At 36.9% G+C, this 72,089-nt stretch overlaps 1 protein-coding gene and 1 pseudogene across 1 annotated transcript; both read right to left on the bottom strand.

Annotated features, from left to right (window-relative positions):
- Window positions 1–19,131: 19,131 nt before the first annotated feature.
- On the bottom strand, window positions 19,132–19,738 carry LOC111992658 (uncharacterized). Its single transcript, XM_024024520.1, has 2 exons — window positions 19,702–19,738; window positions 19,132–19,607 (listed from the first exon to the last, which is right to left on the bottom strand). Exons 1-2 carry the CDS (start codon window positions 19,736–19,738, stop codon window positions 19,132–19,134), a joined length of 513 nt encoding a protein of 170 aa, XP_023880288.1.
- Window positions 19,739–32,113: 12,375 nt separating this feature from the next.
- On the bottom strand, window positions 32,114–54,885 carry LOC111992657 (cell division cycle 5-like protein; annotated as a pseudogene).
- Between the last annotated feature and the right edge of the window lie 17,204 nt (window positions 54,886–72,089).

Below are 72,089 nucleotides of genomic sequence, written 5' to 3'. Positions count from 1 at the left end.
CACGTGGGTTTGGCCCAACACCAACAAAGGGGCCGGCGGCACAGTGTCTCACACTTTTACACCCTTATCATCAAACTAAGACCTTATCAAAGTCTCCTCTTGTACTCTTTATTCATCCATGATGTGTTGCCTACTCATTTTCTGTTGCTGCAGTGTCCACTTGCCTCAGAGTTACCTCAAATTTTTATCTACAAAACTACTTTTAGCTCGTGGGCCTTGGCTAAACAATCATACTATCCAATCATTCAATAATCTATGACTTTGAATTCATGTAAAATGATTGAAATGCATTCATTTTTGTTGAAAAGACTTAAAAATATCATTTCACCAAAAGATTATTGACTAATATATGAAGAATATAGGATATAATTGAATTCTAGATATCTTGAAATACCTAAAAGATACCAACAAATTGAGTTACAAGACTCTTATTAAAATAAAATAGTAATAGATTGTATGTATCCGCTTAGTTTTCACTTGTGGGTGGTCGGGATTTTCACCTCTTTGAGGCTTGACACCCTATACCTCACCTAGGCATGCATGGAATGTTCTAGGCATGCATGCAACGTCCTAGGCCGTCCTCGGATGGCCTTGCATTCACCTCGGCATGCTTTTGCATTCACCTCGGCATGCTTGGCATTCACCTCGGATGGTGGCCTAGGAGTCCCACATCGAAGGAAAACCCCCCCCACTTTCTACCTTATAAGCTATGAAGCGAAGGGAGTAGTGTACCACTAGTTTAGTTATTCGAATAACTATAAACTAGTGGTACACTACTTCCTTCGCTTCATAGCTTATAAGGTAGAAAGTGGGGGGGGGTTTTCCTTCGATGTGGGACTCCTAGGCCACCATCCGAGGTGAATGCCAAGCATTCCGAGGTGAATGCAAAAGCATGCCGAGGTGAATGCAAGGCCATCCGAGGACGGCCTAGGGCGTTGCATGCATGCCTAAAACATTCCATGCATGCCTATGTGAGGTATAGGGTGTCAAGCCTCAAAGAGGTGAAAATCCCGACCACCCACATCACTCTTGGTACTTCATTTTCGGGGAATAATATTGCTTATTATTAAAAAGACTCCACCTTAAGAAAAAAAAAGATTAAATGGATCATGCCCCCTCCAAGTGATAAAATTAAAGAGAGGAACGTCCCTGCAAATGAGTGTATATCTCTACATTTTTGTCAACTAATTAAGATTTAAATATTTGACATTTGTAGCTGAATTGACATCTCCCCGTGCACAAAGTGCTTGGGGGTTTACGGGAGAAAAGGTTCAAGTTGTAGAGTTAGCATTTGTGGTTGGGTTTAGTAATGCAAACTTTTTTTTTATTTTTTTTGAGGGAATAGTAACTCAAATTTGTAACCTATGTAAAGAGGCATTAAAGTAGTGAAACATTGGATTAAAAAAAAAGCAAAGTCAATTTAGTTAGTTGTCTCTAAAATATATATATATATATATATATGACCAATAGCATATAAATGGTCGTCCATACTTGCAAACCATCCATTATAATGATGAGTAAGAGTAGGGACAAGCGTGAGTGCATTAATCCCAGGCAGCATTCGATGATTGAGTCATAAATGAGCACAAAACCGTTGCTACCGTCCAATAATGTGTATTTAAATAACTGTTACGAACAGTTAAAGCTGGGATTAAGTGGTCATCATTGAGCCATAACTCCTCCAATTGTAGTACAATGTTACATAGAGCATTTACTCACACGGAGGCCATATAAAGCCAAGAAAGCCAGGTAAATGATGGATAAAAAAAAAAAAAAAAGATATACACACACAACATTGCTCTACAGATTATAGATTTCTAAAAAGTATAAGCTAACTTAAGCATCGAAGGATCCTTGGTAGGCCCCAAACTAGTGCCACTATCTATTTAGTGCTTTCTTTTACATAGGATCTCAGGTCGTCCATCGTACTAACAAGGAGCATACTTACAAGGTGAAATCCGGCTTCTTCAGTTTGGCGCCATATTTGGAGAAGTCGACCACAAGTTGTTGAATTCTCTACTTACTAAGTTCCTCAGAACCGATGGACTCAATTATGACTGCACCACTAGATCTGATGGTAATGGCCTAACAAATTCAAGCATTAACAGCTAATGTGCAAGAATTGATGAAATAGAATGAAGAGTTGAAGCGGAAGACACATCCCAAGGGCACGAGTATATCGCAGTCTCAGTGCAACCGCAATGAAAATGATGACGAAGCCTAGAGTCCAAAGAATAGCAAAAGGGAAACTTCAGAACACACCGTGCAATCAACTCGTGGCAGTGATCAAATGATGAAGAACACGAGGAAGGAGTTAGACGAGGTCAAAAATGCCATGAAGGGACAGTAGTAAACCTTGATGGCATGATCAGGATGATAGACTGCCCCTTCAATGCCAACGTTTTGGGGTGCCCCTTGCTTCCCAAATTTCGTCTCCCTTAATTGGAAGTTTATGATGGCACTAAAGATCCCCTGGATCACATAGGGGCATTCAAAACAATTCTAAACCTCCAACAAACCCCAAATGAAGTCATTTGCAGGACATACCCAACAACCCTTAAAGGAGCAGCAAGGGTGTGGTTCAGTAAACAACTCGCAGTGTCTATTGCAAATTTTGACCAGTTGAGTGACTCCTTCATCCGTCACTTCATTAAGGGCCAACGCCATAGAAGGCCCACCTCTTATTTGCTAACTGTGAAGCAGTAAGAAGGAGAAACCCTGAAAGAATATGTGAAGCGTTTCAACAAAGCAATTCTAAAAATTGATGAAGTAGATGATTAGGTGATAATGACGACCTTCTAGGCCGAGTTGAACAATCCTGACCTCTTCTTCTCTTTAGGGAAGACTCCTCCAATGTCAATGATAGATCTGTTGTTCAAGCACAAAAATACATAAATGGGGAAGATGCACTAACTACAAAGGGACTAACAGGTAAATGAAAGAAAGAGAAAAACGTTGAGTCCCAGGGCAAGAAGAGGGATTGCAAAGATAATCTCACAGAAGCCAAAACTAGCAAAAGCGGTCTAGAGACATCATCAAAAAGAAAGCTGAATTTCACTCCTTTGCTGATGCCCGTGGACAAGATTCTCATGCAGATAAAGGATGACCCTGCACTGAAATGGGCCAAACCATTGAGCTCATCCTCAAAAAGGAGAGATGCGAAGAAATACTGCCACTTCCACAAGGACTATGATCATTATACTAACGAGTGCTGAGATTTTAAAGAACAGATAGAGGAGTTGATCCAAAAGGGAAAACTTCAAAAGTTTGTTAAGAAAGATTATCAAGCTCACTAGTGGATGAAGGAGAAGTCTACTAACGACCACAGGGAAGAAGATCGGGATAATCTCAAGCCGATCGTGGGAGAAATAAGAATAATCACCGGAGGACCGGTCATTGGGGGATCATATAAGTCCTTAAGAAAGGCAGTCCAAAGGCAAGTAAACAGAGTTCGTATCAGACACCAAATAGCAAAACATCATTGTACCAGGAATGACGACATTATTTTCTCTGAACGAGATGTGAAGGGGATCAAGCAACCACACGATGACCCCTTTGTCATTATGCTAACCATTGAAGGGTACAACACACAAAAAATGTTGGTGGATAATGGAAGCCCAGCAGATGTAATGTACATGACAGCTTTCTAGCAAATGAAGTTGGATTCAAAATGCCTTAGACCCTTTGAATCCCTATTGGTTAGTTTTAGTGGAGACCATATTTATGCAAAGGGCATCATTTCATTGCAGATTACAGCAAGGACTTACCCCACTCAGGTGACAGGGGTGGTAGACTTTTTGATCGTCGATTGACCCTTCATCTTATAATGTGATTCTTGGATGACCAACCCTTAACTGCCTTAAGGCTGCAACTTCCACATACTGATTGAAAGTTAAATTCTCGACCCTTCACGGGATTGGAGAAATCACTAGAGATCAACTTTTAGCTAGGGAATGTTACCAAGCAGTCTTGGCATCCAGAAAGAATCACACCTGGATGGTAGAGGAGGAACCACCCAAGCACATAGAGGAAGCGGAAAGCATTGAGCTAGTGGAAGGAGACTCATCCAAAACCACCAAGGTAGGAAAAGAGCTCCAATAGTCCTTAAATGACGAGCTAGTGAAGTTTTTGAAAAAGAACTTGGATGTCTTTGCATGGAGCCATGAAGCTATGCCAAGGATTGGCGAACAAGTAATAGAGCACAGTAAAAGAAGCTCGTTCAACAGAAGAGACGAGTATTCTCTCCAGAGCGGAATAAAGCAGTTATGGAAGAGGTGGAAAAGCTTTTAGTTGCTAAATTCATTCAAGAAGTCTACTACCCCAAATGGCTTGCTAATGTTGTCATGGTAAAAAAGTCCAATGAAAAATGGAGAATGTGTGTGGATTTCATGGACTTAAACAATGCATGCCCCAATAACAGTTTTCCCCTTCCTAGAATTGATCGACTCATTGATTCAACAACTAGTCATGAATTGCTAACCTTTATGAATGTTTTTTTTAGGTTATAACCAGATCCTAATGAAGAAAGAAGATCAGGAGAAAACTGCGTTCGTCACTAGCCATGGCCTATATTGCTATGAAGTCATGTCGTTCGGACTAAAGAATGCAAGTGCCACCTACCAAAGATTGGTAAACCAAATGCTTAGCAAGCAAATAGGTAGGAATATGAAGGTCTATATGGACGATATGATCGTAAAAAGTAAGGAAGCCAAAATCCACCTTGAAGACCTCTAAGAGACATTTGATACCTTAAAAAGGTATAAAATGAAGCTCAACCTTGCGAAGGGTGTTTTAGGGGTCTTATTGGGAAAATTCCTAGGCTTCATGGTATATCAACAAGGAATTAAGGCAAATCTAGAGAAGGTCAAAGCAATACTTGACATGACTTCTCCGAAGACAGTCAAGGAGGTGCAAAGGCTAACAGGGTGGGTGGCAGCATTAAACATGTTTGTCTCAAAGGCCACTGACAAGTGTCTCCCCTTCTTTAAAACTCTTAAGCGGGCTTTTCATTAGATGGATGAGTGTGAGGTAGCCTTTCAGAACCTCAAGGAGTATCTGGCCAAGCCTCTATTACTAAGCCCGTCAGTAGAAAGAGAAGATTTGTTTTTGTACCTAGCTTTATCATAAACAGCCGTCAGTTTAGCATTTATCCGTGAAGAATCCAAGAAACAATGGCCCATGTATCACACAAGTTAGGCTTTCCAAGGTGCCGAAGCAAAGTACCTACACATAGAGAAGATGGCCTTCTCATAAATTGTGGCTTCAAGGAAGTTTTGTCCGTACTTCCAAGCCCATGCCATCATTGTTATGATGGATCAACCAATCTAAAAAGCAATGAGCAAACCAAACGCTGCAGGGCGCATGGTCTAATGGGCTATTGAGCTAAGCTAGTTTGATATTGAGTATAGGCCAAGAACAGCAATCAAAGCTCAAGCTTTAGTTGATTTTATTGCAGAATTCAATTTTCTAGACCTTGAACGGGAAGAAGAGTATTGGACAATTTGCATAGATGGCTCATATGTTGCAGGGCTCGGAGGCATCGGTATCATTATAATGTTGCCCAAGAAGGATGTCCTTAAGTATGGAGTTTAACTCCAATTTCCAGCAACAAACAACGAGGCAGAATATGAAGCAGTCCTTGCTAGCCTAAGATTGCAAGAGCCTTGGGGATCAAGAATTTGAGATTAAGGACCGATTCTAAGCTGATTGTTCTACAAATAACCAACGAATACAAAGTAAATGAAGAGAGAATGAAGAGATACCTCAAGCTGATGACTCAACTCATTGACAAATTTGATGACGTCAAGTTCGAGCAAATCCCAAGGGAAACAACTCAGATGCTGACAAGGTCGCTAAACTAGCGTCAACTAAAGATGCCTCAGCAACGATAGAATTGCTCATGGAAGTCCAAACAATCCCCAGTATCAACGGACTGCAGACCCTCTCAGTCTAGCGACTAAACACATGGATGGACCCAATCCTCTCTTACATCAGAGACGGCCAACTCTTATCTGACTCATCAGAAGAAAAGAAGGTTAGAGTTAGAGCAGCCAAGTTCACTATTTTGAATGGTGAACTTTACAAGAGAGGGTTCTTGATGCCATACTGCTTGCTCACTCCCAAGTGCAGGAGATCATAGCAATATAATTCTCGAAGTACCGAGGTCAAACCACTAGGAGCAGAGTAAATTCAAAGACAATATAATTAAATAGCAATTTGGGTGAAGAAGAAAAATACTTTTGCTTGGTGATTGTTAACAAGAATAATAATAAAAACTGATTAAATCAATAATGTAAATACTAGGGCATTGGGGTGTTTCCCTATATCGATATGAAATTCTTTGTGATCTAAGAAATTTATATTTCACAATTGATTGTTCTTATACAATTAAAAACTTATGATTCGGTTGAACTAAGACAATTCAAGAACGCATGATAATCTCGATTAATAATGCGGTTAGAATAGTTTTTAGAAAAACCCATTCACTTTAAAACATGATTTCTATTTGAAACTATTAGAAATTCCTCTAAACAATAAGAAAAACATGATTGAACTTATTGAAAGCATGGAAAAACTAATACATCAAAAGAAATCTAATTGAACAATCAAATATGTCATTGATAAAATCCTAGAAAGAATTACGTTGAATATTCATACCGTATAGAAGAAACATAACTCTTAACCCTAGCAAAGAGTTTAGACTGCCATTAGAGAAAGAAAAATACAAGGTTTTCTCTGCCAAAATTAGTTCTTACAGCCTCCCTTCTAAAACCCTAATGTCTAAGTGTCCAAAGAAAATAAAACTTTTACTATTTTTAATTTCCGTCCAGGTTTATAGCAGTAACTTGTGAGTTAATTTTGGCCTTCCAAAGTTGAGAATTTAGAAAAACTCAAAACGGGAAAGTTGTAGATATTTAAGTCACGGTTCCAATCTATTTGGCCTTGTGTCAATTGGATTTTTGAGGAGAGAGATACACCCAAAATACTGATCAATGCTCAAATCAGATTTTTCCTTTTCAGATTCTGCCTCTTTAATTTCTTTCCTTATTTGAAGCTTCCAATCATGGTAGACGATCCAAGCACTCCAGCTGAACCTCCTTAGACATTTAAGCATGGTCCTTTAGCTCCACTTTAATTCTAGTTTTGCCTCCATTCTCTCACAAATTCCTGTAAACTTATCTTTCTCACATGATTTCCTGAAAGTAGAAAATTACACACAATGAATAGCATCTTATTCAAGAAATTATGTAAAGATAAATAATAGGGACTAATGCAAATCATGGCTTAATTATACAAATTAAGCATAGTAATAAGGAGATAACGCCCACATAAATATATAACAAGTACACATTTTAAGGCGTTATCATATACCTGAAATGCCTGACTCCTCAAGAAGCAACATATGTGTTGCAAGAAATCCATGAAGGCGTATGTGGTAACCATTCAAGACCTCAATCTTTGGTGGGAAAGACGGTCAAGGCAAGCTACTTTTGGCCAACTATGCAAAAAGACGTGGTTGAACTTGTAAAAAAATGTGATAAATGTCAACGGTTCGAAAATGTGAAGCATATACCTGGGGAATTACTGATGAGCATCTCCTCACCTTAGTCATTCTCCACATAGGGGATCGATATCGTCAGCCCACTCCCTTGGGGGAAGAAACAAGTGAAGTTCCTATTTATTGCCATTGATTACTTCACCAAATGGGTCGAAGTAGAACCACTAGCAATAATTATAGAAGGCAAAATACAGAGCTTCGTTTGGAAGAACATTGTCTATAGGTTTGGAATCCCAATGATGATCATCTCTAATAATCTTCGGCAAGTCAATAGTCGAAAGTTTAGGGAATTTTGTGTAGAACTAGGGATAAAAAACCACTATTCATCACCTAGGCACCCAAAGGCAAAATAAGCAGACAGAGGTAACAAATCATACTTTGCTCAAACTTATCAAAGCACGACTTGAGGGGGCAAAGGGTGCATGGCCAGAAGAGCTACTTGAGGTACTATGGGCTTATCGAATGACTCTGAGAACACCAATAGGAGAAACTCCATTCAAGTTGGCTTTCAATACAGAAGCAGTCATTCTCGTTAAAGTGGGAGTATCTGGTCTTAGGAGAGCCAATAATGATGAAGGTACAACAATGACAAGCTGAGACTTAACTTGGATTGTTTACCTAAAGTCAGAGATGAGGCAGCCCTAAGAATGGCTCGGTATCAATAGAAGATGGAAAAGTACCACAATCAGAGGGTGAAACTTAGAAGGTTCAACCCCAACAACATGGTACTGCGAAAAGTCTCACAAGCTACTAAGGATCCAGCTCAGGGAAAGTTAGGCCCTACTTGGAAGGGTCCATATAAGGTTGTCTGTTACTCCAGAAAAGGAACATACTACCTGAAGGACCTTAACGACAATCCACTACCACGTCCCTAGAACGTGGAGCATCTTAAGAAGTAATATCAATAAGAAGTGCTTGGACTAATAAGCTCCGTCTATAGGGGTACCTCGCCTTACAATGCATCAGATAAGTGAGATTTCTTTTTTTCTTTTATTTTTTTCCTTTAAGCATTTTTTTCCTTTCAAGTGTTTTGATTAAGTTATTTTCAGTAATTTCCTTGTAATCCCCTCATAAATAAGGGTGCATGAAATAATAAGATTCCATAAGCCATCTCTTTTTCAATAAGTTTGACAAAGCTTCAAGGTTAAGTTCACAGATGAGAAGGAGATATCCATGACCAAATGGTAAAGACTCAAATGATGAGTTTAAATCATAAAAATGGTAAAAACTCAAATGACGATTTTAAATCATAAACATGGTGAAAACTCAAATGACGAGTTTAAAACCATAAACATGATAAAGATTTGAATGATGAGTTTAAATCATAAACATGACAAAAACTCAAATGATGAGTTTAAAACCATAAACATGGTAAAGACTAGAATGATGAGTTTAAATCATAGACATGGTAAAAGCTCGAATAAACGAGTCTAAATCATAAAAATGGTAAAAGCTCTGACAATGAGTTCAAACTGCAAACATAGCAGGAATTCAAAGAATAAGAATCACAGAAGTTCGTCGTCAACAACGAAAAACTTCAAGTTCAAATCATGTATTCCCAAAGGAATATCATGTATAGTCAAAAGAACCTCAAAACAACGAAGTCTGATATTATGACGAAGAACTTCGAGGTTTAAGCCATAACAAAGCTTCTTAAGTAAAAGCTGAATAAGAAAAAGAAAAAGAGCCTAAAAAAGGGCATTGTTTATAAAATAAAATAAAATGAAATAAAATAAAAATAAAAAAGCCTCAAAACAAGCAAAATATTCATTGTTTCTACATTAAAGCCTCAAAACAAGAGGCATTTATTGTTTTTGAGTTAAAGCCTCAAAACATGAGGCAACCAAATTCTTCAAAAAAAAGAAAAAAAAGAAAGGTTATTTAAAATCTTCTTTCAAGGAGTAGTGACGACCTCCTCAACATAGACCTCGTCCATCTGAGCCTCATCCACAACTCCACCTGTGACAGTACCATCTCCTTTAGCAACATCAGCTACAATTTCACCTTCTTTCTCTTTAGTCTTGGTGGCAAGGATCTCGGTATCAATAGCTTCAAAATCAAGGTTTGCAAAGTCCGCTACTTGACAATGATGCTTCATCATCCATCTACGAAGAAGCTTAAAGCCCTTGAAGTACTAGACGAATTGGAGGTTAGAAAAGCGATCAAACTCAAGAAATTTAGTGATCACATTTTCACATTCTTCGTCTGTCTTCAAAAGAGCAGCTCGAACGTCTTCATCCTTTTGAATGACGAGCTTCTTCTCCACCTTCAGCGTATCCCTAAGATCTTTCACCTTCTCCTTAGCCTTCGTCGCTTGATCCATTGCCTTGATCAGATCCTTCCTCAACTTTAAGCTCTTGGCCTTAATTGAGTTAACCTTGGAATTGGCCACCACTACCTTCTCTTCACTATTCAGGTAATCTGTCATCAAGCACAAGGATTCACCAAGAACCTGAAAAATGAAGGAAGGGTCAAAACTTTAAATTGGTGTAAATACTCAATGAGAAATAAAGAGTAGCTAAGTAAAATACTTGCACCAGTTTTTGAATGTGACGACTGACCAATTCGTGAGAAGGAATGGACGAGAGACCTCTAAGCTCGTCATCAGTGATGACATTGTGAGCTCGTCCCAAGGCTGTGGCAAGATCTTCCCAAACACTCTTGCCAACCTTACCCTTCCCTTTGGAGCGAGTGGTTGGAGGAGTAAAGGTCATCATTTCAAGGGAAGGTGTGGGAGAACATAGGGTGCCAAAAAGATACAAGAGGGCAGGAGTTTTGTCTTTCCTTTCACCAAGCTTGCGTTTCTTCGACCCAGGAGTAAGTTGAGACAAAGGCTCGTTCTTCAAGCTTTTCACACGGGCATATTTATCTTTGCTATACCTGGTAGCCACTTCTACAAAATAGAAAGTTAAAAAAACCAAGTTCCTATAAAGAAAAGAGGAATAAGAGAAGAAAAAGTGAAGTTAAACATACTCTTCTCTTCTTGAGCAATCTTCTTTAACACAAATGTTGAGGGTTTAGGTCCTAGACAATAGTCGTACAAATGACGAGGATCTACCAAGTCGTCAAAATCTTTGATTGTAAGGGCAAACTCAAGAGCAGTTTGAACTCGTCCTTGATAACGGTCTTCCAACTTAGGGCGATCAGAAATTGCAAAACAAGTTGGAGAATCATAAAATGATAAGTTTAAACAGTTGGTCAAATGGAAAGGTAGAGGAACGCACCAAGAAAGGGGATTTCCCATTTTCGTAGTAACTACGGGACCTCTCCCCACAGGTCGTTAGTCATGGTTTGCCATCTAGATCCAAAAACAAAGAAATGTCGTGATTTCTAGTCACGAAAAGAAGTACAAAAACTACAGATGATCCTAGACTCTCTACTCCAAGGAAAAAGCTCAAAATACCCATAGTGGGTAGAAGGTTTCAAACGGTATAAGTGAAGGAATTCATTTAGGGTTATCATGTCTTTATCATGGGCAGATACCCAAACTGACATACAACCAATAATCATCTTCCTAGCATTAGGGACGAGTTGTCTTGGAGCGATGTTAAGAATAGCGAGAAGTTGCATGATGAAAGAGTGAACAGGAAAACGAAGGCCACATGAAAAAGTAGCCTCGTAAAAACTCACCTCACCATGGGCAAAGGAGCAGGCTTTTTCATTTGAACAAGGTAATCTTGTGACAACCCCTCCAAGGAATTGAAATCTTTTTCTTATAGATTTCCTGTGCCTTTGCTCTAAGGAGCAAGATTCAAAGAGAGCATGGAAAAGAATTGGAGACGAAGAAGAGGAAGGTTTAGAAGACGATGAGGGTTTCAATACTACGATCTCAAAATCTTTATCCATAATTTCACTACTCGAAGACAAACCAGTCTCGAGTTCGCTAGACCTAACATCAATGTCCCTATACTCTACGGCAGTCATCTCTATGTGATAAAAAATCAAGGATTGATGAATTAGAGGATAAAGAGTGGTCAAAACAAGTCTAAAAGCTCCACAATCTCGAGGGAAAAACAAACCTACTTGAGGACGATGCCCACCAGAGAACTCTAAGAAAACCCCTAATCTAGTGAAGAAAAATGAAATAGAAGGAGCTTCCTGCCTAATGAAAGCAAAATCAACCATTAATGGAGTTTTGAAGAAAAAGAGTCTTACCGCACTGAGTTTGCAAAAGCTCTCTTTTTTGAAAGTTTCAAACTTCAAATACAACCCACGTTGAAGAAGAAGGAGAATGTGAGAAGTTTTTGCTAAAAGGGGAAGCAAAATCAATGCATGGGAAACACAAGGAAACACACACATGCGACCAATTCAAGAGGGAAATGTGGCAATCACTTGACGGGAATATCACCTCACAATAAATGTGATGAGACAAGAATCTTGGGCACCAACAAGTTAACCCACCAAAAAAGACTTTCCAAATTCCTTTGCTCATCCGAACAAATGACAACAAAGAAATAAAGGGGGCAACTAACGAGTAGCATATAAATGGTCATCCATACTTGCAAACCGTCCATAATAATGACGAGAAAGAGTATGAGGGAGCGTGAGTGCATTAATCCCAGACAGCATTCGATGATCGAGTCATAAATGAGTACGGAACCGTTACTACCGTCCAATAATATACATTTAAATAACCGTTAAGGACAGTAAAAGATGGGATTAAGTGGTCATCATTGAGCCATAACTCCTCTAGCTGTAGTACAACGTTACATAGAGCATTTACTCACACAAAGGCTATATAAAGCCAAGAAAGCCAAGTAAATGATGGATAAAAAAAAGATATACACACACAAAATTGCTCTACAGATTGTAGATTTCTAAAGAGAAAAAACTAACTTAAGCATTGGAGGGTCCTTAGCAGACCCCAAACCGGTGCCACTATCTATTTAGTGCTTTCTTTTACACAAGATCTCAAGTCGTCCATCGTACTGACGAGAAGCATACTAACAAGACAAAATCTGGCTTCATCAATATATATAGATATATATATATATATATATATTTGACATTTTGTGAGCTCAGGTATACGATAGCATGATGTAATTTGTATTTGGCATTTTGTGAGCTCAGGTGTACGATAGCATGATGTAATTTATGCATGTCAAAGGTCATAACTTCTCAAGTTTATAAAGACAGGCCATTTGGTCACTGTGTTTAGACACTAGTGTTCAGTGTTTAAACATTGAACACTAGTGTTCAAAAATAAAAACACGTGTTTGGCAACATATTTATGTTCAGTGTTGCTTGAAAATTGTTATGAAAATATGGTTGTTAAATGATGCTTTTTGAAATCACCTGTGGCATCTTTTTAAACAACAAACAATGTTTTTCAAACACCATGGTGACCACTTGATATGACATATCTGTGTTCAGTTCTCTTCCTCAAATCAGACTGTCTGTCCTCATCAAATAAAAAAATTTATTTTGTATAGGGTGTCAGCCTTTTTAAAAATCAAACACACACATACCAAACACATATTTATGTTTTTCAAACACTTAAACATGTTATTTAAGTCATGATATCAAACACATTTTTTTGTTTTATAAACACTAAAACACGTTTTTCAACAACACTTTTTAAACTATAGTTTTCACATCTTTTTAAACAACAATTTTTGAACTCTATGACCAAACGGGCCCAGTATTTGGTTTTTTTTTTTTTTTGGCTAAATAAAACTCGCCCCCACCCATAGCGTAAGAGGGTGATTACATTATACAGATAGTAGTCATTATTAGAGCAGTGGATCTAGAGCCTTTAATAAACAGTTTATATATATATATATATATAAGTTGTTAGATTACTTTTTATCTTCTTCTTAGTTTATATATTTAGTGAAAATCTATTGGAAAATCGATAAAGTTTTCTTTGATCACTTTTTCATTTAAAAAAAAAAAAAAAAAACTTTTATAGTTGAATTATATTTATTTTATAATTGCATCAATTATTAATCAAGTTATTTATTTCCAACTGATAGTTATGTTGGGTACTTGGGACCCAACAAGTGAGACCTTTAAACCTTAAAATACCTTGTTTTCTTTATTAATTATTATTCTCTTATTAGTCGTCTGGATTTCGAAAACATTCATCATACATGTGCGGAACATTGGAATCATTGTTGTGATTGGTTGAAAATGATGCTACGAGAGTCAAACAAAAGGACTTTGCAAGTCAATTACGTACATGCGTGTCATTCTTCTTCCTTTTCTTTTTAACTTTCTCATTTTACTTTTCAATTAAGGAAATCCAAACCCATCGTCTTATCTGTCCTCCCTACTTAAAATAATTGATCAACTTTTATGACTTTTACAACCTTCCTTGCTTCCATGTAACCTCCTGCTGCTTCCATTATGAGAATAGTCAAACATATCCCTTACAATACGGTCAATACCAACTTGATAAATTTGTTCGTTGAAATCTTTCTTTCTTTTTTCTTTTTTCCCTGTTGGTAAGTTTATTAATACATCCAGAGAATTTTGAACACACGATCTTCCCCTTCATTCTTTATTATTACAGAAGAAATATCATTTGATCTATGCGTTATTGGCAATCGAAATCATATTAACATTCATGACTCTTGCTATCCTCTCTTTCCACTTTGAATTTGTTTACTTCAAATTGGTTAGATTTGATTTAATTTACTTCAAGTTAGTTTACTTCAAATCAATAGCATTGGAAATAACATAGAGATAGATATTGGAAAATCTCTTAAAAATTGTAGTCACGTTTAGTTTCTTATATTTCATTGTTACTTGCATTGCGACAAAAAATCCTCTTAAGTGGGGCATTTTCTAAGCTGGAACCCTAACCCATGAAGTCAAATTCTACTTTGAATTTGGTTTTCACCCCAAATTTCACTTTGAGTAATCTGCAGATGCTAAAAAGGGACCAAACTTAATTAAAATTGATTTTTGACTTTTTGCTGAAACTAACTTTGGTTTGAGTAAACATGACAAGCGGAAAAGTAGAGAGATTAGAGATTTTTGACTTTTTGCTCAAACTAACTTAAGCATTTGTTTGGTTGGAGGGGTGGAAAAATGAAAGGATAGAAGAGATTTAATTTTCTCTAATATGAAAAAGTGAAAAGATGAAAAAACGCATTTATTTGATTGAGAAGAAAAATGAGATGATAGAAAATGAAATTAGTATAAATTTATAATTATGTCTCTATTAAAGAAAACAAAAATCAACACATTTTCTTATTAAAAAATTGTGCATGGACACTTCATTTTTTATTTTTATTTTTTGAAAAGAGCACAAGCCAAAGGATCCAAAACAAACGAGGAAAAAAAAAAAAACGAATGAGAAGTACATAAAAAGACAAAAACTAAAGAATAAAACCAAAGGAAAATAAATATATAAATAAACAAAAAAGACCAAAGAAGAAAATGACAAAACCATGTGCAATGAGCACACGGGTTTTTTCATCTGCAATTCTTCTCTCCAGTTTTCTCCTCGATTTTGGGAGAAAATATTTTGATGAACCTAAGGAGAAAACACTTGGGCCTCACCAATTTTCACTCCTCTCTTCTCTTCAATCAAACACCCAAAAAAATCATTTTCTCTCTACTTTTCTCTCCCTCCTTTTCCATCCCCCTAAAATCTCCCCAACCAAACAGATCCTAAATGTGACAGTGATTAATGGTGGCTGGTGGGGAATCAAAATTTTTAGTATTGGAGAATCCATGAGGGTTTTTTTTTACCTGGTCTTGGTTGACTAACAATGATCTTCATAAAAATAGAATTTTTTGCTCTAATACTAAATTTGACGTAAGAAAAACAAGAATAATTCAAAATCAAATTAAAAATAGGAAAAGTAAAGATAGAACCTACAGTTAGCACTTATAGGCTTGTTTAGAGTTAGCATCCATTCAGAAAAAACCACTAGGAGAGTTTAAACTATTGGTATGGTAAATTTAACCATTTAACCACATATTTCATGAGATTTTAAATGGTAGGTAGAGCAAAGGATGCAATGATCGAATTTAGGACATCTTCCTCTAATTTCATGTTAAATTACTGATTGTTCTAAAAGTTTAAACTATTGGGATATAATAAATTTAATCATTTAATCACATATTTCTAACAGGTATTAGACCCTAGAGACAATTTCAATATAAACTTTTATTCATCAAAAGAATCTCTCCTTTGACAGGAGTACAAGACTAAAAGCTTATGCAGGAGCACTAAACCCTAATTCTAACTATCATAGGAAATCCAAATGGCATATTACAAAAATTTCCTACACTTTAAATAAAAATACTATATACCTAATTAAATACTAGGACCTAATATAAAAAATATATATAATTCACAAATAAAAATTACTAGTGACTCCAAAATCTAATAAAACTAAATTATAATAAAATTTTATTGCGCTTCCTGCATATCCTAGTGCTTACTCCAAGGATTTTTCTGATTCTAAATAAGTCTAGGTGTTGACTCCTATGTTCTACCTTTATTTTTCATATATATATTTTTAATTTTGTGTTAAATAGTTCTAGCTTATCTGCATCAGATGAGTTTCAACTTTCAACACCTAAGGATCTAGAGCTGAATCTAACGTGCAATGGTACCAGGTCTTGCTTGCATGGAAATTGATAGAATTAAGACACACTAGGATTCTTGATTTGAGCTTATGTATCGAACAAATGCACTTTCATGCTAAGCTCCAGTAGAAACAATCTATAAGAAGAGAATCCCACTTTGAATTAGTAAGTAAAAAGTTAATCTTGAACTCCTTTTAAGAAATATATATTCTTTGTGCTCTTCTTATTCTTTAATACAATCTTCTCAATCACAAGCTACTTTAACATGAATACTTTCAACTTGCACATGATTTGAAACCAAATAACAATTGTGATTAGTCTTTTATTAACCAGATTTTAATTTTTGAATAATTCTCTGTTAAATTAATGGCTGTAATGGTAGCGTGAGGGCTGTGACATCACAAAGAGACAGATAACATTCTTCATACCTTCAACCGCTGCCTTTGCTAAAAAGTGGGCTACCGGATCAAATAAAATGCAAAATCCTGAATATTGATAAGGGAAACTGTGATACAATCATTTAAATCTTAAGCGGACACTACATTTTCATAGCAAAAAGAAAAACTGCAACAACTTATATTTCACAATTGAATAACAATTGCACCATATGCAAGACCAAATTAAGCTCTTCTCATTCACCAAAATAAGATCCTTAAGACCTTAACCATGTCCTTTTTTCTTATTTTTGGTTTGTGTTTAAACAGAACAAAACGGTACAGAATTGATTTCCAGTTCTGGTATGAACCTGAATTGCAAAATTGTGAAAACCAAAGAACATCACCAAAGGTCAGGTTACCACTCAGCTGCAACACAATCTCTAATTGAAGATTTCATCAATTCATAGGAACCGCAAAATTCAGAAACTGTCTAACCCTGCAATAATCTGCTCGGAAGTGGGCATTCATATCTGCCAAATCCAGATTGTTTCTCAATAAAAATCACAATACAGAAAAGGCAAATTCTCCTCCGGCATCAACACATTTGGCGTTTTGTTAATGCTATTGCCAGCTGATTTATAACCTTCCCTTTCCCACTAGAGGCCACACATGGCACCCCCCATAAGCACAACCATCATTGCCAACCATTTCTGGGACTAGTCTTCTTGATTGATAAAAACTCCATCTAGAATTCTGGCTTCCAATACATTCTGGTGATCCACAATATGTGGATTCTCTTTGGTAACCTCGACAGTCATATGTCACCAGAGGCCCTATCAACAGAGTCGATAACGACCTTATTTTCCTCCACATGCATCATGTCTGGGGCTCAGTTAGAGTTCTCTCTATCCAAATGCGAGAGCTGAATATCATTGCCTTTCAAAACTAGTACCTTGTAGAATTGTGGTGCTCTTTCCCTCTGCATAAGGCATGTTACTCGGCAAGTTTTCATCCATGCATGGTTGAGGGTGCTCTTTCTGGCCATCAGCATCCATATCAGGTTTTGGGCTCACAGAAGCATGATCTTGTTCAACATCCATTTGCTGGCCTGCATTTTCATCATTAGAGCCTTAGACAACTCCAGAGCATGAGTCTTGGCTGCAATCACTTCTTGATTTTGTGCTTGTACTCTGTATTCATGCATGAGGTGTTGCATTTTCTCTAGCTCTGCCACAAGATCCCCATACCGCTTCTGTAAGGTTTGTTCGAGCTCCTTTTGCTTCCGAACTTCCTTCCAGATACTATTTATCCAGTGTGAAGCTGCTAATTGTTCTTGCTTTTGTAAAGCTTTAAAACACTCAAGCTCCATTGTGGCAGTGTCCATCTGATTGAAAGTTTCCCCGACCTTTGGCCAGAGAACTGTTTTAGCTCGAGTCTGAAAAACCATAACATCCAATATTTTCGAGTCTGAAAAACCATAATATCCAATATTTTAGTAACCTATGGAGTTTGATATTGAGTAACATGGCTGAAAAGTAATGGATCTGAGAGCAAATTTTACATTTTGTTAATGGGTGAAATTTCCATGACCTTGATTAAAAGATTATTTATATGGGTTTTAGCACAGCATTGTAATAAATTACATTCACTTTTTTTCCCACTGCCCCCTCATTGTTGAAAAAATAACAGGCACATAACTGCAATATAATAACAAATACATTTCTTCCTCTAAGGTCGACGGTGTGGTGCTAATCAATGAGTCTCCAATGATAAATTCAAACGTTGAGAGAGAGAGATAATAAGAATAGAGGGTGTATTTCAGTATGGGTCTGGTTAATGTGTGCCCTTAAGGCATACATTAAGCCATCAATTTTTGAAAACATTTTCTTGGAAATTGAAAAAATTGTCAATATTTTTTCAATTTCCTAGAAAAACTTTTTCAAAAATGAAAAATAATGTGTATCCTTAAGGCACACATTAACAAAATCCTTTAAGTATATGTATGTACCTTCTCTTAGGTTTTAGGTGGTTTATATAGATTATGTATTCCTAGTCGTTGGAGATCTTCAATGGTGGCTTTAATGTCTTTGGCAACGCTTTTAATGTCTTAATGACTAATGAGGTTATTGATGCTACCTCCAATGGTCTTCTTTCTCTAGGCTTTTCGTCTGTAATAGCTGAGCATTTATTGCTTATTTAACATGATTTTTTTTTTTTTTTTTTTGGAAAGCAAAAACACCTAAACTTCATTGCCAAATGGAAAAGATAGTACAACAAAGCCAAAAATAAAAGCACAACACAGTACAACTATCTACCATCTTCCTGAGCAACCTGCATCACCATAGGAGGACAAACTCCTATCCAGACTTGAGAATCCTCTTTCAACCTCGCATACTGTGCAAGCTCATGTGCGACCTTGTTGTATTCTCTTTTCACATGTTTAATTTTCCAGCTACTAAAAGATGTGAGCAAACTATGAATCCCTTGGTATATATGGCCAAGACAGCCACTAGTTTCAGCAGTATTTACCTTATAGACAGCTGCTAAAGCATCAGATTCCAAGATAATTTGGGGAAGCTTTTGCTCTTTGGCAAGAAGGAGGCCACGCTCCATAGCTAGCGCTTCCACTTCCTCAACCAAGTATTGACCCTAAAGAGATGTACAGCACGCAGCACAAACATCACCAGCAGAATCCCTTATAACAACTCCCACACTTGAGTTTCTACCATATTCCGATGTAGCACCATCAACATTGATCTTGAAAACACCTGGAGGAGGCGGCATCCATTTTCCTTCTGACTGAGGCAAACTTTGAGAGTAAGCAGCTGAGGCACTTTTGAACTCAATGATATATTTTTTGGCAAAACCCCAAATATAATCAGGAACCTGACTTAAAGACTTAAACACAATTTTATTTCTATTATGCCAGATCGCCCAAGCCACCACAAAAAAGATTTCCAAGTCACTGGGTGTACCAGAATCAAGAATTTTCATAGCAATATCTACAATATCCATATTTACATTCACCAGGTCAGCCGGACTATCTAACCAACATCTCCAAACTCTTTTAGCTATTTCACATTTAACAAAAATATGGAGATTCGATTCAGGTTCCATTCCACAAGCTGGACAAATGTCACAAATATTAACACCTTTTCTTTGCAAATTCAGAAATGTAAGGAGAGCATTCATACACATTTTCCAAGCAAAAATACGTACCTTGAGAGGAATGTTTAAGTGCCATAGCTTTCTCCATAGAGGACTCCTAGAATCACCCGAAGAGCTTTCCCCTACCTCCATATTATCAATCACCCCAACAGCAATATAATAAGCGCTTTTAACACTGAATTCACCCTTTCTATTGCCCACCCATATAATTTGGTCTTCTGGAAAGTTGTGGCTGAGGGGAATGCTCAGAATAGTTCTTGCTTCAAAAGGCAAAAATAAAGCTCGCACTACATCATCTTTCCACCTCTTCCTTTCCTTATCAATAAGCGCCGAGACTCTAGGATAATCATTAAAGGGCTTTGGGGGGGAGATAACTTTGTAGGTTATTAGAGTAGGAAGCCATTTATCCTCCCAAATAAGAATCCTCTCCCCATTACCAACTCTCCATCAAGTACCTCTTCTCACTACTTCCAACCCATTGAAGATGCTCCTCCAAGTATAAGAAGGACTAGCACCAAGTTTTGCTTGAAAAACATCACCATGCGGATAATATTTTGCCTTATAGATTTAGGCTACCAAAGAGTTAGGATTCGAAATCAATCTCCAGCCTTGCTTAGCAAGCATAGCAAGATTGAAAGCCTGTAAATTTCTGAACCCCATTCCTCCATTGATCTTAGCCTTATACAATTTCTTCCAACTAATCCAAGCAATTTTAGATTCTTGACCCCTTTGACCCCACCAAAACTTTCTCATCATTGCTTCAATCTCATCACAAAGAGTCTTTGGGATCTGGAAACAGCTCATCGTGTACGTTGGAATAGCTTGGGCAACAGCTTTAATAAGGATCTCTCGGCCACCCGCTGATAGCAATTTCTCCTTCCACCCCGATAATTTTCTCTCCACCCTCTCTTTGACTTCAGCAAAAATTTCAACTTTTGACTTGCCAATGATTGAGGGTAAGCCAAGGTATTTTTTATGGCGGGTATCTTGCATATGGCCTAACATACTCAACACTTCGCATCTTCTTTCATCCGGGGAATTGTTACTAAAAAAGACTGAAGACTTATCCACATTGATTTTCTGACCCGAAGCATCTTCATATAGCTGGAGGATATCAATGAGAGCTTGGCATTCTTGACTATTTGCTTTGCAAAATAGCAGACTGTCATCTGCAAAAAACAAATGAGTGATTCTTGGGCATCCTCTACATATTGATACTCCACTTATTCTGAGCTTTCTAGCAGCATCATTAGGAAGAGAGGAAAAACCATTTGCACATAAAAGAAAGATTTAAGGCGAAATTGGGTCTCCTTGACGGAGACCCCTCGTAGGAGTAATACTACCATAAGCACCACCATTAACAAGAATAGAGTAAGAAACAGAAGTGATGCAATGCATGATCAACTTTATCCATTTTTCATGGAAACCCATTTTTTCCATCATTTGTTTTATAAAACCCCACTCCACCCTATCATATGCTTTACTCATATCGAACTTTATGGCCGCAAAGCCATCCTTACCTTCCTTCTTATGTTCTAAATAGTGCATAAGTTCAAAAGCTACAAGTACATTGTCAGTAATAAGTCTACCCGATAGAAATGCACTTTGATTTTCAGATATAATCTGAGGAAGGATATTTTTAAGCCGATTGGCTAACACTTTAGATATGAGTTTATAAACAACATTACAAAGGCTAATTGGTCTAAAATCTGTCATTTTTGTGGGGTTCTTTATTTTTGGCACCAAAGTGATGTTTGTTTTATTAATCTCTATCATAGACATATTAGAATTAAGAACATCTAAGACCATGCATATAATATCATCACCAACAATATTCCAATATTTTTGGAAGAAAATAGCAGACATACCGTCCGGACCTGGGGCTTTTGTTGGATGCATCTGATTTAGTGCTGTCTCAATTTCCTCCCTTGTGAATTCTTGAATAAGACCATGATTCATTTCCTCCGTGACTTTAGTCGGAATAGTATCAAGGACTTCCGAAATGCGAGTCGGGATAGATGGAAAATATATATTTTTAAAATATGACACTGCCACCTTCGCAATACCATCAGTCGAATCCTGCCAATTTCCATTTTCATCCATAATACCATTAATAGTATTTCTCCTTCTCCTATCAAAAGCCTTAGTGTGGAAGTACTTCGTATTTCTATCCCCAAGGCCTAACCATTGCACCCTTGATCTCTGTTGCCACTTTATCTCTTCACTATCCAATAACTCATTGATCTCCTTTCTTAACATGTTGATTTCACCACCCAAGCTGCCATTTCTGTCACTGTATACCAGTGCATTGAGAGTCTCCTTTTTCTCCTGAATTTTCCTTGGAATATTTCCAAATACCATTTTGTTCCATTCAGAGAGATTTTCAGCACAACATCTCAATCTAGCAGCTATCCCCATAGGAGAGTTTACTTCATGGCTGCCACTCCAGACTCCTTGTATAATATCTCTGCAATCCTCTCTTCTTGTCCACATAGCCTCAAACTGAAATCTCCGTCTATTAGTATACTTCTGAACAACAGTAGCATCAGTTATCAACAAAGCATAGTGGTCAGATGTGGATTCCACCAAATGATGCACTTTAACATCTTTATAATAATCAACCCAATCAGGAGTAGCTAAAGCGCGATCCAATCTCAAATACATTCTATTTTCACCCTCTTGCATATTACACCATGTAAACTCAGGACCCACAAAACCCAAATCCTTGAACCCACACTGATGTATTGCTTCTCTAAAATCATCCATTTTTTTTTTAGCCCTTTGTACCCCACCCAATTTCTCTTCCACTGACACTATTTCATTAAAATCACCAAAGCATAACCACGGAAGTTGGTACTTTTGGATAAGGCTTCTCAAGAGATCCCAGGATTCTTTTCTACAATGAGTTTCAGGCCTTCCATAGAAACTAGTGATACGCCATTTAAAGCCCGATTCCGGGTCAGTCACCACTGCATCAATATAATTTCTTGAATATCCCTGAACATCCACTTTGATATCCCTACTCCATAACATTGCTAATCCCCCACTCCTCCCAACACTAGGAACAATTAATCCATTCAACAACCCAGTTTTGAATTTCTCCTTTTCCATCTGATACTTCTTCATCTTTGTCTCCGACAGGAAGACAATTTTTGGCTTCCAACGTTGCACGAGCTCACGCAACACTCGAACTGACCGGGGGTTCCCAAGCCCTCGGCAGTTCCACCCTAGTGCAATCATTTTTCTAGGTGGTGCTGCGCTGCAGTCACCGCCGTTTCATCAAAGAAAATAACACCCCCCCCCCCCTCTTGTTCCCCTTCACATAAACGTTTCTGAAAATTTCTATCAGAAATAAAGAATGTATCATCATAAACTTCTCTTTTTTTACTTACCTCTAGGCCCTGTTCAGACTTCACCACCTCTTGGGCCTTTCCTTTGTCTCTTGCAATTTTTTTAATCTTCCCTCTAACTCCTTGTTTGCTAATTTGGCCTGGACTTATTGGCTGTGTCCGTTCCACACTTGAGCCATCTATTTCATTTGGCCTTAAGGGCCCAACTCCTTCATTTGCTTTTAAAACCGGCCCACATCTTTTTTCCTCACTTAATATGATTGTCCAATATGCTGTATGGCTAATTTCACATACCCATCACTTATTATATTATAGCATTCACATCAATTAATGCAAAAGTTTATGTATATTTATACTTTTTTATTTTATCATTTTTCAAAATATCCTACATCAGATTTTTTATTTTACACTATATTTCATTTAAATCTATTGCCTTATCAATTTTTTATTGTTATCTTAAATCATATCTCTCTATTTTTTATAATACATAAACTGATGTAGGTGCATTTTAAGGTTGGTTGGAAAAATTTGGAGCCTAATGCTATTTTACAACAACTAATGCAAATGTTATTATAATAAAATCAATATAAAATTGTAGAGAGTGGGCTAAGATTTTTGAAAGAAAGGTTGTAGAAAATATACCAACTTTTTTTTTTCTTAAGGTCAGGGGCCCTTTGGGCCCCCACAGAGACATGAAGTTTGATGTTCTCTATTGAAATTGATTAAAATGAAGTGATTTCATGTATGTCAAACGAGAAAATACAAGATGTTTCGGATGCATGTGGAATCCACCCTCCTGTGAGTGAGAAGATGCATGCATCCGAAACACCTATTACCACCCGTCATAATTATATATATATATAGTGGCCATGGGGCCAGGTCTTCCTTTTCCTAAGTAATCTTCCCTATGTAACAGTATTAACCATCTCAAATTATGACTTTTGAACACCAAAACTGCATCAGCAAATAGTCGCCGGACCCAAGATACTGACCTTTGTGGGTTCGATGCAACTTCCTTTGTGATTCTCAAATGTATTCATGTCTTCATTTTTTGTCCTATAATGACATTGTCAAACAAGTCGATGCCAAGTAGACACTTTTTGTAGTCCAAATCATATCATTATCATATTCATGATTCTTTCGGCCATCAAAAAAAAAAAAAAAATAAAAAAAGATATTCATGATTCGTTCCCCTATATATCCATAGATATTTGGAAGCAAATTTTGAGATAACCAACTTCTTCTTTTTCTCTCATTCTCAAATACTCCCATTTGGCACAGCTTGGTTTTTCAATATGGATCAAAGAAGAGTGGCCAATATCAAGTTCCAACCACAAGAGTTAAGAGTGAAGGCAAAAAGGTGCAATGGAGAGCAAGTCCAGCTGCCTCCCAAGAGAGGACGTATCAAGCTTCAAATTTTCTCAATCCTTGTACACAATTTCATGAAGATCATGAAATGTTGAAGCGTTTAATTCATCATGATCTTCAGGTTATAATAGTTGTTCTTATAATCCTTTTTCTTTTCTTTTTTTAATAATTTGACGGACGTCGTTAATATTAGAAAATTTCAGTTGAGGAATAAAATTTTTATTAGCTTTAATGTTACTGTTTTTGTTCTTGTTTCTTGTTGTCACTACCTACGATTGTTGTATCATCTATTTCATTAATTTGAAGAATATTGTAACTTTCAAATTAGTGGAGGAATGATAAAAGGATGACTATCACATTGTAATATACAATTATTTGACATTTTCAATACCTTCATGTGATTTTATTTAATGGAATTATTTGACTTTTTCTCAACCATCACAAAGTTGCTACTATATATTGAACCATTTTTACTAGAAGAATAAGAAGTCAACAACAGCCAAAGAGCATAATCAACATCAATTTTTACCCCCCAAAGGAAAAAAATCAACATCAATAATACTTATATATTAAAAAATAAAAAGCAGGCAAATGTTAGCAAAATGCCAATGCCCCACGATTTGAAACATCACTTTTTAAATTTAAAAAAAATAATAATAATTCTACTTTCTTTCTTTTTTATAATTTGATAGAATATGTGACGAGATTTGAACCCAATATGTTTTTGTCAAAAACACTAGGCAATGCTATTTGAATTACAAAACTCTGGGCAAATTTATTTTTTTTGTGAGCGCAATTTTTTGAAATAACACTATTTTTTGAAAAAAAGAAGGATTAAAAATAAGTTAGACAAAACATGTCATTAGTATCTGCTATATCTTACTAATATACCAAAAATAAAAGTTATGCTGAATTGAGAAACAAATATATATAATGTGTGCTTATCAAAAAAAAAAAAAATATATATATATATATATAATGTGTAAGGCTTTGACCTTCTGGTTCTTCTGGTGAAGAGAAGCCACATGCTTTTTTTGACTTTAACTTGCCATGGTAATTCACTTATACATGACCTTTATCCCTCTGCTTAATGATTCGAAACTTTCCCCAATGCCCAACTCAAAGAGAAAGTGCCAATCACGCCTTTGACAAAATATGACTCTGCGTTTGGCCAAACTTCAATTATATTTGTCATAATAAAATTTAAGATCACAACTTTTTTTTTTTTTTTCACAATTTTAATGTGATAAAATGGTAAGTGGCAAAGAAAAAATGATGAATTTGTGTAAAAATGATATGCATGTCAGAATTGTGACAATCATGGCTAAAAAATAAGTTATAATCCTATAACAAATAGTTTGTTATTGACTTTGTTCATTTCCTCTCAATAATATGTTACTTGTTAGTCTTAAATTATTAAGGATCGCTTTATTAATTTCCAATAAAGGGGCTCGTTGAGTGCCCAGTTATTGCTACACTATACAAGATACAAATGCAAGATTTCACCTAAGAGTTAGAAGCTAGTCAAACCCTTTTTTAAAAAAAACTTATTTACTAAATAAGAGAATTGTTGATAATTTTATGTTAATTATGTGATAAAATAGATAAAAATTAGTTTATTTAAAAAAAAAAACTAATTTTGTTATTAAAAAAACTGATGGACACGGCCTTCTATGTAGTATGTACAATACCAATACGGGAAATTTTAAGACATATATTGTGCTTGTTGTCAAAGAATATTGGAGGAAAATCAAAGCAATATAAAGACAAAAAAATCAGCCACAGTTTCTCAATTTATTGACTTTAATTTACACCCTTATCATCAAACTAAGACCTTATCAAAGTCTCCACTTGTACTCTTTATTCATCCATGAGGTGTTGCCGACTCATTTTTATTTATAAAACTGCTTTTAGCCCGTGGGCCTTGGCTGAACAATCGTGCCGTCCAATCATTCGGTAAATCTATGACTTTTTTTTTTTTCATGTAAAATGACTAAAATGCAGTCATTTTTGTTGGAAAGACTAAAAAATATCATTTTATCAAAAGATTATTGATAATATATCAATAATATAGGAGATAATTAAATTCTAAATTTCTTAAAAACACCTAAAAGATATCAGCAAATTGAATTATAAGACTCTTACTAAAATAGAATAGTAATAAATTGTATGTGTTCACTTAGTTCTCACTCTTCGTACTTATTGGAAAATAATACTGCTCATTATTAAAAGGACTCCACCTTAAAAAATAATAATAATAATAATTAAATGGTTCATGCCCTCTCCAAATGATAAAATTAAAGAGAGGAACATCCCTGCAAATGAGTGTATATCTCTACATTTTTGTCAACTAAATAAGATTTAAATATTTGTCATTTGTGGCCGGCTTTTGTAACCCAAACTTTTTTTTTTTTTTTGAGGGAATAGTAACGCAAACTTGTAACCTAATGGGGGCATTAAAGTGGTGAAACATCGGCTTGAAAAAAAAAAAAAGCGAAGTCAGTTGTCAGTTTCTCAATATATATATATATATATATATTTGACATTTTGTGTGCTCAGGCGTACGATAGTAAGTGGTGAAACATCGGCTTGAAAAAAAAAAAAAGCGAAGTCAGTTGTCAGTTTCTCAATATATATATATATATATATATTTGACATTTTGTGTGCTCAGGCGTACGATAGCATGATATAATTTATGTATGTCACAAGTCATAACTTCTCAAGTTTATTTCTACCAAAAACTTCTCAAGTTTATAAAGACTATTAGTGTTTGGTACTTTATTTTTTTTAATTTTTTTTTCTAAATAAAACTCGCCCCTTCCCATAAGTAAGAGGGTGATTACATAATACAGATAGTAGTAATTATTAGAGCAGTGGATCTAGAACCTTTAATAAACAGTTGTTTTATATATATATATATATATATAATAAGTTGTTAGATTACTTTTTATCTTCTTCTTAGTTTATATATTTAGTGAAAATTTGTTGGAAAATCAATAAATTTTTCTTGGTTCACTTTTCATCAACAAAAATAATTATACTTTTATAGTTGAATTATATTTATTTTATAATTGCATCAATTATTAATCAAGTTATTTATTTCCAACTGATAGTTATGTTGGGTGCTTGGTGTTAAGAATACGTGTACAACCATTGTATCAACAAATGGTTTTGGTCAAGAGATGCCCAACGGCTAGTTCCAGTCAAATGCCCAACGGCTAATTTTCAACACTACAGCAAACGGTGGCGTTTTTATATCATGATATAGTGTAAATGTATTTAAATAAAACGCTGCGTTTAGAACTTAGAATGTTAGTTCAAACGCTGCGTTTTCATCTCTGGGGAATGAGCTTCACTTACACCGTGTACTCTGTGCATTTTTGAGATCAGTTGGGCAGTTAAGGTAGGTAAATATTAGTTAGTTAGTTCCTAATCTTCCTCCGTAAAATACAGATCCATCCCTAGAATTTAGGGATTAGCTTAGTCTGTTACTAGATCAGGTAAGCTATATATATATATACTGTACTTGACATGTAATGAGTAAGAAAGAATTCATTTTTTACAGAAATCTTCTCTTCGTCTCTCTCTCTAATCTCTGTCTGAAATTTTCTCTTTTGCTCTCTGTTTTTTCACTACCTTCATAGTGTGAACACCATTGTAGAATCTCTTAAACCTCTGTTAGATTCTTTTCATTGGGACCCAACAAGTGAGACCTTTAAGAACCTTAAAATACCTCGTTTTTCTTTATTAATTATTATTCTCTTATTAGTCGTCTGGATTTCGAAAACATTCATCATATATATGCGGAACATTGGAAATTGGAATCATTGTTGTGATTGGTTGAAAATGATGTAACAAGAGTCAAACAAAACGACTTTGCATGTCAATGACGTACATGCGTGTCATTCTTCTTCCATTTACCTTTTCAATTAAAGAAAATCCAAACCCATCGTCTTATCTTATCTTTCTTCCCTACTTAAAAAATTAATCAACTTTTATGACTTTTGAACTCTTAAACTGCAGCAGATTACAACCTTCCTTGCTTCCATGCAACTTCCTAGTGCTTCCCAATTCCCATTATGTGAATAGTCAAACACATCCCTAACCAGCTTCATATATTTGTTAGTTGAAATCTTCTTCTTTATTTATTTATTTATTTATTTTATTTATTTCTAGCGATAAGTTTATTAATACATCCAGTGAATTTTGAACACACGACTTTACCCTTCATTCTTTATTATAATAGAAGGAATATCATTTGATCTATAAGTCATTGGCAATTGAAATCATATTAACATTCATGACTCTTGCTCTCCTCTCATTCACTTTGAATTTGTTTACTTCAAATTAGTTAGATTTGATTTAATTTACTTCAAGTCAGTTTACTTCAAATCAATGGTATTGAAATAACTTAGAGATAGGTATTGGAACTTAGTCTCTTAAAAATTGTAGTCACGTTTAGTTTCTTAAATTCATTGTTACTTGCATTGCGACAAAAAATCTTCTTAAGTGGGGCATTTTCTAAGCTCGAACCCTAATCCATGAAGTCAAAATCTACTTCGAATTTGGTTTTCACCCCAAATTTCACTTTGAGTAATCCACAAGCGCTAATAAGGAACCAAACTTAATTAAAAATTGATTTTTGACTTTTTGCTCAAACTATGGTTTGAGAATACATCACAAGCGGAAAAGTGGAGAGATTAGAGATTTTTGACTTTTTTTTCTCAAACTAATTTAAGCGTTTGTTTGGTTGGAGGGGTGGAAAAATGGAAGGATAGAAGAAATTTAATTTTTTTCTAATATGTGTTTGGTTGGGATGGTGGAAAAGTGGAAAAATGACAAAACTCATTTATTTGGTTGAGAAGAAAAAATGAGATGATAGAAAATGGAGTTGGTATAAATTTACAATTATGTCCTTATTAACGAAAACAAAAAGTAACACATTTTCTTATTAGAAAATTGTGCATGGACACTTCAAATTTTTATTTTTTTAAACAACACAAGACAAGGGATCCAAAACAAATGAGCAAAAAATAAAAAATTCAAATGAGGGGTACATAAAAAGACAAAAACCAAAGAAAAATAAATATATAAATAAATAAATAAGACCAAAGAAGAAAATGACAAACCCATGTGCAATGAGCACATGGGTTTTTTCATCTGCAATTCTTCTCTCCAGTTTTCTCCTTGATTTAGGGAGAAAACATTTTGGGTGGCCTGAGAAGAAAACATTTGAGCCCCACCAATTTTCACTCATCTCTTCTCTTCAACCAAACACCAAAAAAAAAATCGTTTTCTCTCCACTTTTCTTTCCCCCCTTTTCCATCCCCCTAAAATCTCTCCAACCAAACAGACCCTAAATAAATGTGACAATGATTAATGGTGGCTAGTGGGGAATCAAAAATTTTAGTACTGGAGAATCCATGAGGATTTTTTTTTTTTTTTTTTTTTACCTAGTCTCGGTTGACTAATAATGATCTTCATACAAATCAAATTTTTTGCTATAATACTAAATTTGCCGCAAGAAAAACAAGAATAATTCAAAATTAAAATTAAAATTAGGAAAAGTAAAGATAGAACCTACAGTTAGCACTTATAGGCTTGTTTAGAGTTAGCATCCAATAAGGAAAAACCACTAGGAGAGTTTAAACTATTAGTACGGTAAATTTAATCATTTAACCACATACTTCTTGAGATTTTAAATGGTGGGTAAAGCAAAGGATACATGATCCAATTTATGACATCTTCCTCCAATATCATGTTTTACTGATTGTCCCAAAAATTTAAACTATTGAGATATAATAAATTTAATCATTTAATCACATATTTCTAATAGATATTAGACCCTAGATATAAACTGGAAATCCAAATGACATATTACAAAAATGCCCTAGACTTTAAATAAAAATACTATATACCTAATTAAATACTAGGACCTAAAATAAAAACTATATTTAATTCACAAATAAAAATTACAAGTGTCTCCAAAATCTAATAAAACTAAGCCTCCCTGAGGAGTTTTGCGCGTTTTGCCTTTTTTTTTTTGCTAGTCCCACAGCACTGTTTATGGACCAGCCAACCTGTGAAAAACGCATAAACAGTGTTTTGTCTTTTAAAAATTATTTTGTTACAGTATTTTCAGTAATTAGTTTTTAGTTTTCAGCAAACTAAGCGGTATCCAAACAAACCCTAAATTATAATAAAATTTTCTATGCGCTGCCTACATATCGTAGTGCTTACTCCAAGGATTTTTCTAATTCTAAACAAGTCTAGGTGTTGACTCCTATGTTCTATTTCTATCTTTATTTTTCATATTTTTAAATTTTGTGTGTTAAATAGTTCTAGCTTATCTGCATCAGATGAGTTTCAACTTTCAACACCTAAAAATCTAGAGCTGAATCTGACCTGCGATGGTACCAGGTCTTGTTTGCATGGAAAATTGGAAATTGATAGAATTAAGACACACTAGGATTCTTGATTTGAGCTTATGTATCGAACACAAGCACTTTCATGCTAAGCTCCAGTAGAAACAATCTGTAAGAAGAGAATTCCCACTTTGAATTAGTAAGTAAAAAGTTAATCTTCAACTCCTTTTAAGAAATATAGCTTCTTTATGCTTTTCTTATTTTTTAAAACAGTCTTCACAATCACAAGCTACTTTAACATGAATATTTTCAACTTGCACATGGTTTGAAACCAAATAACAATTGTAATTAGTTTTTTTATTAACCAGGTTTTAATTTTTGAATAATTTTCTGTTAAATTAATGGCTGTAATGGTAGCATGAGGGCTGTGACATCACAGAGAGACCGATAACATTCTTCATAACTTCAACCTCTGCCTTTGCTAAAAAGTGGGCTACCGGATCAAATAAAATGTAAAATCCTGAATATTGATAAGGGAAACTGTGATACAATCATTTAAATCTTAAGCGGACACTACATTATCGTAGCAAAAAGAAAAACTGCAACAACTTATATTTCACAATTGAATAACAATTGCACCATATGCAAGACCAAATTAAGCTCTTCTCATTCACCAAAATAAGATCTTTAACCACGTCCTTTTTTCTTATTTTTGGTTTGTGTTTAAACAGAACAAAACAGTACAGAATTGATTTCCAGTTCTGGTATGAACCTGAATTGCAAAATTGTGACAACCAAAGAACATCACCAAAGGTCAGATTACCACTCAGCTACAAAACTCCAATTGAAGATTTCATCAGTTCATAGGAACCACAAAATTCAGCAACTGTCTAACCCTGCAATAATCTGCTTGGAAGTGGGCATTCATATCTGCCAAATCCAGATTGTTTCTCAATAAAAATCACAATAACGGAAAGGCAAATTCTCCTCCGGCATCAACACATTTGGCGTTTTGTTAATGCTATTCCCAGCTGAATTATGACCTCCCCTTTCCCACTTGAGGCCACACATGGCACCCCCCATAAGCACAACCATCATTGCCAACCGTTTCTGGGACTAGTCTTCTTGATTGATAAAAACTCCAACTAGATTTCTGGCTTCCAATACATTCTGGTGATCCACAATATGTGGATTCTCTTTGGTAACCTCGATAGTCATATGTCACCAGAGGCCCCATCAACAAAGTCAATAACAATCTTATTTTCCTCCACATGCATCATGTCTGGAGCTCCGTTAGAGCTCTCTATCCGAATGCGAGAGCTGAATATCATTACCTTCAAAACTAGCACCTTGTAGTGTTGTGGTGCTCTTTCCCTCTGCTTAAGGCATGTTACTTTGCAAGTTTTCATCCATGCACGGTTGAGGGTGCTCTTTCTGGCCATCAGCATCCATATCAGGTTTTAGGCTCACAGAAGGATGCTCTTTTTCAACATCCATTTGCTGGCCTGCATTTTCATCATTAGATGATCTACAAGGAATAGAGCTTCCAAGCTGCTCTTCTGAAGAGGGAATAGGCTCATCAGTCACTACGCTCTGCACAACAGTCTGATCTTCTGCAGCCTTAGACGACTCCAGAGCATGATTCTTGGCTGCAATCTCTTCTTGCTTTTGTGCTTGTTGCATTTTCTCTAGCTCTGCCACAAGATCCCCATACCGCCTCTGTAAGGTTTGTTCAAGCTCCTTTTGCTTCGGAACTTCCTTCCAGATACTATCTATCCGGTGTGAAGCTGCTAATTGTTCTTGCTTTTGTAAAGCTTTAAAACAATTCAAGCTCCGTTGTGGCAGTGTCCATCTGCTTGAAGGTTTCCCCGATCTTTGGCCAGAGAACTGTTTTAGCTCGAGTCTGAAAAACCAAAATATCCAATATTTTAGTAACCTATGGAGTTTGATCTTAAGTAACATGGCTGAAAAGCAATGGATCTGAAAGCAAATTTTACATTTTGTTAATGGGTAAAATTTCCATGATCTTGATTAAAAGATTATTTATATAGGTTTTAGCACAGCATTGTAATAAATTACATTCACTTTTTCCCCCATTGCCATATCATTGTTGAAAAAATAACAGACACATTTTGAGATAGAAATTTCTACCCCAGATAATGATTAAAAAACAAAAAAGAGCTTGTTGAAACAAAGGTCTGCAATGCCAATGCAAGTATAAACCCATGCATCTGCATTTATGTTAATTTACAGTTAAGGTTCCAATATATTCAGGAAACAAGTCAAAACATATTTCTGCCAAAATTTTGTTATTGAAGACATGTCATGCAACCGCTATAATTTAAACCATATTTCACATTTGATGTGAAAAACTGCAACATCATTTTTTTCCTCTCATGATAAAAGTAATCTTGCCATAGAATAAAAACTTATGAAAGTAGCAACAAATTCTAGGAAGAAGACATAATCCTCAAGAAGTGGCACTAATATAAAATTAAAAATGATGCCCAGAAGGTCCAGAACAAAGATTCGGCAGGTAGAACTGTACTCAAGAAATGGCACTAGCACACCTCCTAATCATGTGTGAGAACTTTAACCTTATTAAGTCTCTCTGCCTTAGCTTTATCACCATCCATCTTCTTTCTCACTCTTCAGCCACACTTGAGAGACCATAAGCATTATAGGTACGGAAGTACATGAGATCATTTAAATAAGTTTTGTGTGCTTCAACAAATTCGTCAAGGGATTGATCCTCATGCCCCATTGCCACATGAACTTATTGGGCCTCTTCCTCTATCAAAGAATCAGCCTGCCAACAACAATATATATTAAAAGTTTGCAACTAGATCCTCTCTGATGGTACAAGTGTCAAGAGTAAAAACAAATATATCAAAAAGGAGGAAGATATAAGGAATACAAACTATAAAGAATCATTGGTCCATAAACTCAATTTTTTAGTATAATCGAGCACTCTAAGAAGCATTGTTATAGATGCTTTTCCTAGATAATAGGTCACCATGATGAATCCAAAAAAGAAATATTACAGTATACTGATGCTATAGGAATGAACTTGCCCATCAGTATTACAATAATTCACAAGCACACATAATTTATATACCAAGACACACAGGTTTTGGCATCCAAACTATAAATCTATCTTATGTTCTTCCTAACTATTATTTTCTTTTCTCAACTCAAACTTCCAAAGGATGATTAATACATGTTTAAGAGATGCCAACAAGATACATGGAACACATATCTAGAAGATTCTTCTTACAAGTGTATATGGTAGACACTTCTGTTAAGAATAAGTGTACAACCATTGTATCAACAAATGGTTTTGGTCAAGAGATGCCCAACGGCTAGTTCCAGTCAAATGCCCAACGGCTAGTTTTCAACACTACAGCAAACGGTGGCGTTTTTATCTCATGATATGGTATAAATGTATTTAAATAAAACGCTGCATTTAGAACTTAGAATATTAGTACAAACACTGCGTTTTCATCTCTGGGGAATGAGCTTCACTTACACCGTGTACTCTGTGCATTCTTGAGATCAGTTGGGCAGTTAAGGTAGGTAAATATTAGTTAGTTAGTTCCTAATCTTCCTCCGTAAAATACGGATCCATCCCTAGAATTTAGGGATTAGCTTAGTCTGTTACTAGATCAGGTAAGCTATATATATATACTGTACTTGGCATGTAATGAGTAAGAAAGAATTCATTTTTTACAGAAATTTTCTCTTCGTCTCTCTCTCTAATCTCTGTCTGAAGTTTTCTCTTTTGCTCTCTGTTTTTCACTACCTTCATAGTGTGAACACCATTGTAGAATCTCTTAAACCTCTGTTAGATCCTTTTCAACTTCTACTGGTACAAACATAAAAAGGCAATGGTTTCATTTCTGCATCAATGAAAACTTCAAAGATGGGATAGTACCACTGACTCAATAAAGGTGCTTCATTTAAAGTCAAATACGCAAAACAAGGAGACAAAAGTGACAACTAGAGAAGCAGTTATGAAAACAAGAACCTTGATGATACAGCATAATTAAATTCAAACCTCTTCCAGCTCTTCTTCTTCAAAATCATCTATCTCAGGAACAACAGATCCATTCACAGAGCGCTTGACCCCTCTCTTTTTCTCCTTGTTCATTTTTTTTTTAAGAGAATACTTTTCATTATCAAGTTCTAGTAAGGTCAAGAGCTCCTTCCTTATCATTTCATCAGCCTGCTCAATAGAAGTAGGAGGAACAAAGGAGCTATTTTCTCCATCTGCTCTAATAAGAGAATTTCTAATTAGACCCAACGAAGCAGTAGGAGGCCTAGGGAGCTCCCACTGCAGTACTTTCAATATCTTCCTAAGCAAAGCCTGCTGTCGTGCCTCTTTCTCAGCGTTTTCTCTAGCCATCCTATCAGACATATCTTCAATCTTTTCCTCTGGTTCTTCATTTTCTTCTGGCACCAGTTGCATAACTATCTGGTAATCATTCTTTGGCCGTGGAAGAGTGCTTAAACCTGAATGTAAGTTCCTTCTAAGATCAGCTTGTCTTCTTTGATCAAGTCTTGCACTATCATGAATATCCATATCTTCATTAATATGGAGCTCATCACTGATGGGAGTTCCCATTGGGGTCATATTAAAAGAATAGACATCCCTTGATGGTGTCATGCCAATTCTAGGAGCAAGACCAGCACCTCCAGGAGTTGCCGAAGGAGTCAGCATAGGATTTGGTGTTAGGATCTCTCTCTTCTTAGGAGTGACCCCTGAAAAAATATAAAGAGTGCAACTTTGGATTCTCTCCTTCTAATAATGGTGTCTGAGACTCCCACAACCTTGCCAGGTTTTATGCTTCCATCATAATTGCATCGCCCTTACCAGCAGGTGTTTTTGTGGAGTTCGTAAAGGGGTCATTCCCTGCTGTGGTGTCTGGGCATAATTTGCTAGAAGAGCACGCACCACTCCCTTCAATAAGTTTCTCAGTCCCCCAAGATCACTAACTAGCACAACCAATCTTTGCAATCTCCTCCAACTCATGGTCCGAAATATGGGGTGCAGGAAGCATAAGTTTTGTCCTCTTCCTAACTGTTTCCGGATCATTCATCTTGTTGGCTTGCAATATAGCTGATGGGGCATCCTGCCTCTCTGAAATTTTATTCTTTGCAATGTTTTGTTTTCTTAATTGTGCTTCCACGTCCATTCTTCTTTTCCCTTCAAGTTCTTCAACTGTGGCGGGGGAACTTGGGCGGTTCCACTGCTCCATCTTCATTAGTGTAATACCCGGAAAAAAATAAAAAATAAAAAGAAGGGTATTTAAGTAAATTTGTTTATGGGTTAACTTTTATAATTAATATTACTAAAGGGTTTTTAGAAAATAAGGTTGAAACTCTAGTTTATATAGTCTAATTTTAAGTCAGCGTATACTAACAGATATTTTGAGAAAGAAAACTATCCAAAATAATGAAGTAGAAAATATTTAATTGCACAATCAAAGTAAGAACCTAAAAATCTCTGCTTGTCAAATTTAAATTTTATTTAGAATTAAAATATTTTCTATACGTGAGTATTTTGACTAATAGTAAAATTATTTATTTATTCAAACGTTTTAATGATGCAAACAAAGAAAAGTTTAGATTTATATTCCGGTCAATTAGACGCCACTACCTGCAGATTTTTTTGTGCTCAGCTATTAAGAATATATATATTCACGCTCTGTTGTGATAAGCAAAGCTGAAGTGGTAAATTTTAGGCGTGAAGAGTCTGTGGTTAAATTTCTGCACGGTTTGGTTGTTTAAGAAACTATGCCGAATTGATGGAATTGAAAAAAAAATAAAAAATGAATGAAGAGGGAGGAACCTGTAAAGTAAGTGTAGTACACGTCCTTGTCATTCCTAGAGTGACATAGTACCACTCCTAGGTGCTAGGCTTATCTTGTAAGGCATAAGTGGTGGCAGAATATATATATATATATATATAAAAAATATTATGATTAGGTAGAATTTTGGTGTGAGACGGGTAGATTAGGGGTGTGCAGAAAACTTATTGACCCTTTAAATTTGATATGATCCAACCCGACCTGTCGGATTGGGTTAGTTTTTAAGGTTTGGTAGGTTGGGTTGGGTCATAAATTTTTTTTTTTTTTTTTTTTTTTAAATTTAATATATACTAATAATAATATTATATACTATAAGTGCTTATATATAATATATTTTATATACATATATAATATATACTAATAATATTATTATATATTTTAAAATATATATAATATATACTAATAATAATATATTTAATAATAATAATAATAATAAAAATTTGTCAAACTCATGGGTTCAACTCGACCCAACCCGACCCATGTGGGTTGGGTTAGGTTGGATTAGACTTATGTGATGGGTTGGGTTGAGTTGTGTTAAATTTTGTTTGACCCACCATGGTGAGTTGGGTCAAAAAATTCCCTCAACCCGACCCAACCCGACTCATGCACACCCCTAAAGCAGATAATTATGAGATATTTTTAATAGTCTTTTTTCTAATCGGGTATAGTTATAAGTTTTTCTTGGATTTTTTTATTATTGAGTAAAGTGTGCTTATAAATTGTTAGGTGAGATTTAAGGATTTTAGAGAAAGTGTTAGGGAGAAGTTCTTTGTGGTGAGCTAATTGAGGTAAGTAACCTTATCTTAATTAGTTTTATTTTTGCGTAATTCTAGCTACTGAAAATTGTTTATAGTTGTTACAATTTTATTTCTATTGTATTACTGATTTCAAGTAAAGAATTATCATAGATATATCTGATTACTGAATATATGATGTATTTTATTTAATTGTTTTAGCTATACTGATTCGAAGTAAAGAATAAATAATTTTCACAAATACATATGAGCATTGAATGTAAGATTTATTTTATTTATTTGTTTTTATTGCTATATTGATTTAAAGTCAAGAATATAGAGAAATATCACAAATAGATTTGAGATTGAATATATGATTTTATACATATGTATTTGAATAAGATATATTTTTATGGACAATTTGACTATGAATTGATTCTGATACCCAAACCAATTGGAGTTATTCATTGGTACTCCGATATCCAGCCAATGGGGATTATTCATTGGTATTCTGATACCCGAACCAATGAGGGTTATTCATTGGTAGTCTGATACCCAAACCAATGGAGGTTATTCATTGGTATTCTAATACCCGAACCAATAGGAGTTATTCATTGGTACTCTGACAATAGGGGTTATTCATTGGTACTCTGATACCCAGCCAATGGGGGTCATTCATTGGTACTCTGATGCCTAGTCACTGGAATATAGCGTAACCATAGTCATAAAATTATTAAGAATATGAATTACATTTGAATATTTAACTATTTGAGTCATTTAAATTGATTATGTATTTTTGGAACCTATTGTAAGTTATAGCTTTTGATATATGAAAAATTGACTACTTTGTTAACCATCTATGATATATTTGTAAGATTAAAGTATGTGATCTATTTGCAACGTACTATTTTAAGATTATGAAACTTCTTTAGCTATTTTTTTAAAACCTATACCATATCATAACTTTTGAAGACTAATATTACATCTTATTACTTTACAAATCTATTGTCGGATAAAACTTATTCAGATTTTGGTTACTTATTGAGTTGTCAGCTCACCCCCTTATTTCTCCTTTCAAATTTTGATCAGGAAGAGTAGCATATGTTTGGGCTTCCGCTGGGATGTGCGCACGAGTGAAGTTAGGAAAACAATGGAATAAGATTTGAACTTTTATGTTTAAGATTACCTTTTGTGTTGTCCTTTGGATTTAAAGGATTTAGTTTATTTATTTTTATTTGATGTTGGAAGATTATTATTTGGAGATCTTTTGAGAATTGCTTTATTGAGGATATTTTAAATTTTCTTGAGGATATTTTTTATTTGTTTAAAGGGCCTTACAGACTTGTAAGGTGTAAACTTTATAAGTGTGTGACTGTTGTCACGTGCCTAGCTTTTACTTGGGTTGGGGGCATGACAATATTTATGGTATCAGAGCTCTAGGTTGAATCCTTAGACATTGATTTGTGAAACTAAATGGTGAAAGGGGTAGAAATTAGGCATTTGGGGATATGTTGTATGATATGTATACTAGATGAGTTTTTTATATGTTTTTTTAAAAAAAAAAAAATTAGAAGTTTGATAACATGTTAGTTTGTTATGTGCATAATGAACAGAGGTTTGGATGCCACCTTGCAACAAAAATACTAGGAACACTCCCAACAACTCTGGCAAAGGTAGGAATCAGCAAGATGGGAACCGAGACATTAGGCACGACCAAGGCCAGCCACCAAAGATGATCCAGATGATGCAGACCTTGGTTGGAGTGGTCCAACAACAGGTCATTACTGGAGATAACTTGGCTTGAATGATGGAGCAACGTCGTGGTCATCACGGTGGGATGATTGAATTCAAGAGGTTGTCTCCTCCAACTTTTGAGGGGACTACTGAGCCTATGGAAGTAGAAAAATGGATCATTGAGATGGAGAAAGTATTCAGAGTTCTTGAATGCTTTGAGGGTGAGAAAGTGACTTATGCAGCCTATATGTTGCGTGGAGATGCTTATGATTGGTGGTGGCTGGAAGAAGACAAACGTGGCCAAGAGACTGAGCCTTGGACTTAGGAGCTATTTAAGTCTGTATTCTATGAGAAATATTTTCCTAAGAGCATCCGTTTTCAGAAGGAAAAAGAGTTTATGAAGTTGACACAAGGTAACATGATAGTTGCTTAGTATGAAGCAAAATTTTCCAGGTCAGCCAAATTTGCTCCGACAATGGTGGTGGATGAAGAAACTAAGGCTCAAAGGTTTGAATATGAATTAAGGTTCCGAATTAAGTAAGGAGTTGTGCCCTTTGAGTTGACCACCTTTAGGGCGGTGGTGAGTAAGGCTTTACTAGTGGAGATGGGGCTTAATGAGGCTCAAGTAGATAGAGATAATAACCAGAAGAAGAGACCTAGGCAAGGAGAGCAAAGCTCTAGCTTTCAAGCCAAGAAACAAGGAACACAACATGTTGATACCAAGGCACTACCAAAGTGCTCTTGATGTGGTAGGCCTCATGCAAATAAGGATTGCCAATGGAATACTGGAGCATGTTTCTCATGTGGACAAAGGGGTCATAGGATTGCTGAGTGTCCCTAATGGAAGGAGGTTCAGACCATTCCAAGACCAACAATAGGACAGAATCAGGTAGCAAGCCAAAGGCCCAAGATCCAAGGAAGGGTTTATGCACTCACTCAACAAGATGCTAATACTTCTAATGCTGTGGTAATAGGTATTATCTCGGTTTCCACAACTTATGCTTATGCATTGTTTGATCCTGGTGTCACTCACTCCGTCATATCTTCTAATTTTGCAAAGAAACATAATTTTAAATTTGAGCCTATAGAGTCTAAATTATGTGTGGATACCCCAGTTGGGGGTGTAGTAGTTACTGATAGTGTTTGCAAGTCTTGTGTTGTTAAAATAGCAGATAGAGAGTTACTAGCATATCTAACAATGTTGGAGATGCGGGATTTTGACATAATCTTTGGGATGGATTAGTTGGCTGCCCATTATGCCATAGTTGATTGTCATAGGAAGAAGGTAATTTCCAAGTACCTGGTGAGATTGAGTTCTGTTTTATGGGAAGTGGGGCATATACTTCTCCACGGGTGATTTCAGCTTTACAAGTTAGACGTATGATGAAGAAAGGGCGTAAAGGATATCTGGCCATTGTGAGAGACACAACAAGGTGAATTGAAGATGAAGGACATTCCTGTAGTGAGAGAGTTTCCAGATGTGTTTCCAGAAGACTTGTCAAGGTTACCACCAGATAGGGAGATAGAGTTTTCTATTGACCTACTGCCAGGTTCTAACCCAATTTCTAAAGCCCCATATCGAATGGCACCTGCAGAGTTAAGGGAATTAAAAGCACAGTTGCAAGAGCTGCTTGACAAATGCTTCATCAGGCCTAGTGTTTCCCCTTGGGGTGCACCTGTGTTGTTTGTAAAGAAAAAGGATGGGAGCATGCAACTTTGCATTGATTATAGGGAGCTGAATAGGATGACAGTGCAAAATAAATACCCTTTACCAATAATAGAGGATTTGTTTGATCAATTCCAAGGAGCACAGGTTTTCTTTAAGATTGACCTTCGTTCTGGTTACTATCAATTGAAGATTAAGATTGCTGATGTGCCCAAGACAGCCTTGCGTACAAGATATGGTCATTATAAATTTTTGGTGATGCCTTTTGGCTTAACCAATGCACCGGCAGTGTAGTGACCCAAAAAGGAGGGGTCTTGCATTTCATGGAATCCCACATCGCCTAAGGAAGGAAATGGAAATGCGTTTATAAGGAATAACCTCCCTTCAATGTGTAGAGGCCTTTTCCCCAGCGCAACCTGGGGAAAAACAAAACCGTGAGGGGTATGAGTCCTAAAGCGGACAATATTTACACAGTTGGGGCGGGGCAGTTACAGATGGTATCAGAGCCATGCCCTGGCGAAAGTGTGGGCCCCACATGCGTCCTGGCCTCTACGCAAGGACGCGTGCGCCCGTAAGGGGGATGGATTGTAGTGACCCAAAAAGGGGGGTCTTGCATTCCATGAAATCCCACATCGCCTAGGGAAGCAAATGGAAATGTGTTTATAAGGAATGACCTCCCTTCAATGTGTAGAGGCCTTTTTCCCAGCGCAACTTGGGGAAGAACAAAACCGTGAGGGGTATGGGTCCCAAAATGGACAATATCTACACAATTGGGGCGAGGTCGTTGATTGTAGTGCCCCAAAAAGAGGGGTCTTGCATTCCATGGAATCCCACATTGCCTAGGGAAGTACATAAAAATGTGTTTATATGGAATGACCTCCCTTCAATGTGTAGAGGCCCTTTTCTCCAGCACAACCTGGGGAAGAACAAAACCATGAGGGGTATGGGTCTTAAAGCGAACAATATTTACACAGTTGGGATGGGGTCGTTACAGATGAAATCAAATCCATGCCCATGCCCTAGCCGAAAGTGTGGGTCCCACACACGAGGACGCGTGTGCTCGTAAGGGGGGTGGATTGTAGTGACCCAAAAAGGGGGGTCTTACATTCCATAGAATCTCACATCGCCTAAGGAAGTACATAAAAATGTGTTTATAAGGAATGACCTCCCTTCAATGTGTAGAAGCCTTTTCCCCAGCACAACCTGAGGAAGAACAAAACCGTGAGGGGTATGGGTCCCAAAGCGGACAATATTTACACAGTTGGGGCAGAGTCGTTACAGATTGTATTAGAGCCATGCCCTAGTGAAAGTGTGGGCCCCACACGTGTCCTGGCCTCTACGCAAGGACGCGTGTGCCCGTAAGGGGGGTGGATTGTAATGACCCAAAAAGAGGGTCCTTGCATTCCATGGAATCTCACATCGTTTAGGGAAGCAAATGGAAATGTGTTTATAAGGAATGACCTCCCTTCAATGTGTAGAGGCCTTTTCCCCAGTGCAACCTAGGGAAGAACAAAACCGTGAGGGGTATGGGTCCCAAAGCGGACAATAATTACAAAGTTGGGGCGGGGTCGTTACAGGCAGCCTTTTTGGACTTGATGAATAGGGTGTTCAAACCCTTCTTAGATAAATTTGTTGTGGTTTTTATTGATGATATCTTGATATATTCCAAGAGTGTGGAGGAGCATGAGAATCACTTGAGGCTTGTACTACAATTATTGCAGGAGAAGAAGTTGTATGCAAAGCTTAAAAAATGTGAATTTTGGCTAGACAGTGTTGCATTCCTTGGGCATGTTGTATCTAAAGATGGGATTGCTGTTGACCCTAAGAAAGTGGAAGTAGTAGTAGAATGGAATAGACCGAACAGTGTGATAGAGGTTCGTAGCTTTTTGGGACTAACTGGTTATTACAGGAGGTTTGTTGACGGATTTTCTCACTTAGCCATGCCTTTGACTCGCTTGACCCAAAAGGGAGCTAAGTTTGAGTGGACCGGAAAGTGTGAAGAAAGCTTCCAAGAATTGAAGAGAAGGTTGGTGTCAGCACCCATTCTCACCATACCTTCAGGTAGTGGAGGTTTCACCATTTATAGTGATGCCTCTAGGAAAGCTTGGGGTGTGTTCTTATACAGCATGGGAAGGTAGTGGCTTATGCCTCTAGACAGTCGAAGCCTTATGAGCAAAATTATCCAACACATGACTTGGAGTTAGCTGTGGTGGTTTTTGCTCTAAAAGTTTGGAGGCACTATTTGTGTGGAGAACAGTGTGAGATATTCACTGACCACAAGAGCCTCAAGTACCTTTTTACTCAAAAAGAGTTGAACTGAGACAAAGAAGATGGTTGGAGCTATTAAAGGACTATGACTTGATTATTAGTTACCATCCTGGAAAAGCCAATGTGGTAGCTGATGCCTTAAGTAGGAAGTTAGCAGGAAATTTGGTAGCATTGTTGACTACACAAAAACACATCCTGGAAAATTTGAGGAAAATGAGGATAGAAGTACGGTTTCATGAAGTAAAGGCACATCTGGCAAACCTTAGAGTTCAACCTACCTTGATTGAAAGGATAAAGATTGCACAAAGTAATGATCCACAGTTGCAGAAGATAAGAGATTTGATAAATCTAGGCTCTCAATTTGAGTTTTGCATTCATGAGGATGGATCCTTGAGGTTTGGTAATCGGCTTTGTGTACCAAATGATCCAGACCTTAAGGCAGAATTTCTAAAGGAGGCACGTAACATGAGTTACACGATACACCCAGAAGGCACTAAGATGTATCCGGACTTAAGAGAGATTTTTTGGTGGAACAACATGAAGAGGGAGATTGCTCAATATGTTGCTCAATGTCTAGTGTGTCAACAAGTCAAGATGGAGCATCAAAGAGCAGCTGGATTTTTGCAACCTCTTCCCATTCCAGAATGGAAGTGGAAGGACATTACTGTGGACTTTGTTACGGGGCTGCCTAGAACCTCTACTGGTAAAGATGCTATTTGGGTGATTGTGGATCGGTTGACAAGATCTGCAAACTTTTTGGCCATTAGGTGGATTTCTCACTCGAAAGGTTAGCTAGGTTGTATATTAATGAAATAGTGAGATTGCATGGTGCACTTGCATCCATTGTGTCTGATAGAGACCGAAGATTTGTGTCTCAATTTTGGGAGAGCGTGCATAAGGCAATGGGTACTAACTTGAAGTTTAGCACAGCCTTTCACCCTCAAATAGATGGACTTTCAGAAAGAACTATACAAACATTGGAAGATATGCTAAGAGCTTATGTGATTGATTTCAAAGGTTCATGGGATGAACATCTACCTTTGGTGGAGTTTGCATATAATAATAGCTACCAAACAAGTATTAAAGCAACACCATATGAGGCTTTGTATGGTAGGAAGTGTAGGTCCCCTATATGTTGGGATGATGTTGGAGAAAGAAGATTGTTGGGTCCTGAGATTGTACAACAAATAGTAGATAAAATTCAAGTGATTAAAGAGCGGCTCCAAACGGCTCAGAGTAGGCAGAAGAGTTATGCATATGTTAGAAGAAGGAAATTAGAGTTCCAAGTGGGTGATCATGTGTTCTTGAGGATTTCACCTACTAAAGGAGTTATGAGATTTTGTTTTTGAGGTAAGTTGAGCCCTCGTTTTGTAGGACCTTTTGAAGTCTTGGAGAGGATGGGTAAAGTTGCTTATAGGCTTGCCTTACCACCTTCTTTATCAGGGGTACATAATGTTTTCCATGTCTCTATGTTGAGGAAATATGTTCCAGACCCCAGTCATGTAGTAGATTATGAGCCTCTAAAATTAAGAGATGATTTAACTTATGAAGAGCAACCAGTTAAAATTGTGGACAAGAAGGAACAAGAGTTGAAGCGTCGTACCATACATTATGTCAAGGTTCAATGGAGGAACCAATCTGTGAGAGAGGCTACATGGGAGTTAGAAGATGAAATGAAGAAGAAATACCCTTATCTTTTTGAGGACTCAAGTATGTCAAGTTTAGAGGACTAAACTTCTTTTAAGGGGGGGGAGAATGTAATACCCGGAAAAAAATAAAAAATAAAAGGAGGGGTATTTAAGTAAATTTGTTTATGGGGTCAACTTTTATAATTAATATTACTAAGGAGTTTTTAGAAAATAAGGTTGAAACCCTAGTTTATATAGTCTAATTTTAAGTCAACGTATATTAACAGATGTTCTGAGAGAGGAGACTACCCAAAATAATGAAGTAAAAAAAATTTGACTGCACAATCGAGGTAAGAACCTAAAAATCTCTGCTTGTCAAATCTAAACTTTATTTAGAATTAGAGTATTTTATTTATATGGGTATTTTGACTAGTAGTGAAATTATTTATTTATTCAAGAGTTTTAATGATGCAAACAAAGAAAAGTTTAGATTTATATTTCTGTGAATTGGACACTACTGCCTGCAGATTTTTTGTGCTCAGCTATTAAGGCCCTGTTTGGTTGTGCATTTTAAACAACATTTTTTAGTTTTTAAACAGCATTTTACGCATTTCAATACACTTTTTCACCCATACGTATTTCAAAAAACAATAAACAACAATTTTTAAACTACTCTACCAAACACCCCCTAAGAATGTATAAATTCACGCTTTGTTGTGATAAGCATAGCTGAAGTGGCAAATTTTAGGCGTGAAGAGTCTGCGGTTAAATTTCTGCACAGTTTGGTTGTTTAAGAAACTGTGCCGAATTGATGGAATTGAAAAAAAAAAAAAAAAAATGAATGAAGTGTAGTACACGTCCTTGTCATTCATAGAATGACATAGTACTACTCCTAGGTGCTAGCCTGATCTTGTAAGGCATAAGTGGTGGCAGAATATATATATATATATAAAATATTATGATTAGGTGGAATTTTGGTGTGAGATGAGCTGACAATTATGAGATATTTTTAGTAGTTTTTTTTCTGATTGGGTATAGTTATAAGTTTTTTTTGGATTATTTAATTATTGAGTAAAGTGTGCTTATAAATTATTAGGTGAGATCTGAGGATTTTAGAGAAAGTGCTAAGAAGAAGTTCTTTGTGGTGAGCTAATTGAGGTAAGTAATCTTATCCTAATTGGTTTTATTTTTGCGTAATTCTAGCTACTGAAAATTGTTTACAGTTGTTACAATTTTATTTTTATTGTATTACTGATTTCAAGTAAAGAATTATCATAGATATATCTGATTACTGAAAATATGATGTATTTTATTTAATTGTTTTAGCTATACTTATTCAAAGTAAAGAATAAATAATTTTCACAAATACATATGAGCATTAAATATAAGATTTATTTTATTTATTTGTTTTTTTGCTATATTGATTTAAAGTCAAGAATATAGAGAAATATCACAAATAGATTTGAGATTGAAAATATGATTATGTACATATGTATTTGAATAAGATATATTTTTATGGACAATTTGACTATGAATTGATTCTGATACCCAAACCAATGAGGGTTATTCATTGGTACTTTGATACCCAAACTAATTAGGGTTATTCATTGGTATTCTAATATCCGAACCAATGAAGGTTATTCATTGGTACTTTGACAATGAGGATTATTCCTTGGTACTCTGATGCCTAGTCACGGGAAAGTAGCGTGACCATAGTTATAAGATTATTAAGAATATGAATTACATTTGAATATTTAACTATTTGAGTCATTTAAACTGATTATGTATTTTTGGAACCTATTGTAAGTTATAGCTTTTGATATATGAAAAACTGACTACTTTGTAAACCATCTATGATATATTTGTAAGATTAAAGTATGTGATCTATTTGCAACATACTATTTTAAGATTATGAAACTTCTTTAACTATTTTTTTAAAACCCATACCATATCATAACTTTTGAAGACTCATATTGCATCTTATTACTTTACAAATCTATTGCTGGATAGAACTTATTCGGATTTTGGTTACTTATTGAGTTGTCAGCTCACCCCCCCTATTTCTCCTTTCAGATTTTGATAAGGAAGAGTAGCATATGTTTGAGCTTCTGCTGGGATGTGTGCATTAGTGACATTAGGAAATCAATGGAATAAGATTTGAACTTTTATGTTTAAGATTACATTTTGTGTTGTCCTTTGGATTTAAAGGATTTAGTTTATTTATTTTTATTTGACGTTGGAAGATTATTATTTGGAGATCTTTTGAGAATTGTTTTATTAAGAATATTTTAAATTTTCTTGAGGATATTTTTTATTTGTTAAAAGGGCCTTACACACTTATATTATGTAAACTTTATAAGTATGTGACTGTTGTCATGTGCCTAACTTTTACTTGGATTTGAGGCGTGACAATTAGTAACATCAAAAAAGCCTGGAGGAGGCTTTTTCTCAAAGGGAATCTCAGCATTATAATCTATTCCCCGTGCCTGTTATCAATTCCAGCAGCCTTCAGGTCTCTCCGTTTCTGTAGAGAAGCAATTCTCCTGGCCTCCTCAAGCTGTTTCTGCTTGGCTTTCTTCTTTGCCTTCTTACCCTTAGTATTGGCTAACCGAGCTCGTGCCTCGGAAAGCATTTCCTTCTCATCCTTATCGATATCAACAGGATCAGGACTTGCAGCCTTCGACTCAGGGTTCGGGTCAATCTCTCCAGGACGCAATTTTCAAGGGTCATCACCCGGTTCATAGTTCTCATCCTTAGCACAGGCTGCATCATGAAGTTTCTCATACTGCTCAAGGCGGTGCGATGGAGTACACCCAACAATTGGTACAATTGTCCTCCATTGGGTGGGCATGAGTTTAGCAAGCTTGAGCAGTTTCTCATCCTCTTCCCTGGTCCACTTAGTCTATAATAATCATGGTGATCAAATCATCAGTTCCTACATGTTCCAAAAAGGATTCCAAATTAATGTAAACTGAAAGAAGCTACAAAATTCAACACGGAAAGTGAAAACAACCCAGTAGACCATAAAATGGGAATGATAAAAGATATTCCCAATAAGCTGCCAGCACAATGCACAATGAAGAAATACATTTGCGGTTGAGATTTCAAAGAAACACAAAACAAAAATTATTTCCAATCTCAAGCATTTACCATTTTTGCGGATCAAAAACACTAAAACATCTATTAAAATAAAATCTACACAAAAAACCCACCAGCACAAATTCCAATACCGAACAAAGCACAGCTAAAAGGCAAGAATAAAAGATATTAGTAATAACCAAACAAGCCGCCACCACAAGTGACAATGAAGAAATATAAAATAAGCCCTATTTCCAATCTCATGCATTTACCATTTAGTAAAATAAAATCTACACAAAAACTAGGGGTGTCAAATGCGTGAGTGTGGGTGAGTTTGGAGTGGACATAATTGAGGTGAGTATATAAAACCTATTTATTCATTTATTACCCATTTAACTAATTACTTCTAACACAAATCCAACCCAACCCAACCCAACCCAGTTATTATTAGTAAATCCCAACCCACCCAATTATCCAATAATCAGAATTACCAAAATGCCAATAAACTTGAAAATGGCCAAAATACTCATAAAATCCTTTAAATTTACCAATATACCCCCTAAACCTAAAAAATACCAAATATCCTTTAAAAAAAACCACTAAAATGACCAAAATACCCTTAAAATCTAAAAAATGACTGAAATATCACCAAAACTTAAAAATTGACCAAAATGCCACTGAAACCCAAAAAATGACTAAAATACTCCTATTGATGCCCATTTTTTGTAAATCCGCACCCAAAAGCCCATACGAAGGAAAGCCCAATGAAAAGCAAAGCCCAAAGGCCCACTAAGAAGACTAAAGAATAAGAGAGGTCCAAATAAAGAAATGTAAGGGAAAGCAATTTGCAACAGAATACAGCTTTGCCGCAGAATATAGTTCTCCAGCAAAATGGCCTCAGTAAATAAAGACAAATTGGGTCCAAGACTCTTTTGATCCAGTCAACATTATTTGGCCCACAAAGGCCCAAATCCTTTTGCATAAAAAGATAGGCGTAAAAGCTAATATGAAGAAGCACAATGAAAAGAAACAAAGAACAGCAGAAAGTGTCAGTAGCAAGAATTGCATGAAAGAAAGAAAAGCCAAACCAAAGGAAATGACAACCACAACAGGAAACGCATGAAAAAAATAAGGCAAAGACACATAGCAGAACGAAACAAAGCTAATCTGCTATGACAAAAACGACATGGGAACGAAAGAAAACAAAAGCAAAAGATAGTGGAGCAAACATAGAAGGGTCGGAGCACCACCAACTTAAACCCATCCAATACAAGGGAGGTGGGCCTACAATCAGGGGATTTAGAAGGTGTAGTTTAGTGGTGGGGGGAAAAGGGGTCTATATTTTGGTTTCCAGCCGTGACTTCTGTTCGATTCTAAGACTTTAGGAACTAATGTATTAGAACTTTAATTTGTATTATGTTGACAAACCATGATCAAAACATTTAGTTTAGGTTTAGACTTGCTCAAAGTATGTTTATTTGTAAAATTGGAATCGAGTGATTGTAGAATTTATTGGACTAAATCTGCAAGGTTCGATCGATCAAACCACGTGCAGATTTATTTTTTTACAAAATTCCAATTCAGCCCAAACTCTACTAAACGTATTGGGTTTCAAATAAAACACTCTTAGTATATAAGGGAAACCCTAAGAACATTTTTATAAGTTTTTTAGAGAAATTAGAGTGCATTGTGTTCCTCTTTTTATAGATCTAGGGTTTTGTACTCAAAAGCTCTCTAAAGTTGTTGTTTATGCTGTGTGTATGAATCTCTTGTGAGATCTAGAGGTGTTTGCCTTTATACATACTTAGGGTTTCCAATCTCAAGATTGATGTCGAGAGCTTGGTGATCGCTTCAATTGCTGCATAAGGAGCTTAAAGAAAAACACAAGTGGGAGTACTTGTGGTTGCTGTGAATCCAAGAAAGAAGTAGTCTGTGGACTCGGAGCTGTCACGTGGTCGTGGTAGTAAGTTTTCTACTCGATGTAGCAGTAGGATGTTAGTGGTCTAAGTTGCTATTGTAAAACTTTAATTCTTTCATAGTGGATCTGTTTTTCCTTGAGGATAGCTAAGTTAAATCCTCCCCAGGTTTTTTACCGGATTGGTTTTTCTTGGTTATCTTATCGTTGTGTTCTTTATTTTCTCCACTATTTCAATGATATGATTTATTTGTGTTAACTTAGATTTGAATAATTTACCTAAGTTAATCACTTGGCTAAATAACTAGGTTAATCTGTTTGTGTTTAAGGGGTCTAAAAACGTATAAGTGGTATCACAGTAGGTTAGCTCTTGTGTTTAGATCTTTTGATCTAAGAGTTAATCCTTGATCCCTGTTATCATGGATAATTTTAAGTGTCTTATTGTTTTTTATTGTAATGATTTGAATAAAAAGGACACTGTTGTTTCTGTCTCCATAAGGAATTATTGAAATCTATGAAAATTGCTAAGAAATTCAAGGAAAAGTTAAAATTGGCTAACCTTGAAAAAGAGGAATTGGTTGTTAGATTAGATGAATCTAATAAAAAGAATGAATTTTTGAGAAAATAAATTTCCTCTCAAGATGAGAAAATAAAAAGCTTGGAAAAAAAGTTAGTTAAATCTAAAGTTAAAATTGAAAATTTGATTAGTACCAAGCCTACTGTTGATAACAAAAGTGTTTCTATTTCTCTTAAGCCTAAAACTGAGAAAGTTTATATCCCTCCTTTCAAGTGGAATAATAAAGAAAAAGCTTATTTTTCTAGGTTACCCAAAGGTAAAAGTTCTGATATAGACACTGAAATTTCTAAACCTATGTCTAAACCTACTGTTAGAGAGCATAATAAATCTGTTTTTGTGCCTACCTGTTACCTTTGTGGTGTTGTTGTTTATATTAGACCAAATTGTTCTTTGTTGAGGTAAAAGCCAAATTTTAAGACTAGATTGTTGTTGGGAATATTGATGTTCCTAAATTTGCTCATGTTTCTCACTATTATGGTGTCTCCAGTCACATTCGTCTTAATTGTCATAAATTGAAATTTAAACATTTTGTATTACAATCTAGGATATGTGATGATATTTCTCTTGCCAGAAGTTTATATAAATTGTTTCATATTCTTTTGAAAAATTTAAGCTTGTTGGCTTATGAAAGGAATTTGTAGGATTTCAGTCTTTCTCAAAAGATTGGTGTAATCTCTCAGCTTCTTATGGATTTTCACCTACAAAGCCAAAGACTCGTGCTATATGGATGAGAAAAGATTCTCTAAGGTGAGTGTTGTTTACTTGTCCTTGATTTAATTTTTTTCAATTAATTGTGGGCATGATTTCTTTTAGGTTTTGGTTGTTTTATTTTCTTAGGTTGTTTTATTTTGTTTTTTTTTTTTTAATCCAAAAACATTGAAAATTTTCAAAAAAACAAAAATATTTTATTTTTGTGTCTTGTTTTATTTGTTTTGAGAATTACATGAGTTATAATATCTCTCTCTTGATTTAGATCATGCTTGACATAGTGGAGAAACTTGAATAGTATGTGTTATATAAGTGCTAAGTTTTTTTTTTTTTTTTTGATTTTGTGTAAGTACTAGTTTGTACATGTACTCAAGAGTTAATTAAGAAATTAATATTTCTTGTTTGTGTACCCTCTATAGCTTAGTTAAGCACAGTCATGCATTGCATTTGCATTTTTAATCATTTAGCATAATGTGTGCTTTTTATTTTTTATCATAAAATTTGTGTTAAACCAAAAAGATTGTTATTTATTTTGTGTTATATATCTTGGATTTGCAATTAAACCTGGCCATATTATCTTTACATAACATGTTTGTCTACCTTATTTAGCTTGGATAAGCTTATTTTACTGCACTTCTCTAATTTTAGCTATGTAGTGCATGTTGTGTGGAAGTTGTTTATAGTTTTTGATCACTTGATCTTGATCTTAAAGTCACATGTCTTTGATTGTTGGACTTGAACTTAATGAAAAAGGCACAAATAATCATCTCACTACTGTTTACTAACCAATCATGAACACCTTAGTGCATATCATAAAATTTTGTGCTCGAGAAAGTGTAGCACATATACAAAAAAAAAACATAAGGTGTAGACTCGGATTAATAATAAAATTGGTATGTACATTATCAGGCTAATCAAATATATTCACAATGAAATAAAATTGGTGTGTACATTATGAGGCAAAACAAGAAACTTACATGATTGCAAGCTTATTTTCTAAGAGATGTGGGAATTATATGATGTAACTCTTTATATGGTAGTCTTTTTCAAACTTATGTGATGAATTTTGTAAAGATTGTGATTGATTTTATCCACATATCACCTCACATGTATCTCATACTATTGCTAGTTGCACACACTACACAAGTTACTCTTTGCTAAACTTGGTACATGATATTGTGTGTAAATTTGTTTTGGCCATCCAAGATTATATGTTCCTTGATTTTGATGCAAAATGTGTTTAATGTTTGAGTTTTGGAGACAAATTGGTTGAAAAACTCGTTTTTTGAAGATTTTGATTGAATTCAAGTGTTTTTGAAAAACTTTTAATCCCATACTCATGTATTTTATTCATGAAATACTATACCTTGAGGAGTTTCTGTATAAAATTGCTCTGCTTTTTAAAAATCTCTTTTTTTTTTTCCAAATTTTAATCAATCGAATCTGACTCTCGACCGATCGAAATTGCGATAAAATTTTTGGTTTGAATCTGCCTAGCTCAATTGGTATTCAATCGATGCTTGATCGATCGAAACTAGAAAATTTTCAGTTTCTAAGTTTTTGACCAAATTTTTTTCATGTATCATTTATGTTTAGGATTCACATGCATTGCATTATTTTTTTGTATCCGTCTTGTAGTTTTGTAGACATATGTCTCCTTTTTTTTTAGAGAATAATTTTTTCATGTGTGTCCTCAACTTAGTTTTTAAGTTTGGTTTGTGTCTTTTTATTTATCCCCACCTCCTACATTTTCCCCAAAACTGTTTTTCCCAAAACTTGTTTTGGTTTTCCTATTTTTATAGGGGAGAAGCTTGTTTTTAACCTTTGTTATTCATAGGGGGAGTTGTGGCTCTTCATAGGGGGAGGTGCCTCTATTCTTTTTAGAGTTGGATTCATTTGTTTCCTTGATTCTCTATTTGTCTTGACTTTTGTTGCGTATGTTTTCTATTTACTCTTTGTTTGAGTTGTCTTCGTCAATACGTGACAAAAAGGGAGAGAAATAGATGAAATGTGGGAATCCTATTTAAAAAGGTTTTTAAAATGCTTTGTTTAGGGGAAGATCAAATTGTATTTGAAAGGGGGAGAAAATAAAATTTTTTATTTTTTATTTTTATTTTTTTTTGTATCTAACTTAGGGGGAGAGTTAGTTTGCATATTTTTTATTTGCTTTAGTTTTTTTCTTTTGTTTTACTTGTATTTTCCACAAATACATTTATGTGTTTGTTAAGTGTTTTAGGAATATACAGGTTAATTCAGTCATGGCTACTGTCTATACTAGCAATCAATAGATAGTAGTTAGGTTGAACTGTATTTGGACTGTTTGTAACTTTGAGCATTTCATGTTTGTGATGTGCTTTGTCACGGATTACCAAAGGGGGAGTTTGTTAGGTTCTAAGACTTTAGGAACTAATGTACTAGAACTTTAATTTGTATTATGTTGGCAAACCATGATCAAAATATTTAGTCTAGGTTTAGGCTTGCTCAAAGTATGTTTATTTGTAAAATTGGAATCGAATGATTGCAAAATTTATTGGGCTAAATCTACAAGGCTCGATCGATCGAAAATTAGACTCGATCGATCGAACCATGTGCAAATTTATTTTTCTGCAGAATTCCAATTCAGCCCAAACTCTACTAAACGTATTAGGTTTCAAGTAAAACACTCCTAGTATATAAAGGAAACCCTAAGAACGTTTTTATAAGTTTTTTAGAGAGATTAGAGTACACTGTGTGCCTCTTTTATAGATCTAGGGTTTTGTACCCAAAAACTCTCTAAAGTTGTTGTTTATGCTGTGTGTATGAATCTCTTGTAAGATCTAAAGGTGTTTCTCTTCATACATACTTAGAGTTTCCAATCTCAAGATTGATGTCGAGAGCTTGGTGAATGCTTCAGTTGTTGCATAAGGAGCTTAAAGAAAAACACAAATGGGAGTACTTATGGTTGCTGTGAATCCAAGAAAGAAGTAGTTTGTGGACTCGGAGCTGTCACATGGTCGTGATAGTAAGTTTTCTACAGAGGTAGCAATAGGATGTTAGTGGTCTAAGTCGCTATTGTAAAATTTCAATTCTTTCATAGTGGATCTGTTTTACCTTTAAAATAGCTAGGTTAAATCCTCCCCAGGTTTTTTACCGATTTGGTTTTCCTAGGTTATCATATCGTTGTATTCTTTATTTTTCGCATTGTTTCAATGATATGATTTATTTGTGTTAACCCAGATCTGAATAATTTACCTAAGTTAATTACTTGGCTAAATAACTAGGTTAATCTGTTTGTGTTTAAAGGGTCTAAAAACATACAACTTCTTTTGGGAATATACCTTACTAGGATGGTATCTTACCTAAAAGAAGTAGTAAATGGTTGAGACCATTTGATGCATGCCATAGAGGTAGATGGTAAGGTAGCCCGATCTTTATCCATTTGAACCTAAAGGTAGAGGTATACAGCAAGAACAAATAAAATTTAATTTTGTCACGAAATGAGTAATGGTGCAGCAAATTTGTACTGAGCAGTGGTAGTGGTCGAGCAACCAATGGGTTGTTGGGTAGTCCTCAAGGGACGCCCACAACAAACCAAAAATAGTTGGTGAAACCCTAGAGGTAAAAAGGAGAAATCCCATTGAATTAGCTCCTTATAAAAGGAAGAGATAGCCATGGATGAAGGGGGGAAGCACCTAGGGGGGAGGGAGGAACCTATTGTAAAAGAGCAGTAAACACCTAAGGGAGGCACTTAGAGAGAGAGAAGCACCTAGAGAGAGGGACCGAAGAAAAGGAAAGACCAAAGGGGGAACAACCCACTGTAAAAGAGTAGTAAAAAACTAAGAGTAAAAAGAACGAAAAGAAAGAAAGAAAGAAAGTGGTAAAAAGAAGAGAGAAAACACAGCAGGAATAGGAGCATGCATCAATAGACCATCTTTTTCCTCCCTCTTAGTAAAACCACTCTTTGAAGTCCCACAGAAGTAGTAGTCAGTAGCCATTTAGGCATATTCTCCAAAATACACAACTTTGATAGCAAAAGCTTATGACAAGATTGTTCAAGTTCGGGTTTGAGTTCCTTCTTGGTTTACTTATTCTATGAGAAGATTCAATATTTGATTTCGATTACAAATATATTTGATTTCACTCGTTAGAACTTATATCTGCTGTATTTAGTCATTCTACTGTAACACGTTTTTATCACGTTTGCTACATCAATTGTCCTGCCATGGTTTCTTTACTTGCTGTACTAGTTATTCTGATTTAGCACCTTTTTATTATTTTTACCGTATTAGCTATCATACTAACTAAACCTTTTCTGCTAAAGTTTTCTTATTTCTTTGTTATTACGTGTTTTACTCTTGAAACGGACTAATATTATTCTGCCATAAGCACATGTATTCATTGTATCTCATGTTCTGCAAAATATATTTTATATATGTATATGTGAATACGTATAAGTACATATGCAAATATATGTATGTACATATTTGAGAATATGCTAACCCATGTAACTAACATTTGCTTGATGGGTATTTTCTTTGGGTTTTAGATTTGTTTATGTGTAGAAAGTAGAAAAGTATTTCTGCAGTAAAAAATGAAGAGTAGGTCATTCACATTGCAGAAAGGTTTTACTGCACAGCAGAAATCTTTATTGCACAGTAGAAGGTTAAATTGCATAGCAAAAAGCTTTATTGCACGACAAAAAAGTTAGTCCTATGGCAGAAACTGAAGAAAAGTTCATTCTACGGCAGAAACAAAGGATAAGCCCAGACCCAACTGGCAGTGGCAGAATGGTACTTTGGAGCCCATTCTGCAAAGCACTAAAACCCAACTTCCTTCTTAGAAAAAGCCTAGATTAAGCGTTGTCCAATAACATTAAGACGCGTGTCTAAGGTATAAGAAACGTAAAAAAACCCTCGACAACCCCGAAACTAAAAAAAAAAAGAACAAAATACCCCATAAAACTTGAAAATGACCAAAATACCCCCTAAATCTTGAAAATGACCAAAATACCCCCTGAAACCTATAAATTGACCAACATACCCCTGAATTCTAAAAAATTACCAAAATACCTCTGAAACGTAAAAATTGACCAAAATAGCCGCTAAACCTAAAAATTGATCGAAATACTCATGAAACCTAAAAATGACCAAAATACCCCCAAAACCTTAAAATGACCGAAATGCCTCTAAAACCTAAAAACTAATCAAAATACTCCTGAAAACTAAAAATTACCAAAATACCCCTTCAAAATATCTAAAATGACCAAAATACCACTAATCCTATAAGATGGACAAAATACACCCGAACCCTCTAAAATAACCAAAATAGGGGTTTGCGGTATTTTGGATGCTTCAAGGGTATTTTCTTCAAATTAAATTTTTTAAGAGTATTTCAGTCATTTTGTAGGTTTCGAGGGAATATCACTAATTTTTTAGGTTTTAGGGGTGTTTCATTAATTTTTAGATTTTGGGACTATTTCAGTAATTTCTAGGTTTTGGGGATATTTCAGTTATTCTTTAGGTTTCGGGAGTATTTTAGTCACTTTTTAGATTTGGGGGTATTTTGGTCATTTTTTTGTTTAAGGAGTATTTTGGTCATTGTTTAGTTTTAGGGGGGATTTTGGTCATTTTTTAGGTTTAAGGGGCATTTTTGTCATTTTATAGGTTTCGGGGTATTTTAGTCAATTTTTAGCTTCCGGGGATATTTTGGTGATTTTTTAGATTTATGGGTTATTTTGGTCATATTTAGGTTTTGGGGGTATTTCAATCAATTTTTAGGTTTCTAAGGTATTTTTGAATAATTTTTAGGTTTTAAGGGTATTTTGATCATTTTTTAAGTTTATGGGGTATTTTGGTCATTTTTTAGTTTTAGGGGGGTATTTTGGTCAATTTTTAGGTTTTGGGGTTATTTTGGTCATTTTTTAGGTTTGGGGGGGGGGTATTTTGGTCTTTAGGTTTTGGGAGTATTTCAATCATTTTTTAGGTTTAGGGGGTGTTTTGGTGATTTTTAGGTTTCGAGTGTATTTTGGTCATTTTCTAGGTTTATGGGGTACTTTAGTCATTTTTTACGTTTTTGGGGTATTTTAGTTATTTTTATGTTTAGGGGTATTTTGGTCAATTTTTAGGTTTTGGGGTATTTCAATCATTCTTTAGGTTTCAAGGGTCTTTTGGTAATTTTTTAGGTTTAGGAGGGGGGGAATTCCATCATTTTTTAGGTTTAGGGGGTATTTTGGTCAATTTTTAGGTTCCAAGGGAATTTTGGTCATTTTTTAGGGCTATTTTGGTAATTTTTAGGTTTAGGAGGTATTTTGGTCCTTTTTTTTTTAGGGTTTTAGGAGTATTTTGGTAATTTTAGTGGTTTTAGGGTATTTTAGACTTTGGTAATTTGTAGAAATAATACTTTGATCATAATTGGGATTGGGTTTAATTGAGTTAATACCATTTAACCCAATTAATAACTGGGTGAGTTTGAGTCTCATTTAAGTGGATGGACAAATGGGTTTGAGTTGATTTTGCCGCCTTACTAATGAGGGATCCAATTTTCACATGTTACATAGATTTGAAGATGAAAAGTCCTTCACTCTCTCTCTCTCTCTCTCTCTCTCTCTCTCTCTCTCTCTCTCTCTCTCTCTCAATTATCTATATTACTGTGCATGTGCATATCTATTGGCTATTATGAGATCAACTTTTACCAATTCACTTCCATAGGATCAAAACATATTTGGAAGTGAAAGCTGACTAACAGATGAAAAATATCTGGTCAATTGCTTTAAGATATTCTCTTGATGTCTGATCATCATAAATAACTTTAATTGCACATATTTCCCACTTCTACTACTATAGATGCTGTAGGGACCGGGTTTGAGCACTTTTATTATTGAGAGAGTGAACTTAAGCCCAGCTAGCCCAGTACAATGAATTTATAGAGAGCGGGTTCAAGAACTAGGCCCTAACAAGCGGACAACGCCTAATGTGGCATTCACCTCCATCGAAGGCTGGCAGACCAAGATTACCCTCCAAGGTATGCCCTCGGAACCGGTCCGAGGAGCTTGACAGTGGTCTCTCCCTTTCTCCCCGAGGATCGTCCAGGGAAAAAAGCCCCTTTTAGCTGATCTGTTTCTTCCCTTTATATAGCCGTTTTTTCACAACCTCTCTCTTCCATTTGTTGATCATCCATACCCCTCTCTTTTGACTGGCCGTCCCATTAGCCGCTTTACCAGCGCTTGTGTGAGTTGCAACAACCAAGGCTGCCCTGTCCTAAGGTCACATCTCCATTAGTGCGGCCAGGGGGTTAGGTGAGCGCATTTAGTGTAGAGGTGACAGCTTATCCTAGCTTACTCCTCCGCTTAGTGTTGGTCTCTGTTAAGGACATATTTTGTGTAGTTGGCTAATCCTTTGACAAAACGCACTTTACGTGTAATTGGGTAGATTTAGGATGTGTTTAATACTTCAAGAAACCTTGTTTCAAGTTTAAGTATTAAAGCCATGCAAGTCTATCCGAGAATTAAGTGAAAAAGTGCTGAAATTTAAATCTCGATAGCTGCTCAACACCTCCTCAACACCTGGTTATTTGTTGAGCTCTTTAGCTAATTCTTATCACAATCTCAATAGCTTCTCAATAGCTGGTCGATCGATCGAGAAAGCTTCTGTCCCCTCGACACCTTCTTGATACCTTCTCGATAGCTATATCTGTTGAGATTCATTAAACCTCGACACCTGCTTGACACTTCCTCGATAGCTGCTATCTGTCGAGTTTACAGAAATTTAGATTTCTATTTTTGGGCCAGGCTTATGTATTTGAGTAGGGTTTCTTTTCTCACAACCCTAGACCTATATAAGGCTTATTTTAGAGGCCGTCACATAAGAGAATACAAGGAGAACATATGCAAAAGGTGACCGATACCTTATTCTCTCTGAAAGAAGCTACTGCGTCTTTGCGCCTTAGGGTTTTGTAACCAAGTGCTTCTTAATCTTCATTGTTGATGAAGTGAAGAACTTTGCAGCCAACATTCTTCTTCCTTAAGTTGGTGAGTGAGTCACGTACTAGGATTCATGCAAAGGGGTTAGTCACGTATTGAGATCCGTGCAACATCAAAGGGTGGCGTTCATATATTGAAGAGTTAAGAGGTTCTGAAGCGGTAGAAGGTTTCTGCTGTGAGTTCATCTATGAGGATTGTAGAGTCTAGGGATAACGTTTTTGTACTAGATCTGAAACTTCTCTTTACCATAGTGGATTGCTTTTCGGGAAGGTTTCCCCTAGGTTTTTTACTGTGAAACTGGTTAGTTTCATTGGTTTTCCTGGGTCATCATATCTTGTCTTACTTATTTTTTCCGCTGCATGATTTTGACATGATATTGATGTTTGTTTGTTTTAACAAGTTTTATTAATAATAAATCTAATTAACAACTTGGGTTTCAAATGTGTTAATTCTATGAACCGAGGTCTAAATTTCCAAACAAGTGGTATAAGAGCAGGTTCACTCTGATTGGATTAATTTCCTGAGTGTGATCCTTGACCCCCGTTGTCATGGATCGTGGACAATCTCTTTTGATTCCTCCTTTATTTGATGGTACTAATTATGCATACTGGAAAGTTCGTATGAAAGTGTTTTTGCAAGCTCTAGGTAAACAGGTATGGCAAGCTGTTGAAGTTGGCTGGATTAAGCCAAAAGAATCGCTGGTGGATTGGGATGATACAACAATCATTACGGAAAATTTCAATAGTAGGGCTTTGAATGTTTTGTTCTGTGGGGTGACTAATGAGGAATTCAAGAAAATATCATCCACGGAAGTTGCCAAGAAAGCATAGACCATTCTTAAGACCACCTATGAAGGTACCAAGGCAGTAAAGACTGTGAAGTTTCAACAACTCACTAGTAGTTTTGAAGAAATAAAGATGAAGGAGGATGAGACCTTTGATGAGTTTTATGCCAAACTCAAGGATATTGTGAATTCTGCTTTCAACCTTGGAGAATTTATAGCAGAATCCAAAATTGTTAGAAAAATCCTTAGGTCCTTATCTGAAAGATTCCATGCCAAGATCACTGCCATTGAAGAAGCAAAGGACATTGATCAAATTCCTTTAACTGAGCTTGTAAGGAACCTTCAAACCTATGAGATGAGATTAGGCTCATTGGGAAAAGGTGGAAAGAATAAAAAGTTGGCTCTTAAAGGTATAGAGGAAGAGACTAAGGACTCTGAAGATGAAGATCAAAGTGAAGATGAGAATGAGGATCTAACCTTCATAATTAATAAGATTATCAAGCTTCTTCAGTTTAGGAAAAAGGATAAGGGAAAACCTCTTAGGAAACCTAAATCCTCTAAGAAGGGCAAGAATGAGAAACCCCTCATCAAATGCCATGAGTGCAAAGGTTTTGGTCATATGAGGATAGAGTGTCCAAACTACCTCATGAAGGAAAAGACCAAGAAGTCAGAAGATAAAGGGTTGGTTGCTACTTGGAGTGACATTGAGGATGACTCTTCTGATGAGTTTGTGGATGAATGTCGTCACGTTATGGCCTTTGCTGCCTTACCGATAAGGTGATTGTGGAGAGTGCTAGTGATAGTGAGGATTCTTCTGATGATGAAGTACCCAAGAAGATGACTATTCAAGAAGCCTATGATAAGCTATGCACTGAATTTATAAAATCTGAGAAGACTTCTCATCTTGGTAGAAAAGAGCTTAATGAGGTAAAAACTGAAAAAGCTAATATGTTAGTCCAACTGGATGAGACTACAAGGTTAGTTGAGACTCTTGTTGTGGAGAACGCCTCATTAGAAGAGAAGGTCAAGAATCTTGAGGTTGAGCTTAGTCAAGTTAAAACTTAAGTAGAGAGGATGTCTAGTGCAAAGCTTGATGAGGTCTTGAGTGCTCAAAAGCCTAGTTCTGATAAGACTAGCTTAGGATATGCTGTTTCCTCCAGCCCCTCACCTTCCACGGCTTCTGGATCAAGGACTGTCTTTGTGCCACAATTAGAGAAAGGTGATAAAGGTATAAAATTCAAAACTGATCTGTCTAATTCTAAATCCTTTATTAGACCTCATGTTTGTCACCATTATGGTGCTTCTGGACATATTCGTCCTAATTGCTTTAAGTTGTATCTTCATAAGCAATTGTCCAAATGGTTACAGGTTTCCTCTAAAGGACCTACACCTTTGTTTGGAGAGTTATTAAAAGTCTTGAGCTTTTTAACTAAATTTCAAGAGAATTTTAATTCTTCTATGTCCTTTAGTAGATATACTAGGACACAAACCTTTTCATCTTCACGGCCAAAGACTCGTACTGTGTGGGTGAAAAAAGAGCCTAAGACTTAATTGTTTTTTTTTTTGTTTATCCTCTGCTTTAATTTTGTCTATCTAAAGTAGGACTCTATTTGCTTGATTTCTTATTTGCTTTTGATATCATGCTTTCATGCATCTGCATTTTTCTATCATTCCTTCATGCATATGCATCCTTCTTTCATGCTCTCATATTGTCTGTTTTTGTTTGGTTGTTTAGTTTTTTATTTAGTTTTGTTTTTAAAATAAAAATAAAATGGAAAAGTCAGAAAAATACAAAAACAGTTTGTGTTTTGTGTACTTTGGTACTTGTGTACCTTGGATAGCCATTGAAACAAAGTTTCTAAACTTTGTATCGTTTGTTGCTTAGATGAGCATCTCTATGCACAACTAAGCAAGTGAGTTTTATGGCTCTTGTTTGTGATGAGTAAGATTAAGTTATCTCTTAAAACTTAACACTCATATCATTCTTTTTGACGGGTAGGACTAGAAAATCCTAAGAGAAAGGCATAAATAACCATCTCACCACTGTTGCCCGCCAATCATTATATGACACCTGTATGCTTCGACGCAAAAGTGCAGTGTCAAAGACATTCGTATGCTTCGGTATAGCAAAAGTGTGATGTCAAATGCTTAACATCTTGGGTATTTCTTTTCTCTCTTTTTATGCCCATGTATGATATGCTAAAAATAACATAAAATATGCAAAGAAAATAAAAAGTAAAAAGATCAAAAATGTTTTAAATATGGTTGCAAGTGTGTATTCTAGGAGATGTGAGAGTTATACGATGTACCTCGAAGGTGATAGTCCCCATTAAACAGTTATGATTGTGTGTGAGTTAAAGTTATTTTCTCATATCTCAAATCGTCATAACATGTATACACATATGCAATCTTGCGATATTTTTCACACACAACATGCAATATTCTTTGCTACTTTTGATACATGAGCAGGTACAATGTGATTTGGCCATCACAAGTGTTTACATATGCTAATGTATACTCACTAAACTGTCTTGATTTGTTTTTGAAATATAAAATTAGCTAGACTTGTTTAATGTGTACGTGTGTTTTGAGATCTATGTGTTTAACATTTTTCTTGTTGAGAGATGCGTTTTTTTTTTCATGTTTTGCATCCTTCTTTTATCTTGTCATCCATAGCATCTTATTTTATTACATTCATGCATTTTTATAGTTTCTTTGTGCCCCCTTGATCATCTTTGATCATCTTTATGTCTCTTGGGTGAAGCTTTCTAACTTCTTGTATCATTTGTCAATCATGACAAAAAGGGGGAGAAATTGTGGAGACTTTGTGGTTTCTTTTGATTTCTACATGTTAGGGGGAGAAATACCTTCCTTTGTAAGGGGGAGATGTGTTTCATCTTGTTAGGGGGAGTGCTTACTTCCTTGTTCTTGTACCTTGGGTCTTGTGACCATTATTTACATACATTGACCTTATCTTCTTTATATATTGATGTATGTTTTCTTCACCTACCTTTACATTTGTTGTTTCTTTTCTATCTTCATACACATGTTTCTTTACTTGTATGCAATCTATTATTTCTATTTCACACTAAGATACCTTGATGAGTTTTGGTTTAAAGTGTTTCAGAAATACAGGTTGTCAAAGTCTACTTACCATAAACTCTTTTCTTGTAAAGTTTTTCAAGGGTTTATGATAGGATAGGTTTTATTGTATTCAACAAGTGAATATAAGTTGAGTGATTTATGACTTCTCTCATATGTTTATTTGTTTGTTGTGGTTTTTTTACGGATTGCCAAAGGGAGAGATTGTTAAGGACATATTTTGTGTAGTTGGCTAATCCTTTGACAAAACACAGTTTACTTGTAATTGGGTAGATCTAGAATGTGTTTAATACTTCAAGAAACCTTGTTTCAAGTTCAAGTGTTAAAGCCATGCAAGTCTGCCCAAGAATCAAGTGAGAAAGTGCTGAAATTTAAATCTCGATAGCTGCTCGACACCTCCTCGACACCTGGCTATCTGTCGAGCTCTTCAACTGATTCTTATCACAATCTCGATAGCTTCTCCATAGCTGGTCGATCGATCAAGAAAGCTTCTGTCCCCTCGACACCTTCTCGACACCTTCTCGATAGCTGTATCTGTTGAGATTCATTAAACCTCAACACCTGCTTGATACCTCTTCGATAGCTGCTATCTGTCGAGGTTACGGAAATTCAAATTTCTATTTTTGGGTCAGGCTTATGTATTTGAGTAGGGTTTCTTTTCTCACAACCCTAGATCTATATAAGGCTTACTTTAAAAGCCGTCACATAAGAGAATACAAGGAAAACATATGCAAAAGGTGACCGATACCGTATTCTCTATGAAAGAAGTTACTGCGTCTTTGCGCCTTAGGGTTTTGTAACCAAGTACTTCTTAATCTTCATTGTTGATGAAGTGAAGAACTTTGCAGCCAACATTCTTCTTCCTTAAGTTGGTGAGTGAGTTACGTACTGGGATTCGTACAAAGGAGTTAGTCACGTATTGGGATCCATGCAACATCAAAGGGTGGCGTTCATATATTGAAGAGTTCAAAAGTTCTGAAGCGGCAGAAGGTTTCTGCTGTGAGTTCATCTACGGGGATTGTAGAGTCTAGGGACAAAGTTTTTGTACTAGATCTAAAACTTCTCTTTACCATAGTAGATTACTTTTCGGGAAGGTTTCCCCCTAAGTTTTTTACTGTGAAACTGGTTAGTTTCATTGGTTTTCCTAGGTCATCATATCTTGTCTTATTTATTTTTTCCGCTGCATGATTTTGACATGATATTGATGTTTGTTTGTTTTAACAACTTTTATTAATAATAAATCTAATTAACAACTTGGGTTTAAAACATGTTAATTCTATCAACTAGGGTCTAAATCTCTAAACAGTCTCGGTTGGCCGAGGGCAGGGTCATCCTCGACAGTGTTCCTGGCAACTCAGACTTTCACACTTCATCCTCGGACGTTCCTTCCTCCTCGGCATGGGCCTTGGGCCGGATGTCAAGTGAGCCGAGGTTACCAAGTTCTCAGGCCCCACAATAGCCTCTCAAAATCCTACTGCCTGTATCCTCAGACGGGGAGGAGGGTTTTGATATCCTTAGGCCTTCGTCATGACTTGCCCAACCTCAGCCTACGTTAGCGTTGGAGTCTTTTCGCCTGCCCAATGCATGTTTCTAGCACCTTGATATACGGTGCGCACCTGCATTAAATGCTGGCGGCTCCATGCTCCCCACATCCAACGGTGTGATGGTAATCATTCGGTGGGGATTTCCTGCCTTTATGGGCGAGAAACTCCGCCCGGTTATCTTTAATTGAGGATATAAATACTTGTTTGAACTGCTTTGCCTCCTTATTTTGCATTCAAGAACTCTAGTGCACATACTCTGAATCTAGTCAAACCTCAACCCAATTAGCATCCCTTTCCAACATAAAAGGCCTGTTCGATGAGCTTTTCCTCATTTCTGTAAGTCCTCTTCTCTCTAGCTCAAACTTCTTCCATGACTCCTTTCCTTCCTTTGTGCTTTCTCGAGTCTTTTAGTCGTTGCTAAGGATGGGTAGATTTAAGAAATTAGTTGAGTCTGAAGAGGCGATGGTGAAATTTATCGTTGATTATAAGATACCCAGTAACGTGGGCCTGAGGTATTGCGAGGAAGGGGACTGGTATATTAGGAGGGAAGTTGGCGAGGTTGTGATTCCCATAATCGCCTTCTTAGAGGGGGGTATGAGAATCCCTATGGGCCCGGTGACAAGTGGCTACCTCAGGCATTTTCGATTAGCTCCCACCCAGTATGCCGTCAATGTGTTTAGGGTACTGGGTGCGTAGACGCCCTGAATGAGAAGATGGGGTGGAGGTTAACCCACCATGATGTGAACTAGTGCTATAACCTCCAGCTCCTGAAGGGCAAGTCGTACTACATGAAGACGAAGGATGATAGGGCTCGGCTTATCTAGTGCCTCCCTGAGTCCAGTAAGGGGTTAAATCAGGATTTTCTCATTGTGTCGGGGGAATGGCTTGATGGTCTCCACTGCCCGACGGTAGAGGGAGAGCCAAGTAGGATATTCAGAGTAAGAAAGGGACTAGCCCCTCCTTTTTTTTAAATTCGTTTTGTTTAGTTGATGATAGGAGCTTGTCTTTCTTTCTTCAGATTCGCATGCCTTCGAACATCATTTTAACTTGGTCAACAAGGTGGATTTGGAAGCTGTTCTTAGGGCGAAGATTTTCGTGAACGAGGGCGAAAATCAAGTTAGGGCTACTCACAAGATCCTTGGGTACGATCCGACCCATAAGTCGTTCCCAACCCCGAAGTACGTGATTAGGGCTCGTAATCCTCGGCTTCGACAAATCACTATGGTGAAGCACGGGTTCTCATTTTCTAAAGGATCTTCCATTCCAGAAGGTGTCCCATTGGCAGGTTCTTCCTCGTCCTATCAAGCTGCGGAGGTCGAGGGAGATAGTTTGGAAAATGAAGGAGAAGTAGTTGATCTGGGTTCATCCAAGGATAAATTTGGTGCATTCGGCCAAACCTATATGCCCGAGGATCCTTCTAGTGACTTGGGGGATCCCTATTTGCCTGAAGCAAATCTCCTGCCTCCAATGGCTAGCATTCGGGCCGAGATGGGTTCCAAGAGGCAACCCCGAACCAGTCTATTTGACTTGCTTGAGGGCAAGCCAGGGAAGGACACGCCGAGGGAGTCACAGCCCAAGCCTCCTCCACCCGCACCCAAGCTTCCTCCTCCCCTACTTAAGCCTTTGCCTGCGTAGGCTAAGTCGTCCTCCACTCCGACAATCTCAGACCCTCAGCTCAAGTCCACCGACTCGAAGAGGAAGAGGCCTTCCAAGGGCAAAGACCCTGTAGACGGGGGGAGATCTCGTTCCTTCCAAGAGGAAGATGAAGTCCGCCGACCTTCTAAGCAACTGAGGATCGGTGGTCAGAGTATGGGGAAAGAGGTTGTCCAGCGGTCCGAGCCCCAGGCCTGGCTGCCCGCAGCCATGCTTCACGGGAATCCTTTGATGGAAGATGCCACTCTCAGGGACTTTCGTGGGGGCGAGGGGGCTCGCGTAGCCAATGCCCTGGAGAGGTCCTTCCTTCTCCCTATCAACATGGTTGAGCTAAGAGGCATGAGAAGGCAAGAAGTTGCCCATAACCTTAAGAGGTACCTAGGCATGGTAAGATTTCTGAGACCTGTTCCCTTGTTTGAATTTTACTGCTCAGTCCTCAACTTACGGTGTACTTACTTTGGCTGGCAGGCTATCTAGGTCACTTTTAGGCTGGACGAGGAGGCCAACAGCCAGGGTAAAGCTCTGGGCTAGGAGCGCGACAAGTACTTGGATATTGCGAACACCTTTAAGAGATCTGAGGCCGATCTCAAGAAGGCAATAGAGGATTTGGAGGAGATGACAAGGGCCTAAGATAGAGCGGCATTTGACCTAGCCGGCGCTATAAAACAAGCCGAGGACCAGACAGGGCGCTTGCGGAATGTTGAGGGTCAACTGCAGGTTACCAAAGAGTATATTGCCGACCTAAAGCAAGAGTTGGCCAAGGTAGTGGGGGCGAGAGGTGCTACCGAGTATGCCAGGGATGAGGCCGTGAGGGCTAAAGAAGGGGCCGTGTTTGCGAGAATAGATGTTGAGCGCTCCCTAGAGCAAGCGGAGGAAGAGGCCTTTGCTGAGAAGGTGGCTAAGACCGAGGCTACCCTTAAGGCTCAAGTGCTTGAAGTGTGCAAGCGCTACTGCTCCCAGACTTGGAGTAAGGCTTTCAACCAAGCGGGGGTCGAGGCCTTGTCCGAGCTCAGGAGGGTCGACAGGGTGTATTACCCCCCTGCAATTCGAGAGCTTGTCCCCGTCGCTCTTGAGGCGGGCTTCGCCTTGCAAGCGACAGATGAAGGCTAGGCTAGTGCTGCCGAGGACTCAACTTTAGCTGATAAGCCTATTGAGGAGACCGAGCGCCACAGAACATTAAAGGGGGCAGGGACTGATAGCCAAGAAGCGCCCTAGGACGGTGAAGCCTTCTGCTAACTCCTAAGTTATGCTTGCTATCCCTCAGATCCCTCTTGTTGGGGAAGGGTCCTCTGAAGTAACCCCTCCGAGCTAGGGTCTTGAGGCACCAGTCGAAGCCCTCCGGAAGACTCCTCAAGACAAGCTGTCTACTGAGTTGGGGAATTAGGCCCTCTCGTCGGGCTATCCTATGTTGACTGCTGGGGCCATCCTAATCCCACTTTCTTTTCATTTTTGCTTTTTGTCCTAGTGACATTGTAACGAAACTATTTTTTGTGTAATATATCTAGTCGTTTGTTTTTAGTTCTTCGAATGATGCTTTCTTTCACTTGTCGTATTTTAATGCTTTGCTTAATATCTTGGTTCTATCCAATGCTTTTGTTCTCCTATAAGTAGCTAGTTTTCCCTTAGGTTTGAGTCCGAGGACCACGCAATACCTTGGTTCGGCCTAGCCCCTAGGTTTCCCTTGCAATGGTTAGTTTCCCCATAGGATTGAGTCTGAGGACCATGCAAGACCTCGGTTCTGTCTAACTCTTATGTCCTTCTGTAAGTAACTAGTTTCCCCATAGGCTTGGGTCCTTGGACCATGCAAGACTTTGGTTCAGTCTAATACCCAGGTATATTTGGGTGGTTAGTTTTTCCATAGGCTTGAGTTCAAGGACCATGCAAGGCCTTAGTTTTGTCTAACGCTTATGTTCTTCTGTAAGTAACTAGTTTCCCCATAGGCTTGGGTCCTTGGACCATGCAAGACTTTGGTTCAGTCTAGTACCCAAGTATATTTGGGTGGTTAGTTTTCCCATAAGCTTGAGTCCGAGGACCATGCAAAGCCTTGGTTCTGTTTAACGCTTATGTCCTTCTGTAAGTAACTAGTTTCCCCATAGGCTTGGGTCTTTGGACCATGCAAGACTTTGGTTCAGTCTAGTACCCAAGTATATTTAGGTGGTTAATTTTTTCATAGGTTTGAGTCCAAGGACCATGCAAGGCCTTGGTTCTGTCTAATGCTTATGTCCTTCTATAAGTAACTAGTTTCACCGAAGGTTTGGGTCTGAGGACCGTGGAAGACCTTGGTTCAGCCTAGTACCCAGGTGTTCTTCTGTAAGTAACTAGTTTCACCGAAGGTTTGGGTCCGAGGACCGTGGAAGACCTTGGTTCAGCCTAGTACCCAGGCATTCTTCTATAAGTAACTAGTTTCACAGAAGGTTTGGGTCCGAAGACCGTAGAAGACCTTGGTTCAGCCTAGTACCCAGGTGTTCTTCTGTAAGTAACTAGTTTCACCGAAGGTTTGGGTCTGAGGACCGTAGAAGACCTTGGTTCAGCCTAGTACCCAGGTGTTCTTCTGTAAGTAACTAGTTTCACCGACGGTTTGGATCCGAGGACTGTGGAAGACCTTGGTTCAGCCTAGTACCCAGGTTTTCTTCTGCTTGGAGTGAAGGAATTCGTCCCCCGCGCTTGGAAGTTTGTTTTTAGCATGATGACAGCCTTGGCCTTGCTTCGCCGGAAGTGGGCTATTCCTCAGACCAAATCCTTGACCCCGCGCTGCCCTGGACAGGGGTGGCTCAGATTTTTATCCTCGCGCATGACAGTAGCCTCTCCTTTGCCCCATGTTTCCGCCCTCCTCAATCACGAGGCGTCTTATGACTGTTTGAGTTCCGCACTTGACACTTCAATGTGCGAGGCATGCTCTCATTAATATCCTCGTGGATCAATGCAGATCCAGCGATTAATGTCGCTGATAATTCTTCTTTCGAATTTCGTGTAGACCAATTCCCACCAACCTTCGCCCTCTATATAGGGCTTTCCGGGGGAGTCGGCCCTCCATACCCTACGAACCCTCCAATTAAACAAGAAACATGGCCCTTCAGCCCTCTAAGCCCCTTCAATAACTTTGCCAGGATTGTGATCAGGGTTTGGAGGAATGGGATGACTTTGGATGAGGGTGAGGGCATGTATGCCAAAGGTCCTCCTCTTTCGATTGAGAGCCGTTGCAGTTGTAGTTCGTGTCAGACTTCTGGCGCGGCAAGGTTTGGGCGTCATCCTGATGGTGTCGTGCATGGCAGTCAGGAGGGAGGTCCATGAAGTACATGACGCCTTTCTCCAGTGTGCGCCCATGCCTGCCCTTCAAGTTGGCCGTGACTCGCGCCTGGCCTACTCGCCGGTGGAGGCTTGTATGATTACGTCATGTCCAATGCTCGGGTGTTACCACCTCCAATGGTTAATCACCATGGGGTTGGGAGAGCATCAAGGGAACGTCATGGGGAGGGGCCATTAGGCGCTCTTGCATCTGCTCCTCTCTTCGTGCCAGCACCATCCGCATTGGCCTGGGGGTTATTGGTAGCCTTGAAACGAGCCTGCCTCAGCCCTCCCTTCTAGGGTTAGCTTTAGAACAGGCCCGTCTGGGCCTCTGTTTGTAGAATTAGCTTTAAAACAAGCCTGTCTGAGCCTCTATTTGTATCATGTATTCATTTTTTGTTTAATAAAATGCTACAATGTTTATTCCCTTTTCTTTTTCTCTGAATCTTCTACTTTTCTGCAATGATTATTTCTTATGCAAGCGCATCATTGTTTGTTGTTCCTTCTTTCCCTTTTTTTTTTTTGATGGGATTCGAGATCGGTGTCGCCGGTGGTGACGAAGAACTGCCTAACCTCGCGCAAGCCCCCAATGGGGGAATCATTGACCGTTGCGCTTGCTAACGCACTAGTTCTTCCCACAGACGACACCAATTGTAGGGACCGGGTTTGAGCACTTCTACTGTTGAGAAAGTGGACTCAAGCCCAGCTAGCCCAGTATAATGAATTTGTAGAGAGCGGGTTCAAGAATTAGGCCCTAGCAAGTGGACAACACCCAATGTGGCATTCACCTCCATCGAAGGCTGGCAGACCAAGATTACCCTCCAAGGTATGCCCTTGGAACCGGTCCAAGGAGCTTGACAATGGTCTCTCCCTCTCTCCGCGAGGATCGTCCAGGGAAAAAAGCCCCCAATGGGGGAATCATTGACCGTTGCGCTTGCTAACACACTAGTTCTTCCCATAGACGGCGCCAATTGTAGGGACTGGGTTTGAGCACTTCTACTGTTGAGAGAGTGGACTCAAGCCCAGCTAGCCCAGTACAATGAATTTGTAGAGATGGGGTTCAAAAACTAGGCCCTAGCAAGCGGACAATGCCCAATGTGGCATTCACCTCCATCAAAGGCTGGCAGACCAAGATTACCCTCCAAGGTATGCCCTCAAAACCAGTCCGAGGAGCTTGACAGTGGTCTCTCCCTCTCTCCCTGAGGATCGTCCAGGGAAAAAAGCCCCCTTTAGCTGATCTGTTTTTTCCCCTTATATAGCCCTTTTTTTACAACCTCTCTCTTCCACTTGTTGATCATCCATGCCCCTCTCTTCTGACTGCCCGTCCCATCAGCTGCTTTACCAGCACTTATGTGAGTTGCAGCAACCAAGCCTGCCCTGTCCTGAGGTCACATCTCCATTAATGCGGCTAGGGGGTTAGGTGAGCGCATTTAGTGTGGAGGTGACAGCTTATCTTAGACTTACTCCTCCGCTTAGTGTTGGTCTCAGTTGGCCAAGGGCAGGGTCATCCTCGGCAGTGTTCCTGGCAACTTAGACTTTCACACTTCATCCTCGGACGTTCCTTCCTCCTCAGCATGGGCCTTGGGCCGGATGTAAAGTGGGCCGAGGTTGCCAAGTTCTCAGGCCCCACAGATGCAAATATAACAATTAGTGAAGTAAGAAAATAGAAAAAATGCTAATAAACTATTCTTGAATTTTATACTTCATCATGTTGCTGCTGAGTTTATTTTCATGTCCATCATGTGGACCACTCACACCTGTCCATTTGGCATGATTAATTTTGCTAGCTTATTTTACTATTCAGCTTTTTTTTGCTACTATTAATGGTCCTACTGCACTTTTTAGTACTATTTATGGATTTCACTGTACTATTTCATCTAACTTTTACCTTTATCTACACTACTTTCAACAAAAAGTTTTCAGTTTCAGCAAAATAAATAGATCCTAAACAAACCCGTCATGTCTCTAATATTGATTGGAAAGCAATGTTCACATCAGTTGCACATGGCAACTCACATGGACTTTCAAGTCATGGAGTTAAAGGGTTTCTGCTTTTCTTTTCTTTTTTTTTTCTTTTTTTTCTTTTTTTTAATGCTGTATTAACAGAGTCGGTGAACAAAATAAACAAAGTTCCATCAATCTTCTTTTATTTCTCTATAGACATGGTTTCATCTATATTTTATTTTATTTTTTAACAATTGTAATAATACCTTAGCTTTTTACCCTGTAATATTTTATTAAATGCACCATACCACTAGGTACATGTATGTATGCAAAAAAAAAAAAAAAAACCCAACCAAGGGACTTTTAGTATATGTATATGCAACAATATGCAATGACATTCATTCCTAGAATGGGTGTTGCACTAAGTAATCTATATATTACTAAAAGCTGAAGCATAGCATTTATTGTTGCTATGCTCCAGTTAAGTCACATCAGCGCCACATCATCATTTATTTTCTTATTTTTTTTTTATTTTTTTTTTAGATTTACCGGTTGACATTTATTGAGCATCTCCTTAAATTTGGATGTTACTCTTTTCTTCAACTTTATCATGTGTCCCTCCATTAACCAAGACTCTTCAAATGCCACTATTATACGGAATTTTGACAATCACCAATATGTTACAACCTCCTCACATCCTTTATTTGTTGTAACTTCTTTTATTTATTGGGTATGATATGACAATTCTATACATATATATATAAACACACGCGCGCGTGCACAAATTTTAGTAATCATCATTATTTTCTTATTGTATTTTTTATTTTTAGATTTACTGATTGACATTTATTGAGCATCTCCTTAAATTCGAATGTTACTCTTATCTTCAACTTTATCATGTGTCCCTCC

This window comes from Quercus suber, unplaced genomic scaffold (genome assembly GCF_002906115.3).
Source record: "Quercus suber isolate HL8 unplaced genomic scaffold, Cork oak 2.0 scaffold_3B, whole genome shotgun sequence".
In the NCBI taxonomy this organism is placed as follows: domain Eukaryota; kingdom Viridiplantae; phylum Streptophyta; class Magnoliopsida; order Fagales; family Fagaceae; genus Quercus; species Quercus suber.
This window is presented reverse-complemented; position numbering and strand designations above follow the sequence as displayed.

What these genes read in the sequence shown, in the direction of transcription:
- LOC111992658 (XM_024024520.1), bottom strand. Translation starts at nt 19,738, where the DNA reads ATGGAGAAAGCTATGGCACTTAAACATTCCTCTCAAG. An exon ending in ACTTAAACATTCCTCTCAAG is followed by an intron (nt 19,608 to 19,701) that starts GTACGTATTTTT and finishes ACATTTGTCCAG; the next exon opens with CTTGTGGAATGGAACCTGAA.